We start from the raw sequence: 72089 nt of genomic DNA, 5'->3' as shown, positions 1-72089 counted from the left end.
TGCATTGCATGCTATATCACCTGTAATAGAGAGAACCTTACATCATTCACAATAGTGAAGGAGTATCACACCTGAAACAATAAAGACTAGTGGTCTGTTTGGTAGAACTGTCCCTTATAACATCAAACAACCTGATGTATTTGTGTTGTTTAGGCAGGCATGTGTCTGCTGAAGTCAGTCCTTTAGTAGGGAGCAGAAATCAGGTGGTATGCTTTTCCACAAATTCCTATACAAAACACATCATCATACACCTTGTGCAAAACTTACAAATTCAAGAAGTCTTCTTTGAGTCAACCTTAATGTTGAAGGCAAAATTAGTTGCTGCAAAACAAATTGGGGCATATTATCAAGCCAGGCGATAAAATTATCGCCACTTTAGCGGCAGAAAACGGCCGCTAAATCGGCGATAATGGGCTTGATAATATGCTCTATGGAATTCCAATTGAAGCCCATGTTAGATGTCCTTCACATCTAACATGGGCTTCAATTGGAATTCCATAGAGCATATTATCAAGCCCATTATCGCCGATTTAGCGGCAGTTTTCTGCCGCTAAAGCAGCGATAATTTTATCGCCTGGCTTGATAATATGCCCCTTAGTTAGTTAACATGTTAAACTCAAACTAGAACTTACCCCCTTACCATCAAGCTCCGGATAGGCCACCGCAAGTATGCTGGCCATTTAGGGGGTCAAAGTGCAGTGTACGTGCGTCCCTCATTGGGAGGACTTACAAGCTGGATTTCTGATAACTTCTTGTTCCAGCGTCATAGGTCCTCTTACCTCTTCCGACAATGAATGTTGCACTGCTTGTAGACCGCCAGGATCCGCACCTGCTTGGCGATGGCTTTTCCAAATGATCTTTTTTTGATGGGCATTAAACTGTATGGCTACAAGAAGTAAAAGAAAAAAAAGTTTCCGACTTGTTTGTCTGTATTGATGTAGCACAATTCACACTTCAAATCATGGAACATTTTTCTGCACTGAAATGTTCTCTTCTGTAAGAAAAGAGCTGTATTCTTCGTATTTACTTATTGCACAGTGTGTACTGCCCACTGGGAATAAGGGGCCTACTGCTTGTGAATGAAACACGTTGTAATGGGATTAAATAGATATGAACTGTTCACTCAATAATGAAAATAACCCTCCATTTCATTTTTTGCCATTTAAAAGCATTCAGAAGCATCATGTTCACAACTCCAATTTGGGTTGATAAGGGATTTTTTCTAAGAGACAAATACCTCAATGCTTCAGCTGCTCACCTCTGTGACTCAGCCTCAGCCTGGCCCACACATCTGACTGAGCACTGCTTATTATCAGGCCATGCTATCTGCAGCCTGGTGATCATGATGTCATTGCAACCCAGCCTTCCCTTAAATTTGAACTGAAAATTTGACCTTGTTTTCATTTGCAAAAAGAACTCAAGGTTGTGAGCTACTCTAAAGGTGTCTGGGAGCTACTGGTAGTTACTAACGACCTGGTGATTTCTGGGATAATACACATAGCAAACATCATTTGTTTATGATATGGAAAATATAATATGTATATATGGACAACTAGAAGAAAATATGATATGTTTTCTAAATTTACATGATGTGAAAGTTCTACATTTCACATGAAATTCATACATATGCATAGATATATCTCAATATACACACCAAATAAAATGTAGAACTTAAAACACACAGCACTAATGTTGTAGGTTTATCTAATCATAATGTCCCCAAACATGTATACTATAATTGTTTCATATAATGTAAAAAAGTAAACAACACTTCATGTCAATCACTACACTTCACTAAGGAATTCAAGGAGACATTGTAGCCTGTATTTTGAAAACAAACCAGTTAAACAGATGTTCAAAGGCATTTTAAACTTGTACCTGTTGCTCTGATGAGCCAAAGAGCTGGCTGTACAGGGACAGATACTCCGAAGCCAGTAACTTCATCTTGTGATAAGTCCGGGGCCCTGTCACCTGCTCTTCCTGGCATTTTGCTCCCAAAGGTCAGAAACGGCAGCAAATGTTGAAGAGGTCTTGCTGGCTGCAGTGTTAGGAGGCAAGTGAGCTTCTTCAAAATGCTGTGTACATGTACACTACATATGTGCTCGTCAATGGACATGGGGATAGCCACTTGCTTTTGTATGTTGCTTTCACACATATTAGCCTATGGCAGTGTCTGTTGTGGAGTTTCCCACCCACTACACTGTGAACTTACGCCAGAGTCATCTAATATCATGATGACGCTGTTAGGCACCCGCCATTTTAAATATTCAAATAGTATGTTTGTGAATTTTTAGTGCATCACCACCACTCAAAATGGTGGCTAGTTTGTTTACATATACAAACATGCTAATGTCACTCATTAATTTGAAAATAAACATGTATATGTAGTACATTACTGTGGTTAAAAGCAATAGCTGTGTTCTTTACACTTCCGTTAATGGTATTTTGATTGAGGAAAAAAAGATTGTGTAAGTAATACATTTCAAGTGTATTATTTACACAATCTTTTTTTTAAAACGATAGACAGGTCAAAAATTGTGGGGCATATGTACAAGGAGTTAATGCCGCTGTAGCATAAATATTTTGATGTTACAGCAGCCTTTATTTTATCGCCGTATTTACATGGTTCCATGTACTTCAGTTAGCGGCACTTATCTCATGTAAACGTGAATTTTAAAGATCGCCACTTCTGTTAGTAGGACTTAACAAAAATGAAATGCAAGGAATTCCTTGTATAGTGCAAAACCCAAAACACTGCCTCTAATTCCAGTTAAAGGCTGTTTTTTTAAGACCAGAAAATAGCTGGTCTTAAAAATGGTGCAAACACTTGGGGCCCCATTTCAGAAGGTCTTGGTGCTGGACAGCGCTGCAAGGAATGTTGCTGCACTGCCCTGTGACAAAACTACAGGGCAGGAATGCGCACCATCAATAAGATAGCGCACATTCCTGGGCCTCATTCATGAAAAGTGTTGTATCGCTGCGACAATACAGTGTTGCAACACTTTTCACTATGCCCTTCCTGCGACACCATGGATGCGCTGTATTCACTGTATGACACTCCATGTTACAATTAATGACATACATCTAGAATCCTGATTTATCTGTCAGCGCTAAAGTCACACATTGCTGCAGTTGTGTCACAAGCATGATGCAACTCCAGCAATGCATGGGGCCAGCCTATCCCTGTGACACTCTATCACCCTTATGCCTGCCATGAGGCAGGCGTAAGGTACTGACGTAGTGGCATGCTCAAATTGTTGCGGTGAAATCTGATGGATTTCACTACACCACTCATATAAGGCTTTGTTGCATGGGAACGCCCACCCTGCATACATCATACCTGATGCAAGTATAATGTGGCACAGGGCTTCACAAGGTCACGCATATGCCTAGATGTGTCACTTTGCAAATACGGCGCAACGTGGTGCAAGTATCACACTGCAAAGACGTCAAGAAAATGTTGCACCAGTGGGGTGAAACTGTCAGAAGGGGCTCATGAATAAGCCCGCCTGTCTTTTTCCCCTACGTTGGCACACAATGGCTGCCATGTGCCAATGCAGGCACTCTTGATTGTGTTGCGGAGTTGATTGATGTTGTGGCTCCATCTCTTCTCAAGAAGTCTGCAGGTGAGGCCGGACAGTGGCGGGCAGGAGATCCTGTTGGCCTTCTTGGAGTAATATTTGCCTGGTCTTTTCTTGAGGGGTGCCAGGGGGTCGGCGCAGTTTGGGATCCATCGGTGGAGGTTGCACGCTGCCATGTTGGCTTCTGTAAGCGTTGGCAGAGTGGTGATGCTGAGGGAGGTAATGGGAAGATCTTCGGTGGCCTTGAACCAGCTGCGACGGGGGGAGGTGCAGCGATGGTGATGGTGTACGGTCGGTGTGGTGAAGGTGTGATGTAAACAATGATGGTCAGTACAAGAGAGTCCTGTGCGGTGGCTGTAGTTGAAGTTCCTGCTGGTGGAGAAGATGGGCTCAATCGCGTGTCAGGCTATGTGGATTGGTGTGGTGACAAGCTACCTGAGTCTGATGTTGGCGAGGTTCCCCTGGAGGGGATGGTGTTCTGGTCACTGGGGTTGTCCAGGTGGAACTTGAGGTCTCCGAGTGGGATGTCGTCGGTGGATGGGAGAGCCTGGGGTGCGATGAGGTCTACAATGGCACCGGTGAATCCGGTTCATGGCCTGGGTGGCCTGTAGACGAGAGTGCCATGGAGGGTGGTGTTGGGGTTGGTCTGGATCTGGAAGTGGAGATGTTCCATGGTCATCATCAGTCATTAGAGTGCGTGGTCAGTCGGAGTGTGCTTTTCTAGACAATGGCCATGCCTCCTCCTGGCCGCCGGGGTGGTCCATGCAGCTGAATTTGTAGCCACCATGGATTGTGATGTCAATGTCTGATCTGGAGCAGAGGTTGTTCCAGGTTTCCATGAAGAAGGGGATGTCTGAAAAAGTGGCGTTGAGGAGGTCCCATATTTCTGTTGCATGTTTGTGGAGGGACCGCACATTGAGGAGGATGCAGTTGAGCTGGTCGTCTGTGCTTTTGGTCAGCTGGGTGGCAGGAAGTGCTGGTGTGCTGATGTGGCAGAAGGTACGTCTGCAGTTTCGACAGGTGCAGGGTGCGAGAGATTTCTACAGTGTTGCTAGATGGAAGGTGGTGTGGCGTCCAGGTTTGATGGCGAGGAGGGTGCTGGCATCATAGTGGTGGAGCATCCTAGAAGAAGGGTCCTTGGTGCTGGGCGTGGTCCAGGGGGACAGGTGCAGATGGGCTTGCCTTTGGCACACCAGTGGTACGCCTGCTGCACATAGCCACACAGCGGCCATCATCATTATGTAGTGCTGAGGGGGGTACTGGACAGCTGGGAAGCGGGAAATGCGTGAAAGGACACTGGAGGGGGCAGGGACGTGTGATGAGGGAGCAGGGGTTGTAAATATATTTGTTTTAAATTGTTACCTCGAGGCCGGGTCCCACATCTTCTGTGCTCCTGCTCTCCTGAATCTGCTAACAGGAACAGGAAGCAGGCAGCCAGCCTTCCTTCCCTAAGCTAATCACAATGCTGCAATGCAGCGTTGTGAGTGTTCTTGAGCACCGTGACAAGGAGTTCAGCCAGGGTCTGGAGGGGTGGGCATGTTCTCCATGCAGGCTGTAATGCAACAGGGATGTGCGCATTACTGCTTTGGGTGGCTTGAGAGGGTCATCGCGCACTTGAGTGGGCATACCACTCCGCCCCTGCCTTGCTCCGTGAGTGGAGCAGCCCCAACCAAAGGAAACATAGCAAGAGTACTTCAAAATGTTATCATCATGTTATGTTTCCTCTTCTTGCACAGCTTGAAAGCAGTGGGGTGACGCTCTTCCACCATAGCAGATGAGCCACCACTGGGGGTGCATCACCCACAGGTGATAGGCCTGGGCCCAACTCGACCCCCGGGCCTCCTCCACTATGCATCCCACCTTCTCCTCACCTGGACATTGACAATGTGGTGCAATCCACTGCACTCTCTCCAAATCTGTGACTAAGCCAGTAGGAGCCTCAACCAGGTGGAATTTTACAAGCCTGGGTACAGCAGTCGTCGTCAAGTCTGCTGGGGAACCTCCCGATGCAGCTGATGCAACAGGACCCCTTAGGCGTGAAGTTGCAGCGCTCCTGCCACACAAGTTCGGTGCAGCTCAGGGGCCCCACCCTCCACAACGTCTGGCCAGCACAACATCCTCCAGCATGTGATGCAGAGAGGCGCAGCCCACCATTGGTAATCTCCTCTGTGCACCCCGGTGTAGTGGTGGCGTGTGGTATACAATGCGGACTTTCCTACCTTGGTGCGCTGGAGTGCCTCTACCATCCACACCTCTAAGGGGCACCAGGCAGTCTTTTCATACAGGTCAGCAATGTGTCTCCATGCGACCTGGCAGACTTCACCACCAGGTAAGGGTGATCGTCAATGCCTCAATGTCTACCGCCATGGCCCAGCAAGTCAACCGCACCTCCGCATCGTACTTTGAGTCCCAGATGCAGGTCCAGCGAGGCTTCTGGGTCCCAGGAACTGTCCGTGCTTTCAAGGTTTTGGATGCCATGGTGTTGCAAGGAGTGCACAATGATAAGCAATGCATCACTGGTTTTGCCCAGGGATGCACATCTTTTCATGATTGTAGCCCTGAATTTCCTCTTCCCCTGGGACTCTGGCTAGTCATGCTAGGCGTTTAGGGGGTTTGGGGGGATGTTGATCTGTGCTGCACCTGGCCAAGGCTGCTCCATTCTGCATTTCATTGGTTTTGTTTTCTATTTTTCATTGGAGGTGGACTTATAGACTATTTTTGCCTAGAGAGGCAAAAAAAGTCACGTTGGACTGAGTAACGTGAGTTTTTTTGCCGCTAATGGGCCTTTTGTCCGTTTTCGCCCACTAACGTCAGAATTTGTATTGCCCTCACTCTAGTGTTAGCTGCAGTTTTGACCTCAGCTACCTGAAACTATCGTCATGGAGCAACGTATTGTAAATACATCACTAATGAGGATTTTCCCAATGTAAAATGTGATTTTTATCGTTTGTGTCACCTACCACATGTGCCAGGAGCAATTGATGGCACACATATTGCCTTAGTGCCACCACAAGCCAAAGAACAAGTCTACCACTTCCAGAAGAACTTTCATTCAATGAATGTGCAAGCTGTTTGCTTATCTTATTTGTACATCACAAGCATAAGTGGACATTTTCCCCGGTCAATCCATGAATCCTTTGTACTATTGAACCGCAGCATACCCCTGTAAATATCACAATTAAGACCTGAGAGGGCCGGTCTTGTTGCTAAGTACAATCTGTCACTATATTGCTTGGGTGGTTTCAAGTTGAATAATCTAAAATTGTTTTAAGTATTTTGGCTCATTTTTATCTTTGATACAGGAGACTCATGAAATCTGCTTCAATGAGGCCTATGGAAGAAGAGTCCAGTGGAAGGGACTTTTGGGCTACTAAGGCCAGATATCACTGTCTGGATTGTTTCTGTTGTTGTTTCTACAACTCCCTGTCTGGATAAGACTGGCGGAACTCTCCTCTACTCACCCGATGAGGTATGCCAAGTCATGGCCTGCTGCATATTGCACAACATTGCCCTGAGTTGGACCATCCAGTCCTTTGCAGAGGATGGAGATCATGAAGAGCAACCAGGTGAGAATGTTTAAATGCCAAATTAAGATTATAGCAGTGAAGAGGAAGAAACTGATTCATATCAAGAAGATGCTATTGAGAACTTCTTCACATGAGTGTAAATATAAATTAACACATTGTGATATAAAGGTTAAACCAACCTTTAATCAAATGGGGATGACAGTCTGTGCTGGACATCTTTTTGGAAAAGGCAAGTTGTTGAAATCCAGTCCAAAGATGTTTGTTGATCAAAGTTTAAAAATATTGACTACTGGGATCATTTACATTGTTTATCCTAAATTGTTCTTAGAAAATGTATCCTCAAAATTATTCATTTTTAAAGTGTCTAATTTGTGATGTAATTTAATGAGTCTTTTTGTTTTATCTGTTTAGGACCCTTCACCATGTGATCTTCATTTGGACATTTCAAAAGTTGTGCCATTTGCAGTTATATGCTGCTGTTGCAAAGGACAAAGGGAACTTGGATTGATCCTGTGAAAGACACACACACACTTTGGGTGTACACATCTTGCACAAAGACAACTTGCAGTTATTGATTTGAAGTTATGAAGATTGCAGTAGACTTGTTTTCTGTTAAATGGTGCCACCAAGCCAATATGTACTGCTTAAATTGTTCTAACCACTTGTGGTTTTCGACCCAAAGTATAGTAATCTCCCTTCACAATGGCAATTTATGTTAAGTGTACAAAGCTGTTTATGGGTCTCATTATTGTAGAAAGAACTTCGTATATCACATCACTTAAAGTTGGTTGTGACGTTGCACAAGATACTGCAACAATGTCTTGGAATGATCCTACGGCTACAAAATTGAGTAGTGCCAGGATTTTCACTATTGGTGTAATTTGATGTGAGGTTACTATTCTGAGGCGGAAGATCAGGCTCCAGCTGATGACAGAAATCAATATTTTGCCTATTAAATCAGATTTTGTGGAATATATCACATTCTTCCACAATGCCAATTTCTGGAACTGTAAATGTTAAAATTGCACTGATGATTTTGATTATGCATGGGTTGCATTTTGTTTTGTAAACTATGACAACCATTTATTTCTTACAATTTAACAACAAACATAAGTTGGATTTGTGCTATTCAATCAATCAATCGGGTTTCTTATAAAGTACGACTACTCACCTATGAGGGACTCAAGGTGCTGAGTGGGGGAGGGGGATCTGCAGTTCAGTTGAAGAGGTAGGTCTTGAGGTCCTGCCTGAATCACAGCAGTAGTGTTGATTGCCTGAAGTGCAGAGGTAGGGTGTTCCAGGTCTTTGCAGCAAGGTAGGAGAAGTATCTCGCTCCAGCTGTGGTCTTGCAGATCCGTGCTTTGGTTGCCAGGGTCATTTGAGTGGGGCGGAGATGTCTAGTGGGAGTGTTGCAGAAGAGGCCGTGGTTGAGGTAAATAGGCCCAGCATTGTGGAGGGTTTTGTAGCATGTGTGAGGAGCTTGAAGGTAGTTCTTTTGTTGATAGGTAGCCAGTGAAGGTCTCACAGATGGCCGGTGATGTGCCTGCGACGTGGGATGTTCAGGATGAGTCTGACAGAGGCGTTCTGGATGTTCTGCCATTTTCTTTTTAGTTTCTGGGTGGTGCTGGCATAGAGTGTGTTGCTGAGAATGCTGTTGACAATCGTATGGATGACCGTTTTCTTGGACTCGGTGGGGATCCATTTGAAGATCTTACAAAGCAGGCTGGCGTGCCAAAGCAGGAGGACGAAACAACATTGATTTGGTGGTTCATTGAGAGCGAGGAGTCCAGGATGATTCCAAGGTTTTGTGCGTGGTCATTGGGTGTGGGTGGAGTTTTAAGTGCTGTGGGCCACCAAGTGTCATCCCAGGTGAAGGGGCTGGAGCACAGGAAGAGGACTTCTGTCTTGTCTGAGTTAAGCTTGAGGCAGCTGTCCTTCATCCAGGTGGTGACTACCTTCATCACGCCGTGGTGTCTATGGCTTCTGATGAGAATTGTAAGCAGGGCAATGTAGATGTTGAAGAGGGTGGGGCTCAGGGAAGAACCTAGAGGCACTCCACAGCTGATCTCTGTGGGCTCTGAGTTGAACAGTGGAAGTCTGACTCTCTGTGTTCAACTGATGAGGAAGGAGCAGATCCATTCTAAGATTTTGCGTGTGAATGCTGACGTCATGGAGGGTGTGGTGGGAGACGGTGTTGGAGGCAGCTGAGATGTCCAGGAGGATGAGGGCTGAAATTTTCCCTCAGTTGAGGAGGGTGCAGATGTCATCTGTAGTGGCGAGGAGAGCACACTTGATGCTGTGGTTGCTTCTAAAGCCAGATTGGGAGAGAGCCAGGATGTGGTTTGTCTCGATTAACTCAGAGAGTTGAGTGTTGATAGCCTTCTCAATTACTTTGGCTGGGAAGGGGAGCAGAGAGTTGGGTCTGTAGTTGTTGAGGTCTGTCCCGCCTGCAAAAGTTTTCTTTCTCCATTTGTTCCTTTTTAATATAGTAGAGCACAAGGGAAACCCAAGAATCAATAGGGACCATACTTTTGCGGTCGCCTTCCCCTTGGGAGATCGGCACCTATATTGACGATACTGATGCTGACAGCACAATTCCACTGAACATTTCCCTGAATGTTAAATTGTGGCTGAGGAGGCCTAATTTGTATGCGTTAATCTTGGATGATCGCGGATAGTTGATTTTAGTAAATTTTGTTGAACTACTCACCGACTACCAAGTTCCTGATTCACATTGACTGAGTTACGCTTGGTTAAGTGTTAACTAATTGAATGTTATGTATATAATGTATGTAATCAGACAGAATTCTCTGCTGTCCTGATTATGATAATGCATTATTAATGGATCAAAACATCGTCGACCTTAAAGCACTATAACCCCACCAATGTGCATATATAAGTTTCTGGTGCAGCAGTTTTCTGTCCTATGAATAGGGACCCTATTGTGTGCACTGCTGATGGTCACAGAATGTTCTTTGCCTGTTCTTCTCTGTTTTTAACATTGGTTGAGGATTACCCCGGTAGGGTTGATCTTCTATATTTTACTTTAACATTTTGAAATAAAAAAGTTTGCCACACGCCCAATTGGCTAAAACCCTGGATATTATTGTTTATCCAGAGTATTGGTTTTCAATTGATAGCTTAGGGACCTTCGTTCCTTTAACTCTTTCCATGCTGATGACATAATCTTTAAGTCCTTGGCTGCTGTGCTGCTGTGCCAAGGACGTAACCATTACATCCTCAGCACAGCAGTCAGAAATCCCTCTGCTGTAAACAGCAGAGGGATTTATTTTCTTTTTTTACAACCTCAGGACCTGGGAAAGAGCTTCCCCAGCTGCCTGGGGCATTTTTTCAGTGTAGTGATGATCGGCGTGCATGATGCGCCGCCATCATTACACTGAAAGTGAAAGCGAAATGAGCCGAACTTGCACCACCTAGGCACTCCTGGGCTATCTCAGCCCCTCAAGCACACAGGAAGACGAGAGAGGTATCATTGGAAAGGGGGGAATCCCCCCTTTACAATGGTACCATTCCTTAGTAGATTCCTGTTTGGGAATCTCCACAGGAGGGTGATATCCAAGCAGAAATCCACCTACTAGACACCAGGGAGGGGGAGAGGCCCCTTGAGCAAGAGCATTTGCTTCCTCCATATAACTTTGGACATTTTCAGTCTTCATGTAGCCCCCAATATGCCTCCCCCGGGGGTCAGAAAGCACACTAGACACCCGGAATTATTTTTGTGAGAAAACATAGGGGTCATGGAAGTCTTTCTGCCCCCCCCCCCCGGCAGCAGATGGGGCAATAATCCACAATCTGCCATAGAGGGGGGCAGAAAGCCCACTAGGCACCAGGGATTATTGCTTTCTTTTGATTACAGAGGGGAGGGGCTGCCCACAATGGGCATGTCAGTTCTGCCACCCCAACACAAAAGGGACAGTCGTTCTACCCCGAGAGATAGATGGGGGTTCTTACCCTCGATCTGCCCCCTGAGGGCCAGAAAGCAGACTAGACACCAGGGATCTTTTTTAATTTCTATCTAAAAGAGGTTAGGGGGATGGCCAGAAAGGGCATGCTAATATCCCCACCCCCCAAACAAAAGGGACAGTCTTTCTGCCCCCATGGGTATGGTCCAAAACGTATTGTGGAGGCCTCAAAATTATTGGTTACAAAGGACATGGTTTTGCAAGGGGGACACCTGCATTTTTTGTCCTGGGCTCGATGTCCTTGTAAGAAAACCTACCAAACCCAGCTATTTCTGAAAACTAGACACCTGGAGGTGTTTAGAGATGTGTGACTTGTGTGGATGCCCCAACGTTATCCAGAATCCCCTGCTAATTTCACATTTTGTTAAAAAGATCATATTTTCCTCAAATATCTGTTTGGGAAAGTTGTGGGATGACCAGGCAACACAAATGTCCTACGACTGGAGGATCCCTCATGTCTTCCGATAAAAATGGTTGCTCACTTGTGTGGGTGGTCCTAGTGACTGCTACATTGAAGGGCCCAAAACGTTAAAGACATCAAAATTATCTATCTCAAAACAACCTGATTTTGCAAGGGGGGGGCCTTGTCTTTTTTTGGTGCCGAGCTCTGCGACCATCTATGGAAACCTACCAAACCCAGACATTTCTGAAAACTAGATACCAGGGGGAGTCCAAATATGTGTGGCTTGTATGGATCCCCGAGGTTTTCTTACCCAGAATTCCTTGTACCCAGAATTCCTTGTAAAGCTCAAAGTTAGCTAAAAAATCAAAATTTTCGAACATTTCTGTCTGAGATCACCATGCCAGCACAAATTCTCTACCACCCAGCATTCCCCTTGGTCTCCCAGTACCAGGTACTAACTTATGCACTTGTGCTTCTTTTGCTTTAGAAGATGGGCTATCTGAAACATTTTCAGCAGAGTATGCTGTCAACCCCCCACAGACAGCCAACCCCATGCTGAGCACTGCCTTTGGTCATGAGTGGTTAGCCGCAGGGACTGTCTTGCATCCGGGCTCGATTTATAACTCCCCACAGGCAGCCAACCACATGCTACACATAGCCTTTGGCTGTGCACATCACGGTGTTAGCCACAGGGCTTGAACTGCTCCCAGGTCATCTAGCCTAACACCCAGCAGACTCCCAACTCCACACCGCACAAAGCCTTTGCAGTGTGCAGTGTAGAGTTGCCTTTAGGCCATGGAGAGACCCCATCTCCTGAGACAAAACAGATACATTAAGAGGAGGGTGGCGAGAAGTCTCCTCTCTGACCCTTCAGTGGCCCCAGGGACCCCATCTCCGGGGCCAGTTCCATTGAAAAAGAGAGGGGGACTATTTGGCCTCCCCCCCCAAGCCTTAAAAGACCTAGATGACCCTAACCACGGAGCAAAATAAAATGAACCAGGAGACGAGGGCATGCCGGCGACTCCTGAGCCTTAATGGGCCCTGGGAATCCATCCCCAGGGACAAATACAATGAAAATGAGAAGGAGGATGCACAGCCTCTCTCCCTGAGCTTTCTTGGTCCTGAGAACTCCATCCTTGGGGCCTAAGGGGACAGGGGTGTGCAACATTTTTACACAGGAGCTAATAGGCCCTGGGGACCCCAGCCCCTGGTCCAAATACAATAAATTAGGGGAGAGGGCTGCATGGCGCCCCTCCCTAAGCTCTAATAGGCTCCAAGGACCCTATCCCCTGGCGCCGTTCATTTTTTTAAAAGAGGAGGGAGCTGCACATCCCCCCTATCGCTTTGCCTTCTGTTTTTAAGAGGAGGAGCCATGCTGTCTCCATATCCAAGCCTCTTTTGGCCCCAGAAAACCCATCCCCCGAGCCTTTCCATTTTGTAAAAGAAGAAGGAGGTCACTGTTTCCCCCTCCCCAGCCTGATTAGGCCCCGGATACCACTTCTCCTGGGGCCGCATTACAATATAAAGGGGAGGCGGCAGTGTGGCCCTCTTCTCAGAGCCTTCTTAGGCCCATGGATTCCATCCCCTGAGGCCGAGTAATTAATAAAGGGAGGTGGGTGCGCAGCCATTTTCCTGAGCCCTTATAGGCACCAGGGACCCCATCCCCTGGCAGCTGTGTAGTCACCCCTCCCCAGGCCCTCTCGGGCACTGGAATCTCCATACCCCTTTTTAAAATGGGAACGGAACCATGCTACCCCCGTTCCCTAGCCTTCTGAGACCCAGGGGACCCATACTTGGACAGTTCATTTTTAAAAAAGGGAAAGGGCTGCATGGCCCCTTTTCCCAAGCCTTATTAGGCCCTGGGAATCCATCCTCGGGGGTCAACTAATTAATAAAAGTAGGTGGGCATCCATCAGTTTGCACGCATCACTTACAGAGAAAACTTGTTCAAAATTTGTTATTCATTAAACACCTTGCACCATACAAATGTATTAAATGCTTAAACTAATGGAAATTGCAGAAGTACATCATGCTTTTTATGCTTACATCTTGAAGTACATCATTCTTAAAAACAGAATTGTGCTCCAGAAAAACAAAACAATATGGAGATATGATTGGGTTACACCTGTTTGGCATATTTGATCTACTTGCAATGTGGTGTAGGAAGCTGGCTCTCTATATAGTGTACTAAAAAGGAATACATTGTGCAGAGTCCAGAAATTTCCCAAATGGTACACAGAGGTATAAGCAGATAATTCTAATGCTCATTTTGTGGTAGTGTGGGAATGCAGTTAGGCTTATCAGAGGGAAGTGCTAAGCATTTGTTGTACTCACAGTGGCAATAAATGAGGCACACACTAAAGAATAAATCCAAGACCAATTTGTAAAAATAAAGTCTCTTTTTATGTATGACCCAGACCACAGTTTTAAGGTAAGTACTTTCGGAGTTATGATGTCTCAAAGTTCAGAAAATATATCACTTTTGTGCGCAATTCAGCACCATAGGAATCAATGGGGAAAAAGAGGAAAAATGCAGATAAAATCAGGCAATACTTTCACGAAGTTCACCTTATCATTTTAGGTTGATGTTGGTACCAGGTCCAAAGTTTCAGACGGATGAGTTTGGGAGCTTTCTGGATTGGGAAGGAGCAGAGTGCTGAGGGTCTAGGAAACTGGTGCGCGATGATGAAGGGGCCACTTGAAAATGCACTGCACAGGTGGACTTACAGGTAAGTCCTGTGGGTCTCCTTGGAGGGAAGAGGTCGCAAGGGCCTGGGAACCATGGGAGCAGAGCTGGTTAGTTGGTGATGGGGCTGGGTGCAGAGCAAACAGGACAGTTGAGCATCAGCATCTTTAGGGTCTTCTTAGTCAGGAGCATGCATATTGAAAAGGCGATTACGGTCCAGCTGGGCCCCTCAGAAAGTGGGTTTTGAATGTCTTGATGTCCTTCAAAAGGTGCTTGCTTCTGGTGCTTTGGGAGTCCAGGATGGACTCTTATTCTTGGTTTTTCTGGTTGGGGGTCCGGTACCCTGGGTATTGGTACTCCGTGGCTACGATAGGTCCTGGTGCCTACAAACGTGGTGGAGAGGCAGATCTGACCTCCAGAGCTGTTGTACATCTTCTTGCTTTGATGCTGCGTCAAGTCAGCAGGGAGCAGCAAGTTAACAAACTTCACAGGATCAGTGCCTGCGATGTGCAGGGGAATGATACCTTCACTCCAAGGGAGCTTCTTTGTGATCTCTCAAAGTCTGAAGGGGCTCCAGCATTCTTGGAGTCCTTTCAGGGTTCAGGGCGATACAGCAGCAGCGATTGTCCTTCTTGCAGCTGGAAGGTTGGTGCCTTTTCTTTCTGAAAAAGGGCTTCTGTTATCAAGTAACAGGTCTTCTTTTGTCCTAGTCTTTTTTGGTCTGATGTATCTGAGGTTCAGGTTTCGGGGAGCCAGATAACTGAATTTAGGGGTGTTACAAGGGGAGAAGGGTAGTACCCAATGGCTAACTTACCTTTTAGTCTATCTACATCCTCTAGTGACCACTTCCTGGAGTTGGAGGCACTGCCTCAGTCCCGATTGGAGGTTTAATCACCATCTTAAGATGGTAGAATTTTAGGAGAGGGGTTCACCTCACATGCCCCGCCATCGGGGTGTTGCAGGCTGAGGGGGGAAGCCTCCTCATCTAACAAATTTGACAGCCTTTCCTCCAGCAAGAAGTGGAGCAGGAAAGGGGGCTTGGCCTACCCCACTATCTAGAGGTTCCTGGGTTGGATTTCAAAGGCAGCAAAGTAGCAAGGCCATCCTGTCCTGGAGCAGGTATTGTTTGTGTCCTCTGAGAGCGCTGGCTCTCACTTCAGGAGGTCAGAAATATGTCTGGTGGTAGCAGGCTGGTGAAAATCGGCCTGAGACCCCACTAGTGTTTGCTTAGGTTTCAGGGGAACCTCTAAAAGGGTTTCCTGTGTGAATGTATTAATAAGTCCACACTGGGATCAAGACAAGATGTTTGATACTGAACATCTTAGAAATCAGTGACGCCGTTATGGAGCTAGGAAACTCGTGTTGACAAGTATCAAGTCCATGTACTCTTTATGGCTTTAATGCTCACTTACAACACCACAGAATGGACTGGATATTGTAGGGGCATATCTGCTAATGCTTATGCTACCACACAGAGGATATAGTGCCCCCTGTCTTAGGGCTAAAGGCCTGCAGTAGGGGTTACTTACCTATATCTTATGCAGTGTGTGGGTGGCATTGCACAGAGGGCTGTGTGCCATGCCTCCTCTTCAGATTTTCTTGTACCAAACCATGCATCTTGCAGGGGAAGAATGCATAGCCTTGATGAGGGGGCCCTGGGGTGGCACAACCAGTGCTGCAGCCCCAGAGGACCTTCTTGTGTACCCAAGCCCTAGGTACCAGGGGTACCATATACTAGGGACTTACAGGGTAGGTGCAGTTTTGCCAATCATGGTACAGTGTTTTGGGGAAAGAGATCTGACACAAGGGACCTAGTTAGCAGGTACCCAGTGTACTTACAGTTCGAAATCACATCAGGAATCCGGCAAAAAGTGGGGGCTAACCATGAAAAAAGAGGCGCTTTCCTACATGTGGTATTCCATATACTTAGGGCCTGTAAATTAAATGCTACTTGTGGGCCTGCAACACATTTTGTGCCACCCACAGAAGTAGCCTTTCTGTCTCAGGTTGCCACTGCAGGGCCCGTGTGTGCAGTTTACTGCCACTTCAACTTGCAAATTAAAACTACTTGCTTTGCTGCCACTTTAGCTTAAGAATTAAAACTACTTGCCAAGCCTTAAACTCTCCTTTTATTACACAAAGGTCACTCCTAAGGTAGGCCCTAGGTAGTCCTATGGGCAGGGTGCTGTAAAAGCTTGTTATGTGCCTTTATGTGTGGCATGTCCTGGTAATGACAAACACAAACAACCTATTTTGTTTTCACTGCTGCGAGGCCTACTCCTCCCATAGGCTAGCATTGGGAATTCCCTTATGTAGTTTTATATGGTAATTCCAGATCAGGAAGAAGTGGCGTTGCCATACATGGTATACTTAGGATAGTGATTATACATCCTACTAATCGGAATTGTTGGAGATTACATTACTATTTTACAAATAACACTTTTAGAACATGGGCATGTCTCTGTGCTTATGACTCTTTGTGCTTTACAGCCTGCCGCTAATATACTTCTGAGCTAGTGGACAGCTACAGGTGGTGCATGCTTTACAGACATCCACAAAACAGGAAGGGCTGAATGGGACAGAGGATACACCTGCATTAATCTGCATACTGTTAGTCTTCCTGGGCTGGGAGAGGGACTGCACGCTTTACATTTGTGTAGGTTGTGTCATGCCTTCACAAAAAGTGCTTATTTGCCCCCTACTGGGCATCTGCAGCCAGGGCTCGGCTGAAAGGCATTGTTGCACTCTTCTAAGGGTTCCTTTGAAGTCACCCCTTCATTAAAGACATTATTGATTATAAGTACTGGGGCTCTGACCCCATGTTTTTAGACAGTGTGGACTTGTAACCAGATGCTGATGGCTCTACAAACTGCACATTGCCAGGGGACTGCTGTGCTGCCAGGATGAACCACCATTTGGACTGCCTCTTTTGTTGTGTTGACCTGTTTCCTGCTGACAGCTGGGCTGCAGGAGGGACTGCCACTTTGCATATGGCCCTATATGCTGGCCTGCTCTTTTTAACCCCAGTGCTCTCCAAAACTGGTTGGCATGCCCCTGCCTGTTCCTTTGGAATCTATGGAGATTCCATTAAGTCACCTTCGAATCAGCCAAGGGACTCGTGAGTACAGACATCACAAGCTTTTGAATCAGTGCGTCAGCATTTGTGGGCACCTGATGATCTGCACTGACCCAGTCGTTGAAGAGAGCAGCGTGGATGTGATTGCGAGTGTGAAAAGCCCAGTGCTCCCCTGTGAGTAGTGTTGTGGGAGTAGAACATCGGTATTTCTGGGCTCCTGAGGATTTGCGCTGATCCAGTTGTTGGACCGAGCAGCGCCACTGTGGCTGCAAGCATGTAAAGCCTACTGCTCCTCCTGTGAGCAGTGCCCGAGGCGCAGCGCATCTGCATTTGGGGCACCCGAGGATCAGCGTACCTGCTGGCTAAGAGGTAAGACGCCTTCAGCCCCCTCCCTCCATGAAGCCCGATGCCACACTACTTGCTCTGCGTGGGAGCTCCCTGGGCCCTGGCTTTAGAAAGGTGACCGCCTGCACCTTTGTGGATGCCATCGAAGCCTCTTGATTCGCCCCTGTAGAGAGAGGTTCCCTGACTAGAAAGTTCCCTCCCATCGCCTACGCCCAGGTCAGAAGCGACCTCGGGGATAGCCCTGTTGACACTAGGGGCTGTGTTTCAGCAGGTGCACTGCACATTTCCCAACAGCTGCCCTGTTGCAATTCTGCACATGGGGGCCCCAGTAAGGTCTCGCCGCCATCATCTACAGTGTGTGCCTTTCCCCCCCCGCTTTGAAGACGTACCTTGGGGGCATTTGCTCTTTGTTCACATTACAGGGAGCAACATTGATGGAAGTCAACGGTCGCCACTAGGAATCTGCTTGTGTTTGGAACTTGCCTGGATTACTTTAGTACATGTAATAGGAGCATAGGTGCTCCTATGACCATACACTACAGTTTAGTAGTGTGCTACCCATTACCGTCTATAGTTTAGTAGGTGAACAGGTGTGCTGTGCCCTAAGTGTTTAGGGTAATATTGTGTGGTCTATGTGCTGTTCCTGAAAATAGGTGTCTGTCCCTCTGGGAAGGGTTCAGGCAAGAATAAAAAGCAAGACAGTGCCTTTTGAAGTAAAACAGCGGCGAAACAGTGGTATACATCTGGTGGCTAAATTTCAAAATGTGAAACCAGATAAACCAGAATCCATACCAGCTTTTTTGCTTTTCCAATTTGCCCGAACCTAGGCAAGCCTATTATTTCACAAAACCTCCCCTTTCTTTATTATCACATATGAGCATACCTAAATACGTGAGTTAAGGATGTACGCTGTACAAGCACCTATTATGTTTGACTTAATAGACCATAACGTTCCTCCATCTATAATAAGAATCTAGGCCACATTTTGGGTTTACATGACTTGTGAATTGCCTCTTAGTTCACTAATGAATTGTGTTGGAGTAAGCCATAAATGTTTCTAAGTTCATTTTTAAAAAACATCATTTTTAATAAATGTCTTTCTATGCAATGATACAATCTTATATACTAAGGTGAATTTGTTTCTAAAAAAAGACACATATTTGAAATTAGAAGTGACTGTGCCATAGTATTACATTATGGTTATTTCACGATATACATGCCAAATGTCATCATGGCTTTGCTTGTGCATGCACTCTTAAGGGCATATTCACAAGGCCCTTGCGCCACTTTTGCGTCATATTTAGCATGTGAAAAGTGATGCAAAAGTGGCGCAAGGGGCTTGTAAATCTGCCCCCCAGAGTCAAGCTAGACCCTTGGTTTAGCTGTTGCTTGGCTCCCCCTATTATTGTGATGGTGCACCCACCTCTATTTGCAACTTAGGCATAGTGCATGGGACCACCTGTCACTTGATAAAATGATCTGTAAAAGGTGAGGATGGAAACATGGAGCTCTGCCTACATTCACCGATTTTACAACTCTAACATCAAAGTTTCTCATTGCAGAGACAAAGAAGAGAGTGAGCAGTGAAAATTAATTTAAAATAAGTGATCACAGGGTAGGGACTCCATGCTGTTGTATTGAAAGTGACCGTAGACATGAGTTCCCAGGGAGAATTACTAGGTCCAGGTGGGATGGGCAGAGGTTTGGCTTGATGGTGTGATTGGGCCCCCTACATATATTATTGGCTAGGTAGGTGGGCTAGGGAGCTCTGAGTTGGGTCTGCTATGTCTGTGGCAGTTTTTCTTGTTATTATCATTTCGCTAAGAGCTTTTAGATTGACCATTGTATTGGAGCAGAAACTTTAAACAAGGATAGCGACTGGTTAACCAATAGGATAGTAAACCTGCCCCCATAGAAGTACTCCTTGAATGATTGCTAAGTTTACTACTTTTTGCAATTCACAAACACTGGCAGTAGTAGGCTTGGAAAGCCACACACTCTTAGGTTTCGAGGCATGCCACTGTTACTCAAACACCCAAAAGGTGATCAGATGAATGCTTGCAAGTTGCCTAACCTGGCAATCACTCGGGGTAGCATTCCAACTCATTATTTTTCCCCCACTGCACCACTCTAGAAACAGGCCGACCCAATGTACTGACCTTGTTCCTTATGAAAACAGTCCATCAATAACCTTAGTCATGTCGACCCTCCACCCTGCAGCCCATTGCTTTTTTGGTTGGGAAGTTTGATATTCCCCCAAATCTCTCTAACTAAGCTGTGCCTCTGGATATGCCTCAGCAACCACTTAAAGAAGTGTAGAGAGCGTGAGCAAGGAGGATTTTGGAGGACATAAAGCTAGTGTGTAATGCTAGAGACTGCTTAAGTTATCGTGTCTTCAAGGACATGAGAGATGGATTTACTGGAATATAGTTTGTGTGCGCAATGAACATACATTTCATCCAATGCAGGGGTTGATGCTAAATGATAATGAGCCCACCTAAGATGTAAACACATAATTGAAAATGAAATGGGTCACATAAGTGACTGGACATAAGAGTGTCCTACCTGTAAAACACATAAAACAGCGGGATACAGCTGTTGCCAGATTGATTGTATTATAGAAAGTGCCTGTGGTTACAACATGTACGTTCTCCTGCTTTTGTTCCATCCAAGGCACTTTGGTGTTACAGAATAGGCAGACGCTTGTGTGCCCCTTCTATATTGCAGATTCCACTATTGTAAAATATCTGCTGGCGTGGTCTAACCGGGATGTACCATCATTTGCATTGGACGTGGCGCAATGCAAATGAGGGAATTACTTGCCTTTGCACCCATGCTGTATTACATCCGCAGACACATGGGCAGAGAGACTCTCAGAAGGTGCACTGACTGTGCCACATGCAGGTGGTGCAAACTTTGTGCAACACCAGAGAACCCCCTTCTAAAACGTTAGAAAGGAGGTTTGAGGGTCCTCACCAGTCACCCTAGGAGGTGGGCATAGTCACCCACCTGCAGAGAGATCCCTGACACTCTTTTAAATGCAGGCCAGTGTGTTATCTGTGCAGTTAAAGGAAGACCAGCTGCTTCTAACCGCTGCTCTGCCTTTCACTTATGTACTGGTCCTATTGCAGGCATAGGTTCATGCTGGAGCGGGTTATGCAAAAATTTGTATACCCACCCCAATTTGCATGTTGTTTTATTAATTAGATTAATTAATTAATTATAATCGAACTAATGGTTTGGGGTGATGTGGAAAATATTTACCAACCTTACTAATATATGGATTACACATGGGATTTGCATTTGCATGGCCTAATTAATACGTGATTTAAATTCTGTATGTATACTACTGATAAACAATTAGAATATTGCATGATATATGTTGCTTTTGTGATGTAATTGTGATTCGTGCTTTATTTAGTAAGTATAAACCGCATTGAGTGTTGCTTTTGGCTAGATAAATACACACACATATGGGTATTAGCGAGGGAATAACATTTAATTAGTCATTTTTACGTATTAATTACGTTTTTGTGTTTCTTTGCTTAAGTTGTCCATTTTGGCCTATCGAACGATGGCTGCCTTTGGTGCCTAACCCGACTGCCAACGCTGAACAAGGCTTGGGTGAAGTGCGCCTGCGCTAAGATGAGCAACAATGGCCCCGTCCTGACCCCAGGCAAGCTGTACTTATCAAGGTCGCACTGGGAATAGTGCCAACACTACAGACAAAAGACTTACTTAAAAAAACGGAAGCAGCAAGTATGCTGACACCATGAACTAAACCTTATGAGAACTTTGTAGGATGACCCCTGATCAGCCACTCAGAACAGTTTAAAACTCATTTTTGTTACATTTTGTTATTGAAATTATTATAAAAACCCATAGAATAGAGAGGTTGGGGGTCGCTCCTTCGATTTCCTGATGATATGCTGATGGAGAGGACGGTGACACTGCAGGACAGCTGTTAGCCTGAATCTTTGACGGACTGAATTAATGCCCAAACTCCTGATGAACTGAACCTGCTAAAATTGATGGGCATAGATTTGCGAGACTGCAAAATTTGACATAGATGACGACTTTAGCCAGAATAGGTAAATATGAATGGCAACTTGATCAAGTGAATGATTTAGTTTGCAATATTAATATAATTTTGGATTTGAACATCTACAGAAATGAGTTGGGTTGTTTTTTTCATTAAAATGTGTTAATGAAAAGGTTAATTAGAGTATTAGAAATTCACTTAAACCAACAACTAACTGATCCGTCCCGTTTATGAGGGGAATACCAAAGGTGAAATCTAGGGCCTAATGAGTATAAGAAGGTTGTGTAGATTTGTTGCTCATTAGGGTAAAAGTGGTATCTTTCCTCCCTCATTATCCAGCGCTTGGAAGGATAATCGCCTCTCGCACGGACTGATGGTGAGTGTGTGTTGGTGTTATGGGCCCCACCAGCGAGTGTATGGATAATGTGCGTATGTGAGATCTTTTGGTCTGTGACGGTAGGGAGGGATTTTGCACTCCGCGCTTAAGCATTCACACCTACAGGGGAAGCACATTTGCTGTGATATGTTGCCCTCTGTTCTCCGTCCATTCACTTAAGAGTTTGCTGAAGAGCACAGTGGCACAGTGAGCAGTATTTGTAGTACAGCCCTTGGTAGACAAGAACCCAATTTGTGGCATTATCTTTCCCTAATGTACTTTTAAATTGATGGCAGTGGAGCAATAAAAACATTTAAAACAGACACTCAAGATTACTACTATGTTAATCTCGAATAATAGGAGTATTGGCTACTATTTGTTAAGGAAAGCAACCCGTGTATCTCTACCTCTTCTGTGCCCATGACGAGATGGTCTCGTCATGGAGCACAGTCGCGCTGTGCCCATGACGAGACTATCTCGTCAAGACACCCACCCACTAGGGAATCGCCAGGCACAGGAGGGGGAAAAGGCCTGGCACCCAAAGGGTTAACAACGTTTTGGTTAATTTTTTCCCATAATTCGTTTTGGCGACATAGAATGTCTTCCTTTCTACGGTAATGCAAAACTGGTATATCACACCTTAGTAAATTACTTGGGGGCATATTTACAAGCTGGCGATAAAAAATTATCGCTGCTTTTGCGGCCGTTTCTGGCCGAAAAGCGGCGATAATTTTATCGCCTAATTAGCAAGGCCACGCTAACGCGTGAAACCTTGCTTTAGCTTGGGGATTCCTAACGCCCAGCTTTGCATCTCTAATGAGATGCAAAGTGGGCGTTCCTGACCTAACATGACAGGAGAAATGTCGCTAAGTGACATTTCTCCAATCATCAAGCCCCACGCTATGAAGCATAGCGTCAGGAAAAGTCGCGATAACCCCTGTTATCGCTACTTTCCTTACGCCTGCTTCAGGACTGACTTAGCCATGATGTCCTATGGAAGGTGGATATCATGGCTAAGTTTGTGAGTCCCTATCAGGAAGCTAACACCACATTGCGTGAGATTATCGCTGGGTTTCCAGCGATAATCTCACGTTAGGCAGTTAGCGTGAGGATTTTTATCGCTGAGGAGCTAAGCGTTGCTAATAGCACGCTATCTCAGCGATAAAAATCCACGTTACCCGGCGATAATTATCCTCACGCCTAGAGCGCTGAGCGATAATTATCGCCGGTTGTTGCTGATATGCCCCTTGGTCTCTCTATCCACACAAAGGAGTTTCAAGACCACCAAAAGTTGTGATCTCTTCTGGTGTGGATCTATCACTCAGGTAGGTTGATTATCCAAAGCTTGCTCAGAGAATAGGCAGACGTCCAGGATTTTTTTGTCCCAGCAAGTAGCTAAAAACAGACCCATGACGTTGCTTGCTCTTCCTTTCAAGAAATGCATCAGCTTAGTTCAAAAGACTCCGCCCATTCCCAACACCGCAAAATATCAGTGTGCGCAGGTTTTTAAGACATAGCTCTGCACTTCGAAGATATAAATTAATGGGATTCCATGTATGCATCAATCCTTCTAAAGGCAGATGGCTATGGAGGAAAGGCATCTGGGATTTCAATTTCAGTCGGCTGGATTTCTATTCTTTCCTGTGAGCAGGTCCTCTAATGTCTCTACTATTTATACATCTGAAGGTTAATTTCCCTGGTCTTATCCTTAACAGAATTAAACTATATTAGGCATATTTACAAGGGGATTGCGCCACCAGAACATCACTTTTACCGTCGATCAGGTGCCCCAATGGTATGCTTCATATTTGCAAAGTGGTGTTAAGCCACTTTGATGTCGCTTCATGCTGCTTTGTAAATATGTTACCCTTTCATGCAAATATCTACATGACAGGGGCGTACAATGGGTTTTGCTGTGGGCAGCCCACTGCAATGCCCGTTACTTTTTGATGCTGCCCCAGATTTACAGGATGGGTAAATCTGAGTACATCTGAGGCAGCGCCAAAAACTAGCACCATTCTAAAGCAGGCATTAGATTAGCGCAATGAGGAGAAATATTTGTATTTCTCCTAGTTTTTGCTGAGCAAATGGGCTTTAAAAATTGTTTGTGCATGAAGGTGTTCCTTTCTGCACATAAATGGTGCAAGGATGCCTGCATTGCAGAGATCATCCCTGCAACTCAGGCACTGGTGCACTATGGTGCAAGGGTGTGTGTGTTGGCAGTAGGCAGCTATTTTTAGCGCCAGCGCAAGTGAAAACACGGGTGACCATATTCTTGTACATACGGCGCTTCCCTGCGTTTTTTTAAATGACACAGCTCCACTCAGCAGATTTGCTTGCAGCGCCACGCTGCGTTATTTCATTGTAAATATACCCGTATGTCTCCTGATACTGTACATTAGTCTACCGTTCATTCAGGCTCTTAGTTGATCCTTGTCCAGCGCAGACTTTTAATGTGGTGGCAGACTGTTTACTCTTCTCTGCATCATATAAAAAACATTCCTTTAGGAATGGTAAGTTGCAGTTTGAATGGAAGCACGCATGTGTTGTTCTATTGCTAAAACAAACAACATTAGACCCTGCCACTCTGGCAACAGCTGAACCACCATTCTTCTACCTTTTCTTTGGCTTAGGAAACTGAAAGGTTATTAAATATGGAGTTGTCCAATTTTGTCTCCAACAATTGATTGCATACCTATGCAAAATTAACTTTGACTGTTTCACAGCACTGAGGTTGCGTTCATCGCAGTTTCACAGCACTGAGGTTGCATTCATCGCAGCCTAAAAGAAGTTAGGAGGATCCTGAACCGAGGTGGCATGGCAACCCCATTCTTCTTGCCTTTGACATGGTCTGCCATTCAGTTTTCATAGACAGGCTGACGTATGTCGCGGTGGCTGAATTGGATTGAACTTCAAATTGGTTGTGTTCCTTCTTGTAAGACAAGAGCCAGACTGCGATCATGACCCTGTTAAGATATACAACCAAAATAGTGACATGTGGAGTGCCACGCAGATCATCTTTGAGCCCTCACTTGTTTAATTTGTATGTGACCTGCAAGGAAAATTGGGGAAAGATTTCCATCTCTCTTGAATGTGCTCTGTAGAAGAAACTCAAATCATCGTAGGACTCAATGGTGTAAGTGGTATAGCTTGCATCAATTTTCTACAAGAGCTAAAGGATGTTTCTTGTTGTGTTGCTAGAAGACAATGAAAGGTACGAAGTTCCTCGGTGGCAAGTTGGGCACCTGGTGTGTCCTCAAGGTAGTGAGGAGATGGGGGACTTGTTGTGTTGCATCACTTAATTTAAAATGTAATTCAGAGAAAACAACACTAACACTGCTTGGATCTCCTTCTTCATGGATCTCAGATTAGTGGCCAGAGCTGCGAGGTCAATGTACAACTCCACTTCATTCTGAAAAGAATCCGGGGATAACTGTGGATGTCAATCTCTTTTTTCCTGCCATGGATAAAGTATCTGCCAGCCATTTCCGTTATTAAAACATATTAAGAATAATTCTTCCATTTATACCAAAATCTGCTTATTTTCCTATTATTCAAACACTGATAGTAGCTAAACTGGTGTAAGTCTATGCTTGTGTCTACTTCCTAGACCATCTTGCCTACCTATTCACTTGACATGCTTTTGTCGGTGTCCGGCTCATGTAAGCGCGGTGGGGCAATGGGGTGCGGCAGGGCGTGGCAGGTTGGAAGCCGATGGAAGAGGTATTATTTATTTAATTAATTATAGCTCTTCAGTCGGCTTCCTCCCTGCCACGCCCTGCCCCACCCCACCTCGCTTACCTGAGCCGGCCCCCGCTGCAAGCTTCATTTAACTGATAAAGAATTGCACTGCTCATGTTCTTCTTGGACTGCTGCATCGTCAAAACCTGATTATTTACCTCTTAAACACATTGGGTGATTAGTACTTCATTTACAAAACAATCCTGCTATCTCATGGTTCTGAGTGACTTGGAATTCTGTGTTGTGTGGAATTTACTGTACCTGGTAATGACTAGGGGGCATATGTATGAAACTCCCGTTTTGCGAATCTCAAATTGCGATATTTTACGATTTGCAGTTTGAGATTCGCAAATCGGGATGTATTTAAAAAATCGCTAATGTTTAGTGATCACTTAAAATTCGCTAAAAATTCTCAGAAACATGCTTTGCGATTCCTTAATTGCAAAATTCGCAAATTAAGAAATTGCAAAAGCGGGAATCTGATATGCAGGTGCAGCCTGATGACATCACAACCAGGAAGTGGGAGTGATTTGCTGCACCTGCTTACCTGAGCCACACTCAGAGGCTGTTTGGAGAGTGTGAAGAATCAGCCCAGGAGAGGACAAACCCCAATGGAGTCCCAGAAGCCACATGAGGGCAAGTAGGGTGAGAAGAGGAAGAGAAAACACAAATTCTCTGACAAGGAGCAGGAGGTACTCATAGAGGAGATGGTTTGCAGCCATGAGCTCCTCTTTGGCAAAAAGGCACTGAGAATCCCAGAATCAAGAAAAAGAAAGATCTGGCTGGACATACAGGAGAAAGTTAATGCTGTGGGTGTTACTCATCGCACTGTCGAAGAATTGCACAAGCGATGGTACGACATGCAGCAAAGGTCTAAGGAGAAGGTGGCAGCCAGACTCAAGGAGGCAAATAAGACCGGGGAAGGACCATCCACATCAGCAGAGCCAACACCCCACGAGGATCTTGTGGAGTCCACCCTCCTGTCTGAGAGCGTCGGTGGTGTGGCTGACATTGACAGCTCCGACCCTGCATCCAGCAGCCAAGGTAAGATGCATGCAAAATATATCTGCCCTGATCCCAATCCCATGCACACTTCCCCAAATGCGCAAAATATACACAACACATGTCATTCCAGTCCAATTCTTACAGCACACCCAGCAATGCATCATGGAAGTTGTAGTAAGATGTATGACAGTGTGTCCATGACACATAGGTAATCAAATGCAACATGTGGGTCGGTGATAAGGGAATAACACAGTGTCAGAAGTTAGGCAAGACAAACTGTAGAAACTTTATTGAGTGCAAAATGCAGACAATGATACAAACTCATGTATTCCCCTTTACATCCACAGCACAATCCAGGGCCCTTGATGACAGTGCAGAGGGAGATGACAATGCAAATCCTGAGGACCAGCATGATGATGGGTACTCAAGTGAGGATACAGAGCACACAACAATCATGCGCAGGAAGCGTACACATGTGCCCCCACTGCCTCCATTGGAGGATGACATACAGCCCACAGGGGAGGAGAGTGATCGAAGAGAGGAAAGGCAGGGTGTCTCACACATGCGGAGGCAGGAAACACCACGGATGAGCATGCCAGCACTGGAAAGACACAGGTCAAGGCCCAGGAGCAGCACTGCCACTGATGAGGACCACTCAGTATTTGCAGGTCTTGAACACAGCATGCTGCAGGTACAGCGCCTGCAATATAAATCATTGCGCTCCATCAATAGGAAGCTATGCACTCTCAACCAAAATCAGCGCAACATGGGGGAGGGCATCATGGCCATGGCAGGTGCCATACGTGACCTCTGTGACACCCCGAAGCAAAACCAAGACGCCAGTGACAGGGCTGCCCGACATGCCAACGCACAGCTGCACAACTACAAAAAAGGCCGTGAACCGCCTCTGCACCACCACCAGCAATCTGACACGTCGCAGCAGTACAATGCAGTTGGAAATGTCACACTGCTGTGAGGACATTGCTAGAGGGCTGGAACAGGTCACCAGTGCAGTGGAGCAAATGCAGACGGCCAACTCAGGTGGCACCGCTCTCATGGTCTCTGGGGAGAGTGAGGAGACCTCAGGTAGGAGTAGCATCACACCTACATTGCCTGGAGCAAGAAGGCGCAGTGCTAGACAGGGTGCAGTACCTAGGAACCCCACCGAGGGCACTCAGCCTGGATCACACACAGCACCAATCCGTCACCGAAGGAGGTGAACTGTACAGTAACAAATTTGCAGCAATGGGTGATGTAACCCAGCAATGCATATTGAACACTTTCTTGTGAAGTACCTGCACTGTGTGCATAACATGTCCTGGGTACAGCAACAGTGAATGCTTTTGCAGTGTGAATAAACACAGCACACATTACAATCATTTTTTTGTCTCATGTCCTCACTACTCACCTAGTACTAGTTTTGCGTGATCTCAGTCCGTCTCTGACGTCCGGCAGCTGCCCCGACTCTTGATGCTTGTCTGCCAGGGGGAGCAGGGCAATCGTCATCCGATGTGTCTGTATCGGTCACATCAATTGTGGTGCCTTTCCTCATAGCCATGTTATGGGGCATTGCACAGCTTACCACGATTTTACAGCAGGTCTCAGGGCTGTATTGCAGTGCACCTCCACTTTTATGCAGGCACCGGAACCGGCTCTTTAGGATTCCAAATGCACGCTCAATGACGCAGCGTGTAGATCTGTGTGCCCTGTTGTATCTCCTCTCACTTGCATTGGCTGGATCCAGGTACGGGGTCAGGATGAAGCCCCGCACTGCATAGGCACTGTCACCTGCAGGGATAGACACAATAGGTAATTCAATGCCCCCCCCCCTCAGGAGATGTAGTGGATGTATGGATGTGTGCCATGTATTTACCTAGCAGGTATCCCTTGCCAAACTCTCCAGCACTCAGAGGTCTGTGTATTCCACTATGTCTAAAGATTAAAGAGTCATGTGTACTGCCACGGTATTTGGGTACAATGTCATTGATGATATACTGAGCATTGCACACAATCTGTATATTCAGGGAATGGTAGCATTTACGGTTTCTATATACATATTCAGTTGCTGATGGGGGTGTGATGGCCACATGGGTCCCATCGATGCAGTCAATGACGTGGGGGAAACGTGCAATCTGGTAGAAGTCAAGTTTTGTTTGCTGTAATGCCTGTTGGGTGGTGGGGAAGTATATGTGATGTGATAGCCTCTGTAGCATTGCATCTAGAAAGGCATGGAAAAAGCGCGACAGGGCACTCTGTGACACCCCGCCAACCTCCGCTATGACCCCTTGAAAACTCCCTGAGGCAAGGAGGTGCAGGGAGCACAGGACCTGCACATGTGTGGGAATTGATTGTGTCCTGCATGTAGGGTGTTCCAAATAGGGTTTCAGCTCCTCAATCAGGTCCAATATGGTCTGTGGGTGCAGCTTGTACTTGTCATGGATGTCCTCTTCAGTTTGCTGGAACAGAGTGATACGCAGCCTGAAGATACGTTCCTGTCCCCTTCTCCTCTGTGCAAGAGCCCGAATACGCAGCCTCCTGGCTATCACAAACAGTGCTGCCATTGTGGGAGGATCTGTTGCATTGTGGGGTGGTTTAAGTACCTTGCAACTGGTTAGCACCTGCACGCACTGGTGTTAATTGCGATTTCTTAATTTGTGAATAACACAATTTCGCAATTTGTGACTTTTTCATACATGTACTTGCGATTTAGTTTGCGATATCCTGTTTGCGAATTTCGCAAACTGAGAATATCGCAATTTAGGAATTCGCAAGGATATTCGCAGATTTTTGGTTTCGCAGATTAAAGAATCGCAATTTTTGCGATTTCTTATTTTGCACTGGGAATGTGTGTCATACATATGAAATAGCGATTTTTTATTCTCAAACGCTGTTTTTTGCGATTTGCAGCGTTTGCGAATAAAAATGTGTTTCATACATATGCCCCCAGATGAAACAAAGTTCTGACCCTTCAGTACGTTTCAGTAGGTCAAACCTGTTGTAATATAAAAGGGGGACACTGTACAGTATTTGATATAACATGCAGATTTGGTGCAGTAGGTAACACAATCTGCATGATACTCCCCCAGACTTAGAATAGATGAAAGTATTTACACCTGGTGACTTCTGAACTCCAGGGAATCAGATTTTATAGTGTGTGCTAAATTGCACTGTCCCTCCAACCCACTCTTATTTAGGGCGTTAGAGTGGAAGCCTGTTGTTCTTGGTAGCCTACACATCTGTTTCCGGGATCTCAGCATATACACGTTTAAGTCATTCTTGAAGAGTGGAGAAGAGTTAGCATTGGAAGAGGGCTGGCTGCCATGATTAACTCAGTAAAGGAAACAAATTTGGAAGTAGACATAAGACACTGAGCTGGAAGAAAGCACTTTAATTATTTCCCTCAAGACGTTATGCATTCCTTAATGTTTTCTTTTAGTCAGGGGTGGGAGACGTCAATTAGATATTACCCCTAATGATTCGGGTAGAAATTCTTACACAAGCCTTATAACTTCAACTAGACGGATTCCTTTTACATTAACAGTCCACGATTCTAACCATATAGTTCTTTTCTGATCGGATGTTTATCTCCATTATTGGTAAGACATAGGCTTTTCCTTCAAGAAGTTGCCGTCTACAGAGCCTCTGGGTCCATGCAAAGGTCCCATTCAGGAGTTGAACTCTTCTGGTTGGAATATGGGAGGTGGAGCATGTGGCTTGTATTGCTTGGTACTCTTGAGAAGATGCTTGTGTGCTACCTGGTCAATTATATCCTTACATGGTATGTGGCAACCAGGTTCTTTTACACTTATATTTGATAGTTCTGCTCTTGGAGATGCATTGGTCCTATTAAATATTTCCTGGGAGACATGCCGTCATCTTTCCTTCAGGTACAGGCTCCTTATTGGCATGTTTCTTTTAGGCATCCTGCATGAGAACAAAGATTTCATTCCAGGTATTCTCACCTTGTGCCATGTCTCTTAAAACCTCTAGACAGAATTGTGGCAATAGTGCTTTGGACAGCCTAGCAAATTATTGTATGTGGAGCAGTAAAATGATGGAACTTTCACCTCTTGACCAGGGCATTGGGCGAATTAGAGTGTCGAAGCCAATTCTGGGTTTTAAAACATGTTCCATTGCATTTCTTCAACTGATATTTGTGAAAGTGAAAGTGAAAATTACTTTATTCGGCTTTTGTCAATTTAAAAACCATAAAAGCAGTTACATAGGATTAGAACAGGTACATTTCATATTATACATTAGTATCCGCTACTGGTTTAACAATTTTAAAAAGTGTGAAAAAAAAGCATAAAAATCCATTATAAAATGCTGTTATTATTCATGCTCTAAGGTGTCTCTGTGATATTACAGATCATTAGTTTAGAGAGAAGTTTATTTATTCAGGTTTTGATTTTTTAGAAATCAGGTCCCAGAGTCTGTAGCCGTAACATTTTTGTAAGTTCAATCGGTGTCGAAAAATACATTTCAAAAACTTAACAATAAGCCTTGCTATCCATTCCTCACCCAGTTGCTGTAGGGACAATAATGCCGGATGGCACCTTCTGATGCCCGTGAGTTTTAAAAGCAGTATTAGCCATACTTTTCTATGGTCCCTATAGAATTGACAAAAAAAGACTGTATGGATTGTTGCCTGTCTAGAGCTATTATCACAGGGACAGCAAGGTAAAACCTTGTCCCAGTTGTTGCTTGCTGGAAAAGCTACCAGACGGTGGAACATGTTCAACCTAAATCTAACCAAAAGGAATCTCTCAAAGATGGTAAAATCATAGGTTAGATATGGCTGAATACTAAAAGTAGTTTGCACGGCCATACTTTGTTGTACGGTTAATTGTGACACTTCTCTAGCAGTCCGTAGTTCTTCGAGATGGCTAAGGGACACCATTTTCAAGGATTTTCTAGGTACCGATCGAATCGAGGTTGGAACTAGATAGTAATTTTCCATACCTAGATCAGTTAGGAAAGTTTTTATGTGGGTTAACTAGCCAATCTTGGTTACATAATCCAGCTCCATACAGTCTCGGATAATTTGCTGTGTGAATATATTCTTATCCGAGGACCATATACGGTGCCAGAGCAAGAGAGGTTGTATTCTGGCTAGATCGGATATGTGAGCAATCCCCAATTCCAAGTGACATGAGAAAGTCGATGCACTCCTAGGGAGGGATAGGAGGTATCTCAAAAAAAGCGTTCTCTATCACTTGCAAGGAGTTTGTTTTAACGTGCCCCCACACACCAGCCCCATATAGCACTACAGATTGGCATTTGGCTACATATATTTTTAAGAGTTCTACAGGTGGCCTCTTTCCCAATTTTGTGGCAAAATTGGCAAGAGCCCTGGTAGTTCTTACAAGCTGGCACTTTCTAGATTCAATAGCTGCATTCCAATTTAGTTTGCAATCGATGATAATTACCAAGTATGGGTATTGAGCTGTAGTAGCAAGTTTCTCCTGATTCAGGTAAATTTCCTTTATCATTTTTTACCAGGGCCAGAATTCATAACAAAAGTTTTTTTAATATTTATTCGTAGATCTAGGTTACCCATAAAATCGGAATATCTGTTCAGTGCCCTTTGTAGCTCGATCGGGGTTCTGGCCAATATCACTGCGTTGTCCGCGTAGAGTAGGGCCGGAATCTGGTGATCTTTTACACATGGGAGGTCCTGACTCCCTTTCAACATGGCTCTCTCCAAGTCATTAGTATAGAGCGTGAAGAGAAAGGGGGCCAGGACACAACCCTGTCTAACTCCTCTCTCCACCTTGAACGACGCAGTTAATTCTCCATTTACCCCAAACCTTACCCTAGCTGAGGCATTGGAGTACAGTTCACGCAGGAAATTTAGAAGAGATATATCTACACCCATATCCCGTAATATGGACCATAGTTTCGTATGACTGACGTAATCAAAGGCCGCAGACAGGTCCACATATACCATGTAGACACTGCCTTCCTTTGCAGATACATATTTTCCCAACAACAATGTCAGGTTTAAGGCCTGATCGACTCTCCCAAGGCCCTCCCGGAACCCAAACTGGATATCCGATAGGATCTGTCCGTCCTCAGCCCAGTCCTGAAGGCGTTCTAGGATAATCCTCCCCACCATTTTGCCCACGGAATCCAAAAGTGAGATTGGTGGATAGCATGTTACATCTTGACGATCCCCTTTCTTAAAGATGGGGACCATTATTGTTTTGGACCACAAATCTATTAGTCCCACCCCACATGCCGCGTTCAATACTCTTGTCAGAATTGGGGCCCAAAGTCCTAGATTTGATTTAAATAGGTCTATTGGGACCCCATCCAGACCCGGAGCCTTCCCATTTTTGCTGGCTTTTAATGCTAGTAATACCTCTTCCATGGTTATACCGATATTTAGGGGATAAGGTGTTCCTGGAGGTGATAAAATTGCAGGATCTTGGCTATCCCCTTCCCCAGGATGGTTTGCAAAGATCTTTGAAAAATGCTCTACTGATATTTAATTTTCTCATTTCTGAGTTTGTATGTTGACATTTGTTGGACTTGATCCTTTTTGCAGGGTCATCCCAGAACTTTTTGCCTTCCTCCTGTATTTTCTCTGACCTGTTGTTGGTGGTTTTATGAATCTGGGCACTTTCTCACTGCTGATCAGTGCTAAAGTGCATGTTCTCTCTCTTGTAAACTTGGTAAGATTGGTCTACACCTGTTTGGCATGTTTAATTTACCTGTGAGTCCCTTGTACAGTGGTATTGTTGCAGCGCGGAACATCAAATTCTCCCTCCGGCACAGACCAACTACCTCAGCTTCAAATTCACTCAAATACATTCATTGGTGGGGCCCATAACACCAATACTTACAATCTGTTGATCTGTTTTTCTGAGGGAAATATGCTTTCAAACGCTGAGATGAGAGGAATACCTTTACCTTACACTAAACACATTGACCTCAGACCTAAGATATCCCTCTCATAAGGAGATGGATAATTTAGTTGTTTGCAGGTTTAGTTTCACAGTCATTTATCTAGTCTTCAAATCCCATTAAATTCTCTTCTTAAAATAATCGACACAACACATTTGTCAATTAATCAAATATTCTTTATCTAAGAAATATTGCAAGAAACGTTAGAAATTATCACCAGCATTTCAGAGCATCATATTAACCTATTCTGGCTAAAGTCGTCCTCTAAGTCAGTCAGTCAAGAAGAATTTTATTCAGCAAAGTTAGGCCGCAATTCAGTCTCTCAAAGATTCAGGATAACTGCTGTCCAGCAGTGTCACCGTCCTCTCCGTCAGCATAACGTCAGGAAATCGAGTTCGTCAAAGAAGCGATAATAGTTAAATTCCCTATCTACTTTTATAATGAAAATAATGTCAAAAAGTATCAAGATCGGGTTTAGAAAGTCCTGATTGGTCCACTTGGGGTCGAGGGGTACAGTTCTCAGGGTGTCAAACGATGAAGTCATCAAACTTGCTTGCTCCGGCTTTTAAATTGAGCTTTGTCTTTGGTCTTGGATAGGTTCCCGGAGCGTCCTTGAAGGGTACATGTTCTCCCGGGGTCAGGTCCAGGCCACTGCTGCTGGCGGTGACGCCTGCGCACTTCACCCAGAACCTCATGTTGTCAGGGCAGTCACGTTTAACGTCTCGTTCAGCCATCTTGTTTAGGCCGAAATGGTCAACTTAAGCAAAAGAAACACAAAAACGTAATTAAAACATAGATATGGCTAATAAAATGTTATCCCCTTGCTAATACCCATATGTGTGTGTATTTATCTAGCAGAAGCAACACTCAGAGCGGTATATACTCACTGAATAAAGCACAAATCACAAATACATCACCAAAGCAACATATAACATGCAATATTCTAATTTTCTACTATTAATATGCGTTCTCAAATTAGTTCACAATTAATATAGCCATGCAAAGTGCAATTCCCACGTGTAATTCTTTTGTTAATATAATTGGTGAGTTATCACTTCAAACATACTAATAATATTACAATTAATTAATTATTTGGATTAATATAAACATGCAGAATGGGGGTATACAAAATTTTGTATTACCCACTCCAGCAATCCCCCCTTTGGTGATTATATCACCACACTAATTTAAAATTTTCTATACCTTTTTCGGAAATTTAAATTGATTTCTTGTTTCGTTCATATTTCAGTTTCCCCTGTTTCTTCTCTTTTTGCTGTTTTATACATGCTATCCTTTAACTCTTCTAGTTCTATTTCTTCAAATTCTCTTTCTTGTTTCTTATCCCTTCTCCTTAAGTTTTCTCTTTTTATTAATTTCTGATTTTTATTCTTTCTACAACAAATACAACCTAGTCTAATTATTAACACTAAGGAAATCACACAACTTAATGGAAATAATATCTTACCTATAAATGTACTACCTAATTCTACTACAAAGTCCTTAATAGCTGATATTTTCTTACCAATCTTCTCCCAGACACCTTCAACCTCCAGTGGTACAATTTCGTCATGCAATTCTGTAATGTTTTTACTGTAAATTTTTAAATCTCTACTTTCATCAGGAATGTAAGTACAACAATGTTGAACTTTCAGCATTCCACAGACTCCACCCTCTTTTGCCAATAAAATATCAAGGGCAAGTCAATTTTGCATTACCATAGCAAGCATGGCAACCATTTCAGTATTTACCAATAAGAATCCTCCAGCGGTGCTTGTTGACAAGCGATCCACTACTTTTGAAAGTTTTCTAATTTTGTTCGCATTCAGAGATATTCCCACTGCGGGTATCAGTGCTCCAAAAATGTCACCCACAATTTCAGTCCAAGATTCTCTCTTACTACGTGCTAAATAACTACCTAAACTATGTACACCATCTTCTCCTCTATCCATGTGAAAAATCTTTGGAAAAACCAGGCCAACATAACATGTGCCATACCAATAGTCTGGCAAAAGATAATATGCCCTGTTTCCACAGATAACATACAGTCCTGGAAAGACTGTATCTCTTCCACCTTTAAATCCCCATCCTCCCATGATTCGGTATGTATCATGGCACTCACTGTTCCCTAGAAAATAATTGTCATACGCCGTCTGATTGCTTCTTATACACAATTTCCCTTTCTGAGGCCAATCTAAAGCCATAGTTGGACTCGTTTCCCCTCTTAATAGTTTCTCCGTTTCTAAATCCCAAACTGTTTTCTCCACTCTCCCTTCTGAAACCTTCCTTTGCATTTTCAATCTCCTTTCTTCAACCATATCCAAAAATGTCTTCTCCTCTTTCTTTAAACTGCAAGTCAAGTTACTTCTAAATATATATTCTAAGGTTAGTTCATTTGTCTCTAAGAAAAATTCACCTAATACCTTTGCAAGTTTTACCTTGTTTAGTTTGTTAATTGCTGGTACTTGTGAAAATATTGTATCTACATCTGAAAAATAATACTCTAATTTACCTGTTTGATAAAATAAACTAGCTATTACACTACATGTTATTCCATATGTTACAGGAAGGTGATGATAAGTCACTCCTTCAAATACGGATGCAGGTAATTGCATACATACGTAGCAATCCCTTACATCCATAGTTTTTACATATTCATACAACAACTTTGAAAACACATTGTTAGAAAAATCTGTTATTGACCTATCTTTATGTAAATAGTTTTTATCTATTCTAGTTGGAACTACCTTTTGAACTTTCCCTATATTAGTTATGTTATCACGATGTCCTTCTAATGTATCTACAGTAACTTTAAATGAAATTAATAGAGCAAGAATACTCCAAAGAAGCATTAATAATCCTGTACAACAACAACACATTTTGCACCATCTTCTAAGGAAGGTACATCTACTTTTGCTACTTTCTATGTTTGCCATCTTTCTAAATGAGCCGTGTCTTTTGACTTAACCTCTTCTACTGCACAACTAGTTTCTAACCCAAGGCTTCTAAGCACCTACATGGTACTACCAGTTTTGTCTTTTTCAATTTCCTCTCGTTTTCAGCATACAGGTTGTCCTGAACATCCGCTTCTTCTCCAATATCGGATAAGATAACTCTCCGGATTTCCGATTCTTCGTCTTCCTCAACCACTTCCGGTACACCCCCTCTGGATTTCCTTGGCTATCCGCCTCTTCCTTCACTTCAGGCAGGGCCACATATGTCCATTCCGGTGATTTATACTTCTGGTTAGGTTTTCTTGTTAGTTTGTTTTCTTTTACTACTGTCTGTTCTTCTTCTTTCGATTTTTCCTGACTCGTTACTTCATCCACCTGTTCAGCTCTTGGCGAATTTACACGTGTCAGTCGATACCTCAGTCTCTTTATTTTGTTTGGCCACACCTCGTCTTTTGCCGCTCTTTTTAATTTACTCCCTTTATCATTCTTTTCAGTTCTCCAAGCTCTCTTTCTCAGAACTCGGCCTTCTGGTATTTCATCTTCGCTTCCCTCAGACTCTTTTTCAACTTGCTTTTTACCTTCAACAAATTCTTTTTCCACCTCTTTTGTTTTCCCTACTTCTGTCCCTCCTCGAATCTCCGTCACGCAATCTTCCTGCTGACTACTTGTCCCTTCTTCTAACTGGATGTTGGAGTTCCCTACGCCTCCTCTGGGGTCTTCCGCAATAATCTTTCCCTCTCTCTCTGTATCTGGCACCTGTCCATCTAAAAGTGTTGTTTCAGGTGGAATTTCTCTCAATCTTTCATCTGGCACTTCCTTCACACGGATTTCTTTTATTGTCTCTTCACTTTCTTTTTCTTTGTTCCACCTTTGTTCTTTCTTAGACGAATGTGCTCTTTGTTCTGTCTCTGAGTCTGAACTGGATTCAGAAATCTGTAACCTTTTCCTTAGGGAGTTACTTCTGGGGACCAAAGTTAACCTTGGCTCTGTCTCCCCCCTTTCAGAGTTTTCTCCTTCCTTATCTTTTGGCTCTCCGTTATCTGACTCAGTACTGGATTCTGATTCATCAAAATACTCCTTTTCTTTAGAGTCAACTGGATTTGGAATTTTCAAAGTATGACTTGCATGGATCCAGTTCTTCAATCCAGCACACTTCACAGCTGTTGTTGTAGTCAAGATAACTTGCCTTGGTTTTTCCCACCTGGGAACCAAACAGTTTCTTCTTCTGTGTACTTTTATCCTTCCCCAGTCCCCTGGGCTCAGATCATGAGCTGGCTTCTTTTCAAGAGTGGTGGCATCCGCTCCAACCTGATGAAACACAGAATGAACCGCGTCAGCCAGGCTTTTACAGTACTCCAATACCATGTCATCAGATATTGTCATCAGCTTGTTGACTGGTATAAATACATGTCTCATTGCGCGTCCCATGAGGATCTCATGAGGACTCAAACCAGTAGTTCTGTCTGGTATTGATCTAATAGTCATGAGTACTAGAGGCAAGACATCGGGCCATTTCATACCTGTGGCTAAACACATTTTCCCTATTCTGTTTTTGATAGTACCATTCATTTGTTCTACTACACCAATGCTTCACAAATCAGTTTTATGATCTCATTATGAAAATGTCCTCCTCTGTCTGATTCAATTGTTACTGGGAACCCAAACCTAGGTATAAATTCCCTCAACAATATTTTTGCCACCGTCATTCCATCATTTCTTCTTGTTGGGAATACCTCTACCCACCTGGAGAATAGGCATACCATCACCAAAACATACCTCAACCTGTTACAAGGAGGCATCTCAATGAAATCTACTTGCATTCTGGTGAAATGCCCTCCCTCTCGACCTATTGTTCTTAGACTCACCACTGTCTTTCTTCCTGGATTGTATTGCTGACAAATTAGACATCTTTGACAAATACTCTCCACCACAAGCCTGAACTTGGCATTATACCAAGTTTGTTTGTAAGACCTAATCATGGCGTCTCTCCCTATATGTCCCTGTCCATGATACATCCGTGCCATGGCAGACATCATGCTATCAGGCATAACTGGTCTTCCATCTCGATGTACCCACACATGATCTTTCTCTCTTGGTGCACATCCTGCTTTTACCCACTGTTTTACTTCTTCCTCTCCTGCTTCTTCTTGCAATTGTCTTACCTCATCCCATGTTCCCACAGTGTTAGTAAACATTGGGAAACAAGAAATCGACTCCTTTTCCTTTGCCCGATTGATTGAATTCTGATTTCGTGCACAATATTGTGCCATGTCATTGGCAAATTTATTTCCAGTGGCAATGTAATCACCACTGCGACTATGAGCAGCACATTTTACCACAGCCAATTGCCTAGGCAGCTGTATTGCCTCAAGCAACTTTCCAACCACTTCAGCATTCTTAATGGGAGTTCCACTTGAGATCAGGAAACCTCTTTGCAGCCAAATTTGGCCGAAATCATGGACCACCCGTAGCCATACTGGCTATCAGTTATCACAGTCACTCTCACACTTTTCCCAATCTTACATGCTCTGGTAAGGGCAATACGTACTTTGGCCGACCTTACTCCTTTCAAATAGGATGCTTCCATCACTCCTGCAACTGTACATACCGCATATGCTGCACTCAGCACTCCATCATCTGTTCTTTAACAAGATCCATCAACAAACATGACATAATCACTTTCTGGAAAAGGGTCATCTTTTATGTCAGGTCTTGGTTTTGTACAGAAATCAAGTACATCCAAACAATCATGATCTGCTTCCTCTCTTACCTCCACATGCTCTACATCAGGCAACAATGTTGAAGGATTCACATTTACACATCTCACAAGACTCACCTTTGTTGCACCCAAGTTGACCTTTTCATACTTAGTCAGTCGGCTGTGCATCATATACTGAGTACGACTCCTTGTTAAAAGAATCGCCACATCATGAGATACAAACACTTTCACAGGATATTCCATCACAATTCCTTCACTCTGTTCCAAATTTCGACATGTAGCAGCTACTGCTTTCAGACACCCAGGAAGGGCTACAGCTACTGGGTCCAACATGGATGAAAAATATGCAATTGGTTTCCCCAGTTTTCCATGCTTTTGTACTAGAACGGAGAGCGCACATCCATTTCTCTCACTGCAATACAACTCGAACTCCTTATCGTAGTCAGGCATACCTAATGCAGGCGCTTCACACAATCCTTCTCTCAACTTCTTGAATGCTGCCAACTCCTCTTTGTTAAAATCAATAGGATCTCTCACATCACTTCTTGTCAGACGTACCAAAGGTTTTACAATCAATGAAAAATTGCCTATCCACTGACGACAATATCCAACCATTCCCAGAAACATTCTCACTTCTCTTTGGGTCATTGGTGGACTCATTCTTTTTATGATCCTGATTCTGTCTATGGTTATTTTCCTGTGTCCTTTCTCAATGCTGTGTCCTAAATATTGGACTTCTTTCTTACAAAATTGTAATTTTGATGGTGACACTTTTAATCATCCATCTGCCAAATGATTCAGCAATGCTACCATGTCAACCTCTCAAGCTTCACGAGTTTTCGATGCCACAAGTAGGTCATCGATATACTGGACTAGTACTGATTTTTCAGGCATTTCTAGACTCTCCAAAGACTTTTTCAATAGCTGATTAAATATTGAGGGGCTTTCTGTATACCCCTGTGGAATTCGGCACCACGCCAAAATACGCTCACCGAAACGAAATGCAAAAATTTGCTGGCTGTCATGGTGTAATGGGATGGATTTCTAGACTCTCCAAAGACTTTTTCAATAGCTGATTAAATATTGAGGGGCTTTCTGTAAACCCCTGTGGAATTCGGCAACACGCACAAATAAGCTCACCGAAACGAAATGCAAAAATTTGCTGGCTGTCATGGTGTAATGGGATGGAAAAGAAAGCATGGCACAAATCAATCACTGTGTACCATTCTGCGTCATGAGGGATCTGATATAAAATCACAGATGGATTCGGTACAATGGAACAACATGGTACAACAATTTTGTTTATCTTTCTCAGATCTTGCACTATTCTGAACTTCCCACTAGGCTTTTTCAGTCCCATTATTGGTGAATTACATGGGCTACTCATTATTTCTCTCAAAATTCCTTGTTTTATCATTTTCTCAATTACAGGAGTAACTCCTTCGATTATTTCAGGGTTCAATTTATACTGTGGGACATTTGGGTAACATACTCCTTCTTTTACAGTTATTTTTACTGGATCTATATTTCTCATCAGTCCTAGATCGTCTCCTGTGAAGTCCCAAACTTCTGCTTTTACTGATTGTTTCAATTCTTTTGGTAGTTCATCAGGGTTGAATACAGTATATGTTCCTGTAACCTCTTTCTCTCTGTTTGCCATTGTCATTTTATACAGCACATCTTCATCTGGTGTTTCAAAGGCTATTCCATCTGGAGTACAAAACATAGTGCAATTCATCTTGCACAATAAATCTCTACCTTACAAGTTCACAGGACTGGTGTCACACACTACAAATCTCTGCATTTCAGAAAATTTCCCTATACAAACTTTCACCGGTTCTGTAAGGTAAGTTTTAATCTGTCTGTTGGACACACCAACTACTTGGACCGTTTCATCCGAGAAAGGAAGATTTTTAACATCAGCTGATCCAACTGTTGATCGTGTAGCACCAGTATCAACTAGGAAAGTAATATTTTCATTATTAACCTTTCCATCTACAAATGGGCCTGTCTGGTCTACTTCTAGAGTTGCGCCAAGTATGTACTCTTCTTCCTCCCTTCGGCACCGTCAATAACCCTCTTCTGAATTTCTTTCATCGCGTTGCAGCCAATACTGCGAAGCAACGCTAGCGCGTTGCAGCTTATTTAACTGTTCTTCGTTGTAGAATCCATTCTCCTTACTATACTTCTGGCAATTTTTGTTCTGTGGAAAAGTTGGTTTTGGCACCTGATTCTGTTGTGTTACACCCTGCTGTTGTCGTTGCTGTTGACCACTCACCTCATTCTGCACCTGTGGATTCAAGGATGAATTTTCATCATTAGTACTGGGTGGATTCTTACACTCGGATTTCCAATGCCCTATCCTACCGCAATTATGATACGGAAATTTCTTTTTAGCTTCCTCAATTTTCCCTTTATTTTTCCCAGGATTAAATCTCTGTTTTGACCCAGCTTGTTCTACTAATTGTGCTTCCTGTCTCTCTGCTACTTTTACCTGTGCCCACATTGCCTTCTCTTTTAGTTTTCACTGTTTTGCTTCAATTTCATCACTGAAATATTTAGCGTGTCTCAATACTTTGTCTATTTTCTTCTTTTACCAATCTACCGTATGCTGTTTTATAATTTCACTAATTTCTGGACAAAGACCATATACAAATCTGTATACGAAATGACTAAAATCCTTGTCACTCAAATTTTCATCTCCACTGAATTGTTTAAAGGCTAAAATTAACCTCTCATAATAGGCATGTACTGATTCTTTGCTTTCCTGATGTGTTCTGTCAATTTTTACCCAATCTGTCTCTTTAGGGGGTACTTTGTTCTTTAAAAATGCCATAACCTGTTCATATTTCTTCATTACCTCAGGGTCTGGAGCTCCTGTCTTAGGATCCCTTGGGTATTCCTGTGTCGGCCAATCTATTACTATTTTACATTCTGTCCATAGATCTGCTGGCACGATTATGTCAAACAAGCTATTCAAATCAATCCACAATACTTTGGCCAGCTTCACAAATCTGTCCACCTGTCTATACCACTCAACGGGTTTTTCACGCAGTCGAGGGAAGTCATTCGTAAATGACAAAATATCCTGTCTAGTCCATGGAACATGCACATATCCTCTTCCCGGAATCTCTCTCATAGGGTATTCTGTCAGAACCTTCTCTTTCTCTCTCACAGGATAAGCTGAAAACGTTTTGTCTGAAACTTCGTCTTGCTTACGATAACATCTGCTCTTCCATTTCTCCACATCTCCCCATTTTCTCAACAAAATAATGATTTCCTTAATCTGACCTGTTCGTCCTGTGGTATTCATGTTTTCAATATCTTTTTCGGTGAAATCTACTCGATAGGGTTTCTGTAAGGCTTTTACCTTTTTAATATCAATACCCATCTCATTTGCCACTTCTTCTAATCTTTCATGAAGACTCTTCGCTCTCCATGTTATGCTTTTGCACAGAAATAACAACTCCTCATCTTGGTAGGTTTTTAACTTCTCTGTCGGTATAGTTCCTACTATTAATTCTTCCAGTACCATTCGTAATTTAGCTACATCTATTGACTGAGATTCCTTGTCTTTCTTTTGCAATCTTCTCAACCATTCACTCAACTCCTCTGTAGACGGTCCTACTGGCTTCTCTACATTTCCTTGTCCAAAATCTTTTTGAGTTTCTGACATTGTCTCTATCATTATCATATGTTTCTCTGCACAGTTTTGACCTACAAATGGGTTATTTGAAAAACTCGGTTCAATCAAACTCATAGTCTGTCTCCATGGATTCTCACTCGGGCTCATTCTTGGTTGTTCAACCGGTTTATTACTTTTATATGGGACTGTCAAACAATGTTCACTGTCTTTCCGCTTGTCAAAAATAGGCATTACTGGACCTATCGTTACTGGTACAGTTACCGCTTCCAAATTCTTAGTCAATTCTCTTATTTTCTCAGTTAATTCTAGGGTTGTTTTTGATAGTTCTGCTGAATTTTCTCCATCTAATTTTCCTCCGGAGTTCTTCTCTACCTCTCTAATATGATTGTTTCTTCCCAAATCTTGGAACTCCGGTTCCGATTTTATGATTCGTACTGTTACTTTCATTGATGCACTCAGAGTTAATATTTCTGGTTCTGGTCGATATGGTGGTGGATTGTTATAGAACATATCATCAAGTACATCATCTTCTGATTCATTCACTCCTTACGCTCTCGATTCCACATTATGCCTCTTTTCTACACACTTTCGTCCTTCATTCTCTCCTGCAGTTCTTACGGGAAAACAAACCCTCAGTCATACTCGCATGTCGCCATTTCTCATTCGATCATCATGCGTCTCATGTCCGTATGATCTGCCAAACAGGTACCTATATCCTCTACCATTTCTCTGTCTTTCTCGGTCATGCATTTCGTCTTCCCACTCCGTCAAAGCCTCAAATTGAGTCGGTCTATGTCTGGGTTCTAAATTCATCATTTTCTCTCTCAAATTTCTCAAAACAGCCAAATTAAATGAACCATGTTCTGGAAAAGCAAATACTCCGTCCTTTTCAGTGTATTTAACCAAATTATCTAACCAAATGCAGGTTTGATATCCATATTTCGCAACCATAAAGGATGCAGGGGTTTTCAGTGGAGGAAGTAACTGTCCATCCCTAGTTATGATCGGTTTGTCCTTCTTAAACCACTTCTAAATTTTACCAAACCATGACTTTTCCTCCTTTTCTGGTGGATCGAATACATTTTCCTTTCTTTCATGTCTCACTAGTTTCTCCTTACAACTATACCGCTATTTTGTCCAATTGCAGCGCGACTTACACTAACGCACCAATCCGGAGAGTCTACATTACTGTCACAATTCTCAAATCCCAGCGCGACTCACACTAACGCACCAATAGGGAGCGTTTACGCCACCCTGTATTTCTCCACTCCTAGCGCGGCGCACACTAACGCACCAATCTGGAGCGTTATACGTTTCTGACCGTCTGTCCAATCCCAGCGCGGTCGTTCTGACGTCAGCAGCTGCTGCGGCAGCTCCTGCTCCTGTTTACCCCTCCTTTACAAATCTGATCAGTACGTTTTTGTTTCAATTTCTACAATTCTGTTAGTAACAACATAAAAACTTCTCCATTGTCCGCTTCGCTAGCCAAAGAATAGCAATAGACCTTTCTCACGAGAATTCCGTCTTTCCCGAGAGCAGCGGAATCGTTACTTCCATTGATAAAGTAGCACATCCCTCTACTTCCCCCTACTAACAAGCATTAGCTAACCGTTTCTCCAGAATTAAGACACATAGTTGGAGACCCAATGCTCCTGAGAAATAAAACCAGAGTTTCACAATTAACCTGATTGCTGTTTCGTTCACGCACTTTCACACAAGAAAAATGCAGTACATTCACACAGAATCCTGTCTTTCCCGAGAACAGCGAACAGCCTGTCCTACTACAGAATTATGACATACGTTAACAAAGCAGCGCTTACCTCTCCTTTGTCCTTCTAACAAGCTCAGAGAGTACCTATTACCTTTCCAGTGATAAGCGTTATCGGAATGCCAATTGGATCCCTGGTACCTAAGACTAGAATTTCACAGGTAACCTTCGCTATCATACACACTTCTCTCACACAGAAAATGTCTCAAATGGCAACACACGGCGATGTCACCGAATCGAACCCAGACAATGCGTCGTGCAACTTCACTCGTCACACGTTTCTCCTGTGTACCTTCAGGATAACAACAATTCCGTCTTTCCCAAAAACAGCGCTTACCTCTGCTCTACTACGGAACCGTTACAAACTTCCGACTTCCTACATCCCAGAAGCCGTGCAAACAACATAAAACTCAACACGACTCAACATAGAGTGTTAGTACATGAACCAATATCAATAACCAATAATCAATAAGCTATTTACAAGCAATAATCACCAAACCAAAACAATAAAAACCATTGTCTTGCTACCAGAAATACTGTTGCAGCGCGGAACATCAAATTCCCCCTTCGGCACAGACCAACTACCTCAGCATCAAATTCACTCAAATACATTCATTGGTGGGGCCCATAACACCAATACTTACACTCCGTTGATCTGTTTTTCTGAGGGAAATATGCTTCCAAACGCTGACATGAGAGGAATACCTTTACCTTACACTAAACACATTGACCTCAGACCTAAGATATCCCTATCATAAGGAGATGGATCATTTAGTTGTTTGCAGGTTTAGTTTCACAGTCATTTATCTAGTCTTCAAATCCCATTAAATTCTCTTCTTAAAATAATCAACACTACACATTTGTAAATTAATCAAATATTCTTTATCTGAGAAATATTGCAAGAAACGTTAGAAATCATCATCAGCATTTCAGAGCATCATATTTACCTATTCTGGCTAAAGTCGTCCTCTAAGTCAGTCAGGCAAGAAGAATTTTATTCAGCAAAGTTAGGCCGCAATTCAGTCTCTCAAAGATTCAGGATAACAGCTGTCCAGCAGTGTCACCGTCCTCTCCGTCAGCATAACGTCAGGAAATCGAGTTCGTCATGAAAATGAAAATAATGTCAAAAAGTATCAAGATCGGGGTTTAGAAAGTCCTGATTGGTCCACTTGGGGTCGAGGGGTACAGTTCTCAGGGTGTCAAACGATGAAGTCATCAAACTTGCTTGTTCCGGATTTTAAATTGAGCTTTGTCTTTGGTCTTGGATAGGTTCCCGGAGCGTCCTTGAAGGGTACATGTTCTCCCGGGGTCAGGTCCAGGCCACTGCTGCTGGCGGTGACACCTGCGCACTTCACCCAGAACCTCGTGTTGTCAGGGCAGTCACGTTTAACGTCTAGTTCAGCCATCTTGTTTAGGCCGAAATGGTCAACTTAAGCAAAAGAAACACAAAAACTTAATTAAAACATAGAAATGGCTAATAAAATGTTATCCCCTTGCTAATACCCATATGTGTGTGTATTTATCTAGCAGAAGCAACACTCAGAGTGGATTATACTCAGTGAATAAAGCACAAATCACAAATACATCACCAAAGCAACATATAACATGCAATATTCTAATTTTCTACTATTAATATGCGTACTCAAATTAGTTCACAATTAATATAGCCATGCAAAGTGCAATTCCCACGTGTAATTCTTTTGTTAATATAATTGGTGAGTTATCACTTCAAACAGATTAATAATATTACAATTAGTTAATTATTCGGATTAATATAAACATGCCGAATGAGGGTATACAACATTTTGTATTACCCGCTCCAGCAGTATCCCACATACCCACGGTCAGTAAATTAAATACTACTGGTGGGCTCGCAGCACTGCTTGCGCCACCCACAGAAGTAGCCTTTCAAACCTGTGCAGGCCTCTGACATTGCAGGGCCTGTGCGCGCAGTTTACTGCCGCTGTGACGTGGTATATAAAGTGGTTGCCACGTCTGCAACTCCCTTTTACTACATATCGGTCACCCCTAAGGTAGGCCCTAGCTAGCCCTATGGGTAGGGTGCAGTGTAAGTAAAATGTAGGACACTTGCCTTAACTGTGTGGCATGTCCTGGTGGTGACAGACTCTTTGGTTTCTCACTGCTGTGATGCTGGCCTCTCACAGGGATGCATTGGGGATTCCCTGATTTGTGCTTCAGTGGTAAGCCCTGACATGAGAGGGGTAGCGTAACCATGTGTTGTATGTTTGGAATAGTAGTGACAAATCCTGTTTATTGATGGAAGCAGATTTATTATTACTATTTTAGAAATGCAAATTTTAGAAGTAGGCATTTCTGTGGCTTTGTGCCCTGTCTGATGTGTATTGACCATCATGTTCTGACTGACTGGGGAGAGGGGATGCGCATTCACTCCAGCCAGTCCCTGGAGGGGTTGAGGTGTGTCCTGCCGTGACTGGTTGACTCAGCGCTAGGCTGAATAGACCTTGGCTGAATTTAAAGTAGCGGGAGGAGTTTACCCTTGCACCTGAATAGGCCTGGTCTGCATTTGGAGTGGTGGGAGGAGTAGCACCTGCACCTGAATAGGGCTGTGTCCGCCTTACACAATGCTGGCTCCACCCCCCTGTTGTGTGTCTGGGGCCAGGGCATTCACTGTGAATGGGGGGTGTTGTGCACTTGCAAATGTTATGTTATGTTATGTTAGCAGACAATGGTTCCTGTGGATAATGAAATTAATAATACATGAAAGTGAGCACAATGGCAGTAAAACAAGGCGTTAGATGGATGGCGCAAGGGGAATGAAACCATATACCTCTCAAAGTTTGCTAATTGCAACAGTTATTTATATATATGACCATAAATGTAAACACAAAAAAGCAGTGCACAAGTGTCCCCAGTGAACATGGAACTTATTATAATAGTGACATGTTGTGAAATATTCAATTGGTTTCCAACAATAGAAAAGTCGACCATCAATAACAATGTACAATGAAAAAAGGCTTCCATATTTAACCCCTTCTGTGCCACGCCTTTTCCCCCTCCTGTGCTGGGCGTTTCCCACGCGGGTGGGTTTCATGACAAGATAGTCTCGTCATGGGCACAGCGCGACCGTGCTCCATGACGAGACTATCTCATCATGGGCACAGAAGAGGTTAATCATAGGGGCTGGTGATTGGTTCACTTTCAGTTATGTCGACGGCGTTTCAACCATCTTTACAGTAAGGGGTCTCTTCAGGACCTAATAATATATATTATTATATATTAATATATATATATTATATATTTCTAACAACGTATAAATGTCCTTTTGTTTTTATAACATTTCATTGAAAATCATATTTACAAATTTAGTGAAAACATCAGTTTTATCTTTTATCTGTAACCCATATTGACATTATGTTTGGAGTGCACAGTATACAACCTATGCTTGTGCACTTTATATCCCACAGAGGCTCAACCTCAACAGACACAGTTGGAGTTCTCGGTCAGTCAACTGTTTACTATTTGAGGCAAAAACAGAGCACATCCCAGTGTCTTGCACATAGTGTGGCACTCAAAAACACCTAGGGCCTCATTTATGAGAAGTGACGCATCGCTGCGTGAAAGCAGCGATGCGTCACTTCTCAGTGTGCCCTCCTTGCGACACCAATGATGCGTCCTATTTATAATATGACGCATCATGTCGCAAGGAAGGACAGATACGTCAGTATAACTGACGTATCTGTCGGCGCAAAAAGTGGCGCATTGCTGGAGTTGTCGGAAGCCTGACGCAACTCCAGCAATGTTCCTTTCACATGGGGCAAGCCCCATGTGAAAGGGCCTGCGTCACCCTTACGCCTGCCATGAGGCAGGCGTAAGGTTTAGACGAATTGGCGTCCTAGTAGTGGCGCAGCGAAATCTCTTCGATTACTCTGCGCCACTCCTACGACCCTTTCTAGCGGGGGTACGCCCACCCTGCATACATTATAACTGGCGCAGATATAATGTAGCGCAGGGGTTTACGAAGTGACGCATCTACCTAGATGCGTCACTTCATAAATATGGCGCGACATGGCGCATGTTTCACGCCACTGGTGCGTCACAAAAAAGTGACGCACCGGTGGTGCAAAAGTGACGCAGGGACTCATAAATGAGCCTCCTAGCATTTCTTAAATGGTTGGACCCAGGTGCTTACAAGTTGGGTATGGTAAGGTCTGTTTGGCATTTCCCTTACGATTTTTACACCCATCCGCACACACTCACACACACACACAAACACAGACGCACGCTCACACGCCCCTCCTCTCGCTGAAGACCTTCCACAATGTTGGTAATATTACAAAATGTTGTGTTTCCTCTAATTTAGTGCCCGTAGCAATCCGCACATGATGCCTATGATGGCTAACGGGACTGCTTGCAAGCAGAATTTCCGCACATACACTTCAGCTGAAAAGGCTGGACAGCTGCATCCATTTACAATTCAATGCTACCGCACCGTAAACACTTCTTATTGAATCCTGAAAATAAAATGGTGTGCATTCTGAGGAATATATAGGAGGACATCTAGAGCGGGTGACTTGATTGAACTTAGCTGCAGTCCTGCTCAAATGTAAGGGGTGAGTCAACCCATCCATATTCCAAGATTGCACGCAGTAGAATATCTCACTTTCATTGATTTCTGCAATGGTTGAAAAAGTACGCTTGCATGGCATAAAAAAGGTATGTGTCCTCGTCGCGCGCCCTTGAGGGTGGAGGATGCATAAAACTATCTTTGCTCCTCTCTGTTCTCTTTCTTTTATCGCACAAGCATTCCACCTTTGTTGCTTCCTATGTTTATCTTCGGGGCATTCGTCTTAGAACATGTCTCCTCGTGATCTCTGGATGGAAGAGCGGCTTTTGTAAATGGAGCCATTTAAGTCACTTTGCAGTAGATGCCTGGGGCGATCCTAGACAAAGTACATTTTCCGAGCAAATAATTTGCCCAACCACGGAGCGTTCTCGTTTACTTCACCCACGCTGCTTTGACTCCGCAAAGTTTTCTGTCGTACAGCGGCTTTCCATTCATGATGCCCATAGTTCTCCGAAGTCTGTTAACTACGACCCTGACGATATTTTTTAAGTTACAAAATTGTTATCACATTTTGAAAAAATATATATACAATGTACATGGCTCTACATGGCTTTTACAAATACGCTTGGGATGACTGGCAGCGATGTTTCCTATTACAGCCATTTTGAAAAGATGCCAAACAAAGCGGCCTTCAAACCCGTGCCTGTGAGGGCCTCAGCTGGGGGCTTTGCTCTGTAATTTATGAAAGAAAAATGTTCTGTACCAACCTTTGTCCTCTCAAATGTCAGGTAGCTCCCTGTTCCAGACCCACCACCTTTCAGGCGCATTGTTAATTCCTAATTGCGTGGAAAGTCAAGCTGCTCCCAGCCTTTTATTGTGAATCTCGTCTGCTTTTTAGACGTGTCTTGCGGCGCTCAGGCCTGTTAGTGCGACTAAATACTGGAAGCTCTGGGCACAAAGCAACATAAACAACTAACGTTTTTGCAGCTAAACACGATGGTAGTCAGTGAAACCCGCCAGCGTGTTAATGGAGAAGCAGGAATATGGAACGAGACCTTTAAATAAGGAGAGGTACATCTTAGACCACTTATGGTCTATGTATCAAGTAGAAAATGTAGAAGCAGAGACAGGGGCCCCCATAGGCACCTGGAGGTTTTTAGCAAAAGTAAATCTCCGTTTCAGCTGTGGAAGGTGTCAAGGAGGGATGGGCAGAGTGTATGTCCCCCCTTGCAGCCACTTGAATTATTTGCCTCTTTGTAAGGTGGATTTAATGATCAGTTCACACTGTGGATGCCTTCCAAAAGGTCCTGCTGATGTTGAATGTCCATGGAGTGGTTAGTGGTAGATCTATATATTTTAAAGGATATTCTTTACCACTTAAGAACTTTTCTAAAGTTCAAAGTCTGGAGTTTTTGAGAAAAGGACTCCATGTCTAGCACAACAACCTCGGGAAGGACCCTACTCCTGATGTACTGTAACGATCTCGGCAAGTTAGCCCATTGTTCTTTAACCAGAAGTACAACAGCTGGCCAAACTCTGGGGCATATGATCAAGGACGGCGTTAAAAAGTTCTGGTGTGAACATGGGCTTCTATTGGAATTCTCTGCGGCATATTATAAAGCCCATTATCGCTGCTTTAACGGCAGTTTTCTGCAGCTAAACCGGCGATAATTTTAACGCTGTCCTTGATAATATGCCCCTCTGTCTTTTTTCTTCTCTTTCAATTGTGCCTCAAAACCTTGAAAGCTAGGACCATATTTATCAAGTACCTGTGTCGCGCTTGCACTATGTAACGGGTCGCGAGCGCAATGCAACTACTAAGTAAGATGTATGAAGCCACGCAAGGCCACCTTGCGTGGCCCTGAGTGACTTGATAAATCTAGAGTACCGCAACGCAGCACAAATCACTGTGCTGCGTTACTCTGCTCCAGGGAGGCATTCCTTGGGTAGAGTGTGGGTGTTCAAACATAATACTCATGGATTATGACGCATTCCCAGATTTACCATTACATGTATCAATGCTATGCCTTCCCAGATGAGGCATAACAGGGAGAAATATGTTTATTTTTTTTATTTTTTTCCTTTTTCTATGTGTGCTGCATTCTGCAGCACACATAGAACGAACGAATGCAGCACACAAAGAAAGAGGAAAATGCCTCAGGGGATTGTTTTTGTGCAGGAGGGTGCCCCTTTTTGAACAAAAGCAATCTTGCTTAAAACACACGGACCCTTGCACCATGATGCAAGGGTGCCTGCATTGGCGCTAGGCAGCTCATTGTGCGCCAGCCCTGGAAAAAGACAGGAATGCACCGCATTTTGTTAAATATGGCCCATTCCTGCCCTTTTCCTCTCACACAGCATAGCGCAGCAAGGTGGCTTGCAGCGGTGCGTGACTTAATGATAAATATGGTCCCTAATATGTAATACAATAAGCACCACCTAAAATCTATGAAGTAAACAGATAGTTTAAGCAGTTCATACCAAAGCTTGTCATTTAGGGAATTGTGTGCTTTAAGAACAGTTGATGAATGCTACTATATTTAATCCTCTCTATGGACTAACAGTATTCATTTAACTGCTCACAACTGTAATTATTTCATAGAAGGCTTTGAAAGATAGTCGGGTATGGAATGGTCCATCAAAATAAACTTCACATCGCAGGCAGCCAAAGAAAAAAGATAAGAAGCAAGCGTATCTACTGCTGAAAAACACAAAAAACAAGGCTCTATACTAGGGTGTATTATGCTTGCCCAGCCAAATAATTAAATTGTTTTCCTGAACACATCAGCCTCAATAATATTCTATTGTCAAGCATGTGACGATGCATGGCTTACTGCTTATGGTTTGGTGGGGGTAGAGGTTCACTACTCCAAACCAGCTCATGCCAAGTTAATTTCAGAGAATTGAAGGCTGGTGTTATTCACAGATTGTTAGCCCTGCCTGGAGTAAGTCTTTGCATATATGAAATATGGACTACATTGATGAACTACATTTCCCATCAGTCCTTGGACTCCCATATTGTTTGGAGGTGGTGGCAAGTATCACGGATAATCGGGTAAAACCTTTCTTTTGAATAATGTCATCCTTGTTAGGCAATTGTGCTACAATGTTGCTGCAGCCAGGACCCTGCCATTCAGATTCAGATTCAGTGCAAAGAACACTTGCATCCCCAAGAGTTGTCTAGAGAACAGTTTGTGATTACAGTGAAGTATTCTGGAAATCAGATCATGTTAATACTTTAGGACTTGTTTGCATTCCAGAATGGGGTTTAATCCTTTGAAGGAATAGGAAGAATTCTCATGTCAAGATAATTGTTACAAATGACTTGCATATATGAATATGTGAAAAGGTACAAGTAGTTCTCGGGGAATGATATCTATTGCTAGTGATAGAAAATAGAGAATATTAATTAATCCTTATTACTTTTCTAATTGCATGAGTCATGTACAAGAAACTAAGTTATCAGAGACTGCATAGCTGTGAAGCATGGGGTGCTTACATTACCAGTAGAGTCTAGTCTCAGGAATATCAGCTTCAAACCAGAATAGAGAGACTTGTTACACAGAGGTACATTTAAGGTACATATTTACTACTGTTCAGGATAAAGGCAGATCTTTTATGATAGATTACTATGACATCTCCAATAGCCTGTAAATACTTATGTTGCCTTCCAAATGTCAGACCCAAGCAGAGTGACGAATCAGAGTGGTGTTGTTCAGTGTCTCTGCTGTCTCTCTCATCCCATTCCCCTTTCCCCATTTTAACTATTGACTCTCAAATGTTCCCTGCATGTGGTCAGTGAATTGTTCTCTTGGATTCAGAGTAACTCTTGAAAACATACCTTCACGATAAATTATCTAATTTCTATATCTCCTTCTTCCCTTTAATCCTTTTATGATGTAATGTATCAATCTCATTTTTACAACCTATGTGGCTCCGTTTGCATTGGAAAAATGCTACCAATCTCCTCGCATCCCCAGATCTGTGCCAGGTTGAATATGTTTTTTATATCGATATTTTGGCATCGTGGCACTCCGGCAGACAGGCTCTATCGAGCTGAGAGAAAGCAGAGGAGCGGCGGAAGCAGAGGAAGCAGAAGAGCGGCGGGAATCAGAGCAGAGAGGAGCGCCGAGGAGTGGCCGGAAGCAGAGCAGAGAGGAGCGGTCGGGTGTCTGACCTTGTCTGGGAGAGCAGCTCACGACTCTCCAAGCACAAGCGCCACTCCCCAAGACAAACGAAGCCGCCCCCTAGAATTTAAACTATCTTCCACCGCGTCTGCCACGACTGCCACGAGTGCAGGAGCCGTACTTGTCTCCTGCTGAGTGTGCGCCCCCGGGGGACTGCGGAGGCTGCCCGGCTAGGTCCGGGTGCAGTCTGCGGTTCATCTGGTGTGCCCCACTCACAGGCATACAGCTGAAAAGGCACCCCTGGTGATGAACTGCTGGTGAAGAACCATCAAAAGGGCCAGACCTATTAGATTCATTGTGGGCAGCAGATAAAGCCCAAAAGGCAGCAGAGGGGGCTCTGCAACTGGTGGCTGCTCCGTGCTTTGTGCAACCGTTTTACAGTCTGAGGGGGCCCGTCTGACTGACTACCCTGTGTCACCCTGCACTATCCTCCAGGACAGTGAAGCCATGAAGCCGCGAAGCCAACTTCAGAGGTATGGTGACGACACGCGGCGGCAAGCAGCAGTAGTGGGTGGAGGCAGCAGCGAGTATCGGGCGGAGGCAACCAGTGTCAGGTGGGTGCGGCTTGCAAGTTGGTGCAAAGCAGCTCTCATCCCTTCCCTTGGGCTGCCCTGCCACATTCCACAGGTCTTCTGTCTTCTGTCCTTTGAGGACGCTGTGCTCTCTCCCCTCCCTGCATCCTGCTGCCAGCTAGCATCAAGCTCCCCCACGCCCTCAAGCTTTGTGGGGGGGTGGCATTTCAACAGGCCAGCTGGTCAGTTGAGTGGGGCAGTGAAATCCAGAGCCCAAGCCCAAGAGCCGGGTCAAATAAAGGAAAAGCAGCAGACGGCCCATCAATTGGGAAGCATCGCGCAGGCACCAGCAGTAGTCCAAGAAGGGGTCTCACGATGCCATCACAAAATCCTTACACCAGACAAGACTTGGTGATTGGATCACCCCTGCATTCTATCAGTATCAACGCACCCCCAGCCCAGACTACACCAGACCAGGCCAGACGGCCTGCTTAGATGGTTAAAATCACTACAGTTTGTGGTTCAGCAAGATAGAACCTAAAAAGGACCGCTCACTTACGACCCCTGAAGAAACCGTCAGCTGGCAATCGCCAATAAAACAGATTACAAGGAGTTCAATTCTGCCAGTTAGCCCTAACAAAACTCTCCAAGCCGCCACACAAAGGGGATCAATTATTCATTTAAAAAAAATGGCAACCCCAGCACCACCCAGCGCACTGTTCAGGGCTGGCAAAAGGACGAATCTTAGGATGAACCACCTTCCGGTTCCGACACGTGCATTTTACAGGAAACCTGTATCACAAGTGCGAGCAGAAAGCCGTCCCTTTGCCCTCATACTCCCAAAAGAGGACTATTTTTAAGTCTGGCAAGCGGTAGTGAGCCGGAAATGGATGACTCTCTTCTTATCACCGGGTCACATACTGACAACATTATGTCCTCATCCAAAGAAAAGGCGCTCAACCCTTCAATTGACAGGAAACATGAGGCAGCATCGACAAAAGTAGAACACGCTCCAGTGACAGTGGCACAAATCCACTGGACCAAAAGTCATGAGAAGCCCAGAATAGCGAGAGCACCAAGCCTCCTCCATCAGCCACAAGTTTTGTCTTATCTATAGATGATCCGATTCTAGATTTTCCAGTGGTAGGGGACCTTGCTGCCGCCTTGCTCCAGAAACTGGGCCAATAAATTGAAAGAACTCTGGAGCTAACCCCAAAACTGATGGGGTTATTAGAGCCTTCACGGGACTCTAAAGTGGACGCTATCTATCAAACGACAATGTTAATGAAGATCTAAAAATATGTCCACAAATGAGATAAGCAGCTCTATAAACAGAGCATTACTCTGTCAATCATCAAAGATGGAGACCCAAATAGACCTCCTGCAATCGATAGCAGCCCACCTAGTTAATTTAAGCACCAGGGTGGAAGACCTGGAAAACAGGATAGATTGGAATCTTGTTACCAACCCTTGCGCATGCTCCTGCCCAATACTCATTGACAAGTGGGTTTCTCTCCCTGAAGTCCTAAGTGACATAGTAGAGATAGTCAGAGGAAATAGGGACATGTTGACCTCCAGCACAACAGAAGGCCGGGAGACCCCAAACATTCCCCACTCGGCTTCAAGCAAGAAGGAGGCAGTCCCACGAGGCCCGAAGCTAACAGACAGAGCCAAGCACAATCCGGTACGATGACCAGGGAGCCCTGCAAAATCACCTGACGCAACTCCCGGCATACACAGGGCCTACAGCAGGGAAAGCGATGCTCCAATCAACAATACCCAAGATCTCGGCACCCCACGTCCAGCGCATAGGCCAGATCCTCCCCTATCAAGGAGAGCAAAAAAAGCTGAGGAAGCAACTCAACAAGATCAAAACAAAAGGGAGGCAACCATAGCCATGGAAAACAGATCACTTCCCCCCACAAAGTGAGTTTACAAATAGACAGTTCTATCCAATATTTACAGCCAAAAAGGGGGGCAAGATGGATACTTTATCTAGCCCGGCCCATGGAGACTATCAAGAGCAGACAATTTCACCAAGACACACCACTGTTAAAGGCCCCTAAGATTCATGTCAGACAAAGTCCTAAAACATACCTGTAGCCTTGTGGCCACAGAAATCCAAGCCACCACTCCTGGGATACAAGCGTTACTGATCAGAGGCCAAATCTAAACTCTCATCCGCTTCACCTCCTGCTAATAAACTGTTACATCAATCCAGCACAGACCATTATGAAAGACTCTATGGATGCGCTGACACTGACGCTAGACGATCTCCTAAACAAATATAAATCCCATCAGGTAATCTTAGCAGGGAACTTCAATCTGAGGGATCTAGATAAAGCAAACTCCCCTCCCCGGTGCAAGGGCTGGGCAGAAGCCCTCTGCAATCCCCTCAAAAATCACAAGCTATGCACAACTCACACACTAATGGAAGCATGTTCGACATCCTGGCATCCGAAACTAACCTTTCGTAATATCTCGAGAATCAACGACATCATAGTCAGTGAATCCATTGCAGCCAGACTGAAAGATTTTGAAGTCGAGGACAGGGCCGAAAGTGACCACAGCCCCCTGAGACCTGTGATCCAGCTTAAAGTACCAACAGCTTCCATCTTTCAACCAATAGGAGAGTCAAGAAGGGAAGAAAAGCATAAAGTCCTAAGGAGGATAAAATGGTCTGAAAATATAGGGGAGAAGATGCAACTTGGCTGGATCTGAAGCACGAAGGCACTCCATCAATGCATCTATCACCAATAAAGGATTGGGAGAATATCGTAGAGGACCTCCAATTGAAGCTGGCAAATCCTCAGCATCAACGTCCTTGCATCAAAGCGCCATCAATAGTAGGAAGCAAACGCCACCCAAAAGACATACTTGAAGGCAAACGGGCCCTCCGTAAGGCCTTAAAAGCAAGGAAAAGAGGGGGCATACCAACTGAGGGACCGGCAGTTACAACTTTAAGGTCAACCTTAAGAAAGAAACTGTGGGAACACAAAAAGGAAAATACAGAAAGGGAATGGCTTAAAGTTTTCTCTCTGTTGAAGAAAAAGAACCCTTCCAGGCTGTGGAGGCACATCAATATTCATACGCTCCCTCAAATAAAGCAATGAGCTGGAGATGGGTAGAGCCGTCTAAATAATTTAAACTTCCAAGATTCGAATGTCCCCTTTGACAACGACCCTACAGATCAGAGCACCTGGGAAGAGGAGCATTGCAGGTCGCCAGGTTTGATAAATTCCAACATGGTTATCACGACCTTCAAGAAAATGAGGAACGATGGAGCTCCAGGGCCAAACAGGTTACCTGCACCTGTATTTAAAATTGCACCAGAATTCTGGGCAGCAATCCTAACCCCGCTGTTTAACCACATCTTTCTACAGCTAGAACACCAGATTCTTGGAGGGGCTCCATACTTGTCTACATATTTTAAAAAGGCAACCGTTTGAAGCCATCAAACTGCAGGCTTATCGCCCTTCTCGATCTTGAAGCTAAGGCTTACGCTCGTCTCCTCTTGAAGGATCTGGCGTTTTGGGCACAAGAAAAAGGCATTATCCCATTCTATCAGTCAAGTTTCGGGTCACAGTCGTCGACTTTGGATAACATCCTTGCGTTAGGTCATTTATCAACGCAGGCGGTGAAGAAGAAAAGTCCTTCATTGTTTTGCTGTTTCATTGATTACAGCAAAGCTTTTGACAAAGTGGATCACAGAAGTTCATGGTGGAACTTAAACAACTGGGTAATTCCATCTAAACTCCTGAATGCAATAAGATCCATATATAAAGATACCTGGGTGCAGATCACAAAAAGTTCCTATACAGTGACACCCAAAATTGAGACAAACAACGGGCTTAAACAGGGCTGTGTGTTGGCGCCCATCCTCTTCAATCTATACACGGCAGACCTGGGAGCTGCTCTGCAAGACACCAAATTGGTAGCGCCTAGGCTGGGAAGTGGGAGACTGCTGGTACTACAATATGCTGTTGACACAGCAATAATGGATCACACCAAAGTAGGCCTTCAAAGAGCCCTACATGCTTTGGGTCGCTTTAACAAGGATAACTCCCTGACAGTCAACCAGGGGAAGACTAAGGTAGTGATCTTCGGGAGATACCACCTCAAAAGGCAAGCACAATGGCTCCTGGGTGATCTGCAACTTGGCACAGTGGCTTCCTATAACTATCTTGTGGTCTGGCACTCAGAACAGGCCATGGCGAACATACATTGGAAACATCTGACCTCCAAGGCCAACAATGTCACGCACCTGCTAAAATAACTCAGCCACCATCTGCTAAGTCTCTCGGCTGGACCAATACTGACTGTTCTAAAAGCAAAACTGCTTCCAGCTATCAGTTACGGCCACTTGGCCTTCCCTGGGTCATTGGATGTCTTTTTAAATTTAGCACAAGCCAAAGCACACAAATCAGTGTTCCATATTCCAAGGACAGCCAGGAAATCCAGGCTGAGATTGGAGATTGGCCTCGGGAGGCGGGATCTGATGTGCCAGGGGGACCTATAAAGCTATACCTAAGGATCTTGAGGGCTCCAGCAGACTCCTTAAGATATCAATTGAGATCCACCTTCGACAAGGTGGGATCAGTCTGGCATGCCAGCCTTGGCCGCGCTATTAATACACTGAAGATAGAGGCAGCAAGCCTACAGCTTCTGGAAATTCCACTCAATGCCTGGAAAAAAGCAGTAAATAAAGAAATCTATGAACCATCCTTTGCTCAAGACGTTAAGGCCCTTCGCTCAAGTCCTAACCTAGAGCCACTGAACAAATCATACATGCCGGGAAAAGCCCAACCCTACCTAAGCGAGGCTCTCACACCGCAAACCCGAAGAAAAATACTTTTTATGAGACTTACAATGTCATGCATCACTAATTTTAATCCAGCATGAGTACATAAGGGGGAACATACAGAATGTAGGCTGTGCTTTTTCCCGGAGGACTCCTGGCTGCACCTCTTGTGCTGCTGCCCCAAACTGAATAATGAATGTCAGTGCCTCCTTCATCCGATCTGTACTGTCAATGGAGCAAAGACCTGCAGAGATGCCTCAGCCTTATGCTTCTCCAAATCAAAGACACTGATTTTAGCACGATTGGTGGAATTCACGCATCTGATCAGGATTTCCTTAAAGGACTTGCAGGAATGCAATCCTGCTCCTGTAACTGACACGCCAAATCTCCCTGCAGCAAGCAGGCTGGTCCCCGACAGGCACCGAGGAGTGCTGCTCTTTTAATCAGAACTATCAAGTCAGAGTATTTTTAAAATGTAAAAAAATCTTTTTTTTTTGTAACAGTTTGCTTTTAATCAAAATGAATTTCGATAACACTGGGGACTGTATAACGTGCCTAAGGGCATACGGCTGAGCACAATGCCTGGATATGGATGGGTAGGGTAGGGTGCTGGTGGCAGGAGGGAGGAACTCCTTAGTTCAATTATGATTCAACTTCCAGCATAAGGCGTCTATGTTTCCTGTAAATAACATTGATATGAAAATTTGGCAAAAGCAAATGACAGAAGAACACTTTTCAATCTGATTTCTGACTTGGTCCATGTGCCCCTATCACACACCAAGTAAGTTGTATTTGGAATTTGATGACAACATAACTTTTAAATAGGTCCAAACTTTATGGAACTGATTGATAATATGGCAGTGTTGTGATATTTTTCCCAGTTAGTATATATGTGTGATCTTTAATGTGCTAATATGAAAGGGAGTGAGGAAAGCCTTGTCCCCACTTGTCTGTGTAGAGAACACCATATCTTAGTCAAGTGCTAAAACCTCTGGTTCTCTTTTGGAGACTAGAAAGAAGTTCAATTTTCAGGACTGAACGGGCCATGCCTCTGCAGGAGCCAATCTCCTTGTTCTGCATTGATTGCGTTAATCTTCTCAGGGAGCTAGATTTCATTTGATTTCACAGTAAAGGGAAAATTGGAGCGGTGGCCTCACATTATCAACGCATGCTTTTAAGGCATACACCTCTCCCACATAAAAATAATTCAATTGTTTTGCTTTTGGGAAAGAGCTTATATAATTAGATGAACAGAGGCCTCACATGTGAAGTTCTACTAAGGGAAGCACTATTTATACACACATGAGAAAGACACCATCATTAGTTTACATGCAGTAGGATCTTTAGAAGCTAATTGGATTGTCTTAGATGTTATTCTCAGTACCTATATAGTTTAGATGGGACTGGTTATTTTATTGAGTGTTGTCTTAAGTACACATTCCTTTTTTAAGCTGCAAGGAACATAAGTGTTCTTTATAAAGTTTTACATATCTAATGAAGCAGTGTGGGACATTAGACAGGCAGACACCAGAACAACTAGTGAACTATTCAAGCAAAGCTTTGTTTACTCCTCCGTATGCCTAAACTAATATTCACAGTTAGATAACAAGGAAGTAAAGTGTAATTGAACAATAATATCATCGGAGACATAAGGTAGCCGTGTCCTCAAATATTTACCAAGTCTCCGGAGTTTGTTCAGCCATGCAGATCACAATGGTTAATGAAATATAAACTAACACATTTGTTTTTAAAGCTGCAGATTTTACTTTCTTTCCACTATTCCTTTCTGAATTCTGGTGAGACATAGCCTTTGTCATTGATAGTGCTTTATGTACTATGGGGCAGATTTATGAGCCCCTTGCGCCACTTTTGCGTCACTTTTAACATGGGAAAAGTGACGCAAAAGTGGCGCAAGGGGCTCATAAATCTGCCCCTATGCTTGTATAAATGTGTTATGTGAGTGTCTATAGAAGGAGGGAGAGAAAGAAGTTAATTTCTATCATTTCCACTTGGAAAGTGAAACAGGAGCTCAGGGTCCTCTTAGACAGCCTGGAGCATGTTCGCTTCATCATGGTAGTTATGCCACTGTAAAGTAAATTCAGGGACCTTCTTGGATGTCTCCAAAACTAATGTTGCATCATGGGAGATGTAGTCTGTGACATATATAGTGTAGTTATGGAATGAATAAACATTGCATCACACTGAAACAGTGACTCATATATTTTATTTTCTTCTTTCATATTTCGGGACATAGACACCACACTGGGAGGAGAGCACAGTGTTGATGACACTGCGGGTAGCCTGGAGCTGGACCAGATGGATGAAGGAAAGAATATGGGAGAAACAAGCAGGCCCAGTTGTTCAGAAGGCCCAGCAACAGATGCACCAACAACATCACAGGCCACAGCCAGTGTCACACCAGCCTCACAGCAGACACCAACATCACGACACGCTCCGGGCACCAGGGTGCGGTTGTCACTACCAACCCAGCCGTCCCTATGGCGGCTGCAAAGTCTGTCCTCTGCTGGAGCAGCCAGTCAGCTCATGTCTGGATCCCTGGCTCAGGAGATGTTGCAAATACAGCACGTGGAACAGAAGACACAGAGGCAAATTAATGTGAGGATGACACAGGGCTTCTGCAGTATTACTGACAAACTGAGAGAAAATCAGACCCTGCTGAAAGCAAAACTGGAGGCCCTCACAAACACAATTGCTGACCTAGCCAAAGAATGGGCAGAGGAAAGGGCGCAACTCAGGCACATGGAGCGCAGCAGGGGCCACAAATTGGACACTCTGAGCAAGGCCATTTGTAGGCTTGCTCATTTAACAAGCCAACACAGCAAGCACACCCTGGGGCTCCAAGTGGAGATGGACCACTACAGTGGGAATGTTGCTTGTGGCCTGGGGAAGATCACTGCAGCAGTGGAAACACAGCAGACAAACATGATTGTTGGTGGAGGTGCCATGGGTGGCACAGATAGTGAGGTGTCAAGTCACAGTAGCGTCTCCACTATGGAAACACCTGTAATGCTCTGTAGCAGCAGCTGGGACCTTGGATTGGGAAGTGGCAGCTCTGGCTAGGCTGGGCGGAGGGGCAAAAAATGATCTGTGTAGGGTCACTGCACAATGTTTTGGCCAGATATACTTTCTGTGTTGTGGTGATGTAACCACAATGGAGTTACATTGTAGTTCAGGCCTACATTTTCTGATGGACAGGTTGTCCTTTGTTTGTGGATGCTTGCACAATAAAGCACAAAAAAATCTTATTTATATAGGAGAGTGAGTAAATAATGTGTACATACATTCAAAAATAGTTGTCGACAATCTGGTCCCTGCGCCTTTTCCCCTCTGCTGCAGTGATTTATGTAGGGCAGGTGGTCCTGGGTCCTCATCCTCTGAATATGTGTCAGACACATACATGTGCAATCCATCCCTGCATGCCATGTTGTGCAGCATGGCACATTATGCCACGATTTTACAGACTGTCTCTGGTGCATACTGCAGTGTTCTGCCACTCTTGTGTAGGCACCTGAAGCGCGATTTCATGATCCCAAAAGTGCGCTCAATCACAGTCCTGGTGCACTTGTGTGCCCTGTTGTACCACCTTTCATTTATGTTGTTGGGAGACAGGTACGGCGTGAGGATTGATGGCCGCAGGGCATTCGCATTGTCACCTGTTGTGAGATATATGATGGTGAGATGGTATGCTTACAGACATACAAGTGCAAAGGCATTTATCTGGGGACTGGTAATATCATTACCTAGGAGGTATCCATCATCAAAGTCACCTCTTTCTAACCTTTGGTATATGCCACACTGTGTCTGAAAATGTATGCATCATGGGTGCTTCCAGGAAATTTTGCTACCAGGTCTGTGATGATGTTTTTTGCGTCATAGACAACTTGGATATTGAGGGAATGAGTTCTTTTCATATTACGGAAGATGTATTCTATGCGGGATGGGGGACATATGGGCACAAGGGTCCCATCAATGCACCCTATGACCTGTGGGAACCTTGCTAATCTGTAAAAATCAAATTTTGTTTGATCTATTTCCTCATCATCCCTGGGCATGTATATGTTTGATGGATGTGATATAGCATTGGAAATCATGGAAAAAATGCGAAAGCGCACTCTGAGACACACCACCAGCCACAGCAATGACATCCAGATAGCTACCAGTGGCCAAGAGGTGGAGGAAGCACAAGACCTGCAAATGTGTGGGAATTGCATTGCTGCGCAGGGTTCTGCTCTCTGTGACTTCAAGGTGTCTATGAGGTCTAGAATGACAGTGCTACTCAGCCTGTACTGGTCATAAATCTCCTCCTCTGTCTTATCCAGCAATGATAACCTGACTGTGAATATCCTCTCCTGTCTCCTCCTCCTCCGCTGGGCAGCCAATATCTGTCTCCTCGTTATCACATACAGGGCAGCCATTGTGGAAAGGTTTCTGATGCATTCTGGGGCTGTTCTTATAGGTTGGGCCTGGTTACCACTTGTTTCTGGTTAGTGGTAGATTGCGTGCGCAAATTGGCCTATTTGAGCAAATTCGCAATTTGCGACTGCACCGTACATTTAATTTTGCGAGTCGCAATTTGCGAGTCGCTATTTTGGGGACGCAAAAGCGGTAGCCTTTTTTGTGAGTTTGTCTTCTATCGCAGCGCAAATTTGTCATTTGCGAGTGCCTTTCGTACATTGCGTACGTTCCATTTTTGCATGCGCAAATTATTTTGGGAGCGATTTTGCGCATGCAAAATGGTTATACATCTGGCCCTTGATGCCTGACATTGAGGTGGAGTATGATATAGAAAGTGGTTTGAGGCATATCAAGCAGTTCTAGAGTTGCACAGGATCCCTGAGGAGGATTGTGGAGATTGCCTTTGGAGGCTTACACCTAGTAATGGGAGGGATGCCCTACTTGCATTAGAGAAGAGGCGCAGAATGAGGTTTGGGAAGGCATTTGGGAGTTATCCTAAGGAGGGTGGTTCAGGTTTGCCCCAACAGAGTGTGGGGGGTTCACAGTGACCCAGACAGGACCAAGTATGATGTGGGGTAAGGGTTCCCATGTCCCTTCTAAGCAAAGGAGAGGAGGTTTTGGTGAGCAGAAGCCCAGGGTGCCTTATTTCCATCCACGGTGCTTGCATTGCTCTCAGGTGAGACACAGGCAGGTGGGCTTGGTCTGTACCAAGAGGCCATCCACTGGTGGGAGCTCCACAGTGTTAGGGGACCTGGGTGGATTGGCCCATGGCACCCGACCAGTTCTGTTTTCTGGGGGTACTACTTCACAGTTGAGGGTACAGAGGCCAAGGTGGAGGGGCAGGAGGTGGAAACAGTCCACCTTGGAAGGACCAGTTGGTCAGGGGTTGCCAGCTCTGAGATCAGAGTATCCCATGACTGACCCTGGTGAGGCCACTTCTGACCAGGGGGGATCCATGCCTTGTCAGAGGGACAGAGGGCTGGGTACCTGCGTGAGGCAGGCTCTTGCATGTTTTGTATAACACAGACAGATTGTGTCACCCTTGAGGGGGGTGGTGGATCGCCCCTGGAATTCCTGGCAGGCCAGGCACATGTTCAATCTCAGGGTACAGACCCTGGGCTGAATGGCTACCACCCCTAAACTGGTGGGAGATAGAGTGGAAGTAGGGTGCAAAACACCAGGGGCTACTGCCCCTCACTCTGAGAAAGCTATAGTTAATCAGATATTGATGAGTGTTTGTACTGAGATGGCCACTGGAGTTGATACTACATTGTTTTTGAAGATTTGAGGTGGGTAAGGGGGTGGACAGCTGGTTTGCTTACTTTGAGAAGATCCAGAAAATCATTTGGTGATAGTTCTTTGAAGGAAGATGGGGCCATATTATCAAGGAACGGCAACAACATTAACGCCGATTTAGCGGCAGGAACCTGCAGCTAAAGCGGCGATAATGGGCTTGATAATATGCCCTTGTAAATTCCCAAAGAAGCCCAGGTTCTGGTGTGAACCTGGGCTTCTATGGGAATTCACAAGAGCATATTATCAAGCCCATTATCGCCGCTTTAGCAGCAGGTTTCTGCCACTAAAGCGGCTATAATGTTATCGCCGTTCCTTGATAATATGGCCCATAAAGACTTTTGTATCGTTATCCTGTAGGGTTTCGTCCAAAATGGGTTGGGGCTGTTGTTATTTTTTTTGTTTAAGTAAGAATCTAACATGTTTGATTTAGTTGTGTAATGATTTGTTGGTTTTTCACAAAAATCTTGGGAAATTGGATTGTTAGTTTCTGTGCATGTTTCCTTACGGAATTCTGTAAGAATTTTATAACATTCTTTAGTGGCAGCTGGAAGAGCATATTTTTTTTGCCTTTTTGATTGTTTATTGGTATATTCTCTTGTGTCTGTGAAGGCTTATGTTGTTTTATTCGTTTTTTGTTTTTAGCATGGTACGTTGAAGCTTAGCAATTTGTCTTTTGATTTTTTTTAATTCTGCCTTAATCCTAAAGATGTTTTCTTTTGTACTGCACAGATGTTTTCAGAGGAATTAAGAAATCAAAAGCTTTCTGGAGTCATCCTTAGAGTTTTTGTACATAATTGACTTTGTCCAGATCTTTGTTAGAGGTAATTAGGTTTTTTAGGTCCTCTAAATTCAGCTTATTCTAATGTTGATATGTAATTGAGGATAAGATGATTTTAGTTGAGGTGAGTTGGTGTGTCTTGAGTTGGAAGGCAACAAGATTGTAGTTTGATCAGGTGATTTGAAGAATATTTTGGAACGTGACTACGTCTGGGTCAGCAAAGACGAAATCTAATGTGTGTCTAGAAATGTGTGTGGTATTGAGTATGAGTTGTTGTAGGTCCTGTATGTCTAAGGCCAGTGAGGATGGTTCTAGAGTGTGACATATTAGATTTGTTAAACCATACATTGAGGTTGCCAAGAATTCATAAGTCTAAATATATAGTGAAAAGGTTATTTATTGCATCTAGCAATACGTCTGGGAATGCTGCATTGATAGGTGGCGGTCTGTAGAGAAAGAGAAAGTAATATGAAAAGGTTGAGGCAGGGTTGAATCTGTAAAAAGGGCCTCAAAACTGCACAAATACACATCTTCAGCTTTGGTGGGATTTGTAGTTTCTTTATATAGGACAGCTAAGCCATCTCCTTTTTTGCCTATGTGATTTTAAATCACAGTTTTATATCCTGGTGGAAAAGCTTCATGCCATATCTTCCCCCAGCCATGATTAGGCTACGAACATTAAGTCAGGTTCTGTGACTATCAATAGGTTGAAAATGTGGTACTTGTTTTTTAAAATGGAGTGAGCATTTATCAGTATGCAGTCTAAACAATCTATTTTGAAGCTGGCGTGAGATTATGCTGCAGGAGAGTGAGCATTGTCCTTTCAATTTGTGGGTTGTGTGCTATTGTTTATGGTGTTAAATGTTGTAGGACAGACAAAGTGTTGTTTTTGTTTCTCATTATCTTTCTCCAAAACGCTTATAAGATATTTTTTGTTGTGTGGGTGGTGGATCAGTCTACATGAAATTGAGGGGCTGGTCTGAAGAGCTGTGTGTGAATAGTAGGCATGCTGTATGATAGACATGGGAATGCAAGGTTATGAAGAGTGTTGTGGAGTTGCTTTCTTTTGCGTATGTTGAAGTTGGAAGGTGTATGACTGAGCGTTGGAGGTAGAGTATAGGTGACATGTTGCATTGCTCTCAATTGAGCAATAGATGATAGATGTGTGAGTGAGTGTTTTGTGTTTGTGGATTGGGGATTGGTGTATTTGTTGCATGGACAGTGTGAGGTAGAGATTGGTTTAAATGTGGTATTTATGGTGGTATTTAGAGACGATTGGATGCATGTAGATATGTTGGGATTGTGGGGGGTTTCAGAATGTGTGAAATTATGTTCAGATCAACTTTGCACTTATGTTTGATTTGTTTTGTGAGGTAGTATTATTTGGTATTGGTAGTTTGAAGAATTAGTGAAATTTGTATGTTGATGGAGAAGAGGGTGGGTTTGTGTGTGAGAGAAGAGTCTCTGTGTAGTGTAACCGTGGGCAAATATTTATTTTGAGAGATGGTTATAGGCTGAGTAGGGGACTTATTGGAGGAGGGTAGTGTTGAAAGAGGGTAGTGTTGAAAGAGTGTTGCCATTGGTTGAGTTTGAGAAGAGGAGGAGGGTTATGTGGTAAACTGTATGATAGATGGTTGAAGAAAAGGTTCAGAGAGGTGGCAGGGGGAATACTAGGATTGGCCAAATGGTACTAAAAGGGTTTTGTCTGGAAAGGGAGTGAGTTTGTAAGATGAAATGTGTGAGTTGTGTGTTTTATTGGTATGTAAGTAAAATGTGCATTTGTTTGTAGCACAGACTGGTGGTTTGTTAAGGAGCGTGTGGGTGTAGGGGTAGAGGGGTATGTAGAAGTATGTTATACAACTGGGTAGAGTTTGGTGAGTGGGTGGAGAGTGGATTGACCTTTTTTATTGGAAGAGAGTGGTGTTTGCTTGTTTTGAGAACTGTTCATGACTGTGTGTGTAGCTGTTTCTTAGAGTGTGGTTCTAGACTGCGAAACGGGCAGCCTCTTTGGCCCTAACAGGCCAAATCATACAACACCCTTGTCCTCTTCACCCTTAGCCTTGAAGCACGGGCTGAGATGACTTGAGATGAGACCTTGTAAAGGCCGCTGGGTATGGTATTGTCACCTGATCCTTTCTCAGCCTCTAAGGCTCAGCTGCAGTCCCAGCCAGCGGTTGCCCAGAAACAGGCAAAAAAATACACCTGGAGGACAGGTGTGGTTAGCTTTCTAATCCACAATCTGTATCTGGGAGAGCAGGTAGTAATAGGAAAAATCAAGGTGCGAGGAGGAAAACGTCTTGCAGCAGTAAACATTGGTTAATGTAGGCCAGAATTGCACAAAAATGTGTTACCAAAAGAAATGCTCCTATATGAACTATGAATATATTCTAAAGAGTACAAAGCTATGTTGCTGATACTCAAGCAGTCAGCAGACACCTGTGAGTGAAAAAAGTGAGCGAGCAGAAAGAGCAGGGGGAGCAAACAGGGGGAAACAGAGGCTGTAAAGGGTGAAAGAAGAGCAAGGAAGGGGAGCAGAGCCAGTAAATGGCGTATATATTGGAGGATTAGAGGGGCTGTTTGAGATCACATGGGGAAGAGTGCAAAGGAAGAGAGAAAGGGAGGGGGAAAGGGTGCTGAGTGGAGAATAAAGACAAGGAAAATGGCTATAAAGAGGGAAAGGGACGGGCTTTTACCGACTTTAGCAAGTATAAAAAAAAGAAATTCTCTGTGCAATAGCAGATCACAGAGCTAAAATGATCAGCGTCCTAGTGGACTGCAGAGTATTTACCAGAAATGACCAAGTAACAGGTATTACCGTGTATTATGTTTTAGAATCAGTCAAAAATGGGTTGAGGCCAGATGAAGAAACGTAATAGTGGGGCTCCTCCTACCAGTTGATGTGTCTTAAGGGATCACAGGCTGAATGAGGGTGGTGGTCTTGAACCTGAAAGGGTAGATCCAATGGAGGTGGGTGTAGGGGTGTGGGGTCGCATGATACAGGACCAAACAGGCAAAGCCCTTGTCCTTTTAGCCCTTAGCCTTGATGCCAGGAGTGAGACGCCTTTGTGGGAGGGCTTGTGGAGGCTGCTGGGGAGGTCACCTGACCCTTTCTTGGCCCCTAAGGCTCAGCAGCAGGCCTAGCCAAGTGGTTTCCCGGCACCAGGCAAAGGAGTGCACACGAAGGAGGGGTGTGGTTAGCTTTCTATTCCACAATCTGTGTCTGGGAGAGCAGGTAGAAAGAAGGAAAATGGAAGAGCGAGGTGGAAAACTGGGTCTTACAGCAGTACACTTTGGTTAATGGAGGCCAGGATTCCACAAAAATCACCAACTTTCACAATTAACGCAAACACGCTGCTTTATAGCTCTAAATGAACTTTGAATATAGTCTAAAGAGTGCACAGCTATTGAGATGAAAAGCATAACTCAAATAGGCAATAGGTGCCTGTGGGTGTAGAAAGTAAGGGGGCAAATAGGGGGAAACAGAGTCTTTAAAGGGGGAAACCAGAAAAAAGAAGGGGAGCAAAGCCAGTAAATTGAGTATATATTGTGGAGGCGAAGTGGGTTGTTCAAGTTCACACAGGGTAAGAGTGCCGAGGGAGAGAGAAAGGGAGATAAAGAATGAGGTGCAATTTATGTTAACAGTTAAATGGACCATTTTGGGCTCCAGTGAAAGTGGTTTTCTACTATAGACATCAATAGATGGAAGATTGTTGCAGGTAATGCTTAGTCCAGCAACTCTGCGAAGAGACAGACCTTCAGCCATTTCAGAACACTGGTCTGTGGGTTGTCCCTTTTTTAATCAACCATTATGTGTCAGATCTTTGTGGGGATTTATGGCCCTACTAAGCATTTTGGTGTGAGCTAGACCCTTGACACCTCACACCTAACCTTATAATTGACACAGTTTTCATTGCTATGCTGCAGTGACGGCTGTGAATTGCAACAAGTGGTGAGGCAGAAGTCCATACACAGAGTTGCACCATGGAAGTGAGCATAGCAAGCTAACACGATGCCATTATTTTCGGGGTTGGTTTTTAGGGGAGCGGAATTACACAGTTGTTCATTTTTACCCAACACATCAGTTCTCATTTTATCGACCTTGAGACTATGAAATCTGAGTAAATTGTCAGCTTTCGAACCATGGGGTGAAATACATATAAACAGCATTGCCTGGAAACTTAGTGGATGTATAAGTCCAATAAACCTTCAGACCCGGCTAAGAGACAAGAGTTCTTTGAATGACAGTTTCCCTTCAAATCTTCACCAATATCTCTAATGAATCTCCTGCTCACTTTCTCACAAGCTAACATTCAAATTTAACACCCACCCATCCAGGTGCTCTCATTCCTCACTGAACCACACACTCTCATTCACATTCTCACCTCTACTCCTATTTGCCCACTCACTCATAATCTCATTCATTCACTTACTCATACAATCACATCTATGTACCCTCCACTCATTCACCTAATTCACATTCAGTCACCCACCCACTTTTGTATTTTCGGTTATTTAAATGCATTATTGAAGACAACAGATTGCATTTCAGCCAGTTCATGGTGTTTTGATACGCTTTTGTTTACCAACCTTATTCTTCCGACAATCACCCATCCAGTGACTCTCTCACTTACTCACTTATGATCATTCACCTACACATCCTTATTCAACAATTTATTCACTTGCTCCCCAACTTCCATCACTCACCTTTCCACTCAAATTCACCCATCTATATCAATCTGCTCTCTGCCACTCACCCAATTCATATAACCAGTCATCATATTTACCCATCCAATTGCCAAATCAATGACGACCCATTCACACAAACACAACAAAAACCACCTAGCAGTTGCACTAATCAAAAGCTACACTTAAGAGCCTTCTAACTGCATGTTTTATTCCCCCTGCAGATTATATCTAGATATCCCACTGTCACACCTAGCATATATAATTCACAGCGGGGATAATAACAAGCATATGTAGTCATGACAAGACATATACCACTTAAGGTATCATTGATGCTGCAGAGGAGAGAGCTCAGAAGTTAGACAGGGAAAGGAAAGGAGAACGGTTTCAGTTTCATTTTTTATGTGCACATTTAATAGAAACCTTTGCACAAAGTGGCAGTATTAAAAATACTTTTACATAAAAAGATATCAAAAAATGGTTATAAAAGCGACACATTAAAATACTATGGTGCTAAGAGCCTTTTAAGGCCTGCATGCCCTTCTTATAAGTCTCAGCTACAGTCCCTTGTCCTGCTCCAGGCTGTTACTTTTCACTTCTGCCCTGATGACAATAAGTGTTCCTGTGCTATTCAGGACATCCTGTGTGACTGAAGCTTTCTGGTCAAGTCTAACCAGGTATTTCGTAAGCCTGCAGCTTAGCTGTCTGGCAGTCCCATTGAAAAAGGCTAGGATGCCTGGCCTGCAACAGCAAAGGCCTTTCTGTTTCCAGACTGGCCCTAGAATGCTTTTCAGGTGGTTTTGCAGATGCAGATCTGGTGGACCAGTATCTCAGGAGTATTTCCACATAGCCGACACAGCCCTGTCATGTTTGCGCGCATCCATGGGGGTAGGTGTAAGAGTGACAGCAGGCAGCCGATTCGATAATTAATGAAAGCTAACTTGAGCTGTGCTTTCATGGCGATGCCCAGCTATGGGTGGAGAGCTAATTTGGTGTAGGATGCCAGTGTAAGCCAAGCATGCTGTCCCTTAGTGAATTACTCTTTGTCTACAAGCAGCGAGCGAGCTTTGACACCTTTGTTGATCATTGTCTCAATTTGATGCTGACAAAGGACTCCCATTCATCTGTTAGATCTAGTGATGCCACGGAGCTTTCAAGGTATTTTCTGGCTGGAGAATGGGCCCTTCTGTTCAGTTTGTTCCAAAGGAGGGAACAGAGTGCAACTGTGCTAGCCTCCTTTAACTTATAACAGAATTTAATGAAGGCACCGTCCCCTGCAATTGATTGTTTGACTAGGCCACATTCGAGGCATGTCTGGACTGGAGACGTATATGCTGGGAGGGAAGACACTGATTTAAAGAGCCTGGAGAGGACTTTGTCCAGATGAGCACCATCCCTTCCCCTAAGAATTTCGCTTCCATAAACGATGGTAGGAATTCATTTAAGTAGGTAGTGGAAGATCCTGTAGCTGCTTTCATACACTTGAATGCAGCTTTAAGGGCAATGGATTTTCTGCACAATAGCTATAGAGGTAGTTTAAAGGAGCCTCTGCTGTCCATGAGCATGCCCAGGTATTTCTACTCCTGCACCTCTTCAACTTTGTTGCCGCCCAAGTGCCACAGATTTGACGTCACAAGGGTTTCCTAAAATACATTGTTTTGGACTTTTTTAAGTTGATAGTCATAGCATTGGTAGCAGAATATTGAGCTGTAGAATCCAAAAGCCTTTGGAGGCCGATCTCTGTTCGCCGAAGCAGAATCAGATCATAGGCGCACATCAAGCACGGTAGCAGGGCATTACCCAGTTTCGGGGTGTGAGAATTCACTTGCGCTAAGCTATTTAGTAGGGCTGCTAGAAAAAGGGGGAATAGGGTGGGGGCTAATACACACCCTTGTCGTAGCGCCTGATAATTTGGAATCTCCCTTGAAAGATGAGCATCGTCCCCAAACTTGATCCTCACCCAGGTGTCTATGAGAAGAAGGGTTTTCGCCCTCAACAGGTGTTTAGGTATGCTCCAGCTGGTGAGTTTGCTCCACAGTTTGCCTCTGTCTA

The sequence above is a fragment of the Triturus cristatus genome, chromosome 3_1, assembly GCF_964204655.1.
Source record: "Triturus cristatus chromosome 3_1, aTriCri1.1, whole genome shotgun sequence".
Taxonomy (NCBI): Eukaryota; Metazoa; Chordata; class Amphibia; order Caudata; family Salamandridae; genus Triturus; species Triturus cristatus.
The sequence above is the reverse complement of the archived record's forward strand: the minus strand, read 5'-3'. Positions refer to the sequence as shown.